Below are 70906 nucleotides of genomic sequence, written 5' to 3' on the forward strand. Positions count from 1 at the left end.
TATTTTTAATTGATCACCGCGATCTGTCACTATGCATAGTTATCATTTTTTCTTTCTTGTGGTGAGAACTTTTAAGATCTACTCTCTTGGGGCACCTGGGTAGCTCAGTCAGTCGAGAGTCTGACTTTAGCTCAGATCATGATCTTGTGAGATTGAGCCCCACATTGGCTCTCTGCTGTCAGCCTGTCAGCACAGAGACTGCATCAGATCCTCTGTCCCCATCTCTGTGCCCCCTCCTGCTTCCCTGCTTGCAATCCCCCCTAAAAAATAAATATTAAAGAAAAATATCTACCCTCTCAGCAACTTTCATATATGCAATACAGTATTATCAACTATACTCACTGTGATGCACATTACATTCCCAAGACTTATTTATTTTATAACTGGAAGTTTGTACCTTTTGATTCCCCTCACCCATTTCACACACCCTCCACTCTTCTTCTGCCATATTGGGCAAATAACCATCTGTTTTCTGTACCTATAAAAATCTATGAATTTGCTTTTTAGAGTTAGATCTCATATAAAAGTGAGATCATATGTTATTTATTTTTCTCTTAGCATTATGCCCTGACGGTCCATCCATGTTGTTGCAAATGGCAACATTATTCTTTTTTATGGCCAAATGATATCCCATTGTATGTATGTATGTATGTATATGTGTGTCCCATTTTTAAAATCCATTCATCCATCAATGGATACATAGTTTGCTTCCTTATCTTGGCTATTCTAAATAATGCTAGAGGTGCATATATCTTTTTAAGTTAGTGTTTTCATCTTCTTCAGATAAATACTCAGAAGTGGAATGGCTGGATCATATGGTAGTTCTATTTTTATTTTTTTGAGGAAGTGGCTGCATCAACAGTGCACAAAGTTTCCCTTTTTTTTCTCCACATCTTCACAAACACTTGTTATTTCTTGCTTTTTTGATAAAATAAATCTTTTTGTGTTTTTTTTAACATTTATTTTTTTTATTTTGAGAGATAGAGAGACAGAGCATGAGCAGGGGAGAGCAGAGAGAGAGGGAGACACAGAATCTGAAGCAGGCTCCAGGCTTCAAGCTGTCACCCCAGAGCCTGACGTGGGGCTCGAACTCATGAACCGCAAGATCATGACCTGAGCTAAAGTTGGCCACTTAACCGACTGAACCACCCAGGCGCACCAAAAGAAATCGTTTTGTCTTTTTGATAATAATCATTTTAACAGGGGTGATGTGATATCTCATTGTGGCTTGATGCATTTTCCTGATGACTAGTGATATTGAGTATCTTTTCATGTACCTGTTGGTGGTCATCTGTATGCCTTCTTTGGAAGAATGTCAGATCAGGTGCTGGGAAAACTGGACAGCAACATGCAAAAAAAAAAAAAATGAAACTAGGCCACCTTCTTACACCATACACAAAAACAAACTCAAAATAGATGAAGGACCTCAATGTGAGACAGGAAACCATCAAAACCCTAGAGGAGAAAGCAGGAAACAACCTCCTTGACCTCATCCGCAGCAATTTCTTACTTGACACATCCCCAAAAGCAAGGGAATCAAAAGCAAAAATGAACTATTGGGATCTCATCAAGATAAAAAGCTTCTTTATGGCAAAGGAAACAATCAACAAAACTCATAGGCAACTGATGGAATGGGAAAAGATAGTTTCAAATGACATATTGGATAAAAAGCTAGAATCCAAAATCTATAAGGAACTCACCAAACTCCACACCTGAAAAGCAAATAATCCAATGAAGAAATGGACAGAAGACATGAACAGGCACTTCTCCAAAGAGGACATCCAGATGGCCAACAGACACATGAAACGATGCTCAGTGTCACTCATCATCAGGGAAATACAAATCAAAATCTCACTGAGATACCACCTCACGCAGGTCAGAGTGGCTAAAGTGAACCTGCTGGCGAGGATGTGGAGAAATGGGCACCCTCCTACACTGTTGGTGAGAATGTAAACTGGTGCAGCCGCTCTGGAAAACTGTGGAGGTTCCTCAAAAATTAACAATAGAACTCCCCTATGACCCGCCAATAACACTTCTGGGGATTTACCCAAGGGATACAGAAATGCTGATGTATAGGGGCACATGTACCCCAATGTTCATAGCAGCACTTTCAACAAGAGCCAAATCATGGAAAGAGCCTAAATGTCCATCAACTGATGAATGGATCAGGAAGATGTGGTTTATATATGCAATGGAATACTACATGGCAATGAGAAAGAATGAAATCTGGCCATTCGTAGCAACGTGGATGGAACTCAAGGGTGTCATGCTAAATGAAATAAGTCAGGCAGAGAAGGACAGATACCATATGTTTTCACTCGTATGTGGAACAGGAGAAACTTAACAGAGGACCATGGGGGAGGGTAACGGGAAAAATAGTTAAGGAGAGGGAAAGAGGCAAACAATAAGAGACTCTTAAATACTGAGAACAAACTCAGGTTTGACAGGGGTGGGGGAGAGAGGAAAAGGAGTGATGGGCATGGAGGAGGGCACTTGCTGGGATGAGCACCAGATGTTATATGGAAACTAACTTGACAATAAACTATAAAAGAAAAAAATTAATTAAATTAAAATTTATTTTTAGAATAATCTCTCTACCCAAGGTAGGAGTGGAATTCACAACCCAGGGATCAAGAGTCGCATGTTCTGCTGACTGAGCCAACCAGGCACACCTTTCTGCTCATTTTTTAAAATGTATTTTGGGGGGGTAACTTTATTATTTTTTCAACTTTATATCCAAGTTAGCATATAGTGCAATAATGATTTAAGGAGTAGAACCCAATGATTCATCCCCTACATATAACACCAAGTGCTTATCCCAACGAGTGTCTTCCTTAATTCTCTTTGCCCATTTAGTCCATCTCCCCACCCACAACTCCTCCAGCACTCCTTAGTTTGTTCTCTATATTTAAGAGTCTCTTATGTTTTGTCCCCCTCCCTATTTTTATATTATTTTTGCTTCCCTTCCTTTATGTCAGTCTGTTTTGTATCTTAAATTCCACATATGAGTGAAGTCATATGGTATTTGTCTTTCTCTGACTGACTTACTTCACTTAGCACTTCTAGTTCCATCCACTTGTTGGGATAAGCACTTGGTGTTATATGTAGGGGATAAATCATTGTTGCAAATGGCAAGATTTCAGCCTTTTGATTGCCCAGTAATATTCCAATATTCCATTTGTGTGCGTGCGTGTGTGTGTGTGTGTGTGTGTGTGCGTGCATGTGTACCACATCTTTATCCATTCATCTGTCGGTGGACATTTGGGCTCTTTCCATGCTTTGGCTACTGTTGATAGCACTGCTATAAACATTGGGGTGCATCTGCACACTTGTATCCTTTGGATAAATACCTAGTAGTGCAATTGCTGGGTTGTAGGGTAGTTTTATTTTTAATTTTTTGAGGAACCTCCATACTGTTTTCCGGAGTGGCTGCACCAGTTTGCATTCCAACCTCTATGCTCATGTTTAAATCAGTTTGTTTTGTTTTTATATTGAGCTGTATCAGTTATTTATTACATATTTTGTGTATTAACCCCTTATAGATATATGATTTGCAAATATTTTCTCCCATTCAGTAGTTTGCCTTTTCATTTTGTTGATGGTTTTCTTGGCTGTGCAGAAGCTTTTTAATTTAATGTCATCCACTTCTTTGTATTTTTCTTTTGTTAACTTTGGTTTTTGGTGTCAGATCTAAAAAATCATCACCAAAAAACAATGTCAAAGAGCTTACTGCCTATATTTTCTTTTAGGAGTTTTATGGTTTCTTATATTCCAGTGTTTGATCCATTTTGAGTTAATTTTTGTGTGTGTGGTGTAAGATATGAGTCCAGTTTCATTCTTCTCATGTGGCTGTCCAGTTTTCCTCACACTATTTATTTATTAATTTTTTTAAATCCTAATACTACTTATTAAAGAGATTGTCCTTTCCTGTTATTATATCCTTGGCTCCTTTGCTGTAAATTAATTGGCCATATATTCACAGATTTCTTTCTTTTTAACTTTTTAAAATATTTTTTTATGTTCTTTATTTATTTTTGAGAGACAGAGAGAGACAGTGGGAACAGGGGAGGGTCAGAGAGAGGGAGAGATACAGAATCTGAAGCAGGATCCAGGCTCTGAGCTAGCTGTCAGCACAAAGCCTGACGCGGGGCTCGAACCCACGAACTATGAGATCATAACCTGAACTGAAGCTGGACACTTAACTGAGCCACCCAGGCACCTCTTTAACTTTTTTTTTTTTGATGGAAGCTCTATAACTCAACATGGGGATTGAATTTACAATCCCAAGACCAAGAGTCACATGCTCTACTGACTGAGCCAGCCAGGTGCCCCATTTGTAGGTTTATTTCTGAGCTCTCTATCCTGTTACATTCATCTGTATGTCTGTTTTTATACCAATACTACATTGCTTTGATTATGATAGCTTTATAATATAGTTTAAAACCAGAGAGTCTGATGCTTCCAGCTGTGTTCTTTCCCAAGATTGCTTTGGCTATTTTGGGTCTACTCTCTAACCCTTTATCATCCTTTATTTCTCATCCAAAGCATTTATCACTGACATTATATACTTACTTATTTGTTTATTATCTATCTTCTGCTACAAGAATATAATTCCTGTAACAGCAGAAACTTTGTTTCAAATTGTATCTTCTATGCCTGGCCCCTGGAGGTCAGGAGGTATGAGTTTGTGTCAGTTATCTGTTGTTTTATTCCAAACTAAATGTAGCGGCATGTTTATTTGCTCATGATTCCATAATTTGGCTAGGCTTAATAAGTTCTTTTCTTGGGGTCATCTTTGGTTGCTCACATGGTTGCACTCATCTAGAGGCACAGCTGGACTGGATGGTCCAAGATGGTCAAGTCTAGCAGTTAACTATTGGCCGAAGTGCCTTGATTCTCCTCTCTTTGGTCCATACAACAAGATACTTTGGGTTTCTTAAATGGTAGCCACAGAATTCTAACATAAGGATAGTAAAAGCTGCAAAGCTCTTTAAATATTAGCCTCATGAGCTATATATACAATGTTACTTTCACTATATTTTGTTTATCACAGCAGGGAACAAGGACAGCCCAGATTTAAGAGACATGAGTATTAGATGGGAGAGGATACAAAGAGCTGTGATTATTCTAGCAATGCATCACAATGCTCAATAAAGATTTGTGGGGTGAATGAACAACTGTCTAAGTTCCATGCTGCATATTAAGGTCTGCTGTGATCCCGCTTCCCAGAGCACAGATTCATATCTTTCCTTAGCACTCATCACAATCTGCTCTGTAGTTTGTGTGTGTGGTTTATGCTTGTATATTCCATGTATCTAGCAGGTAGTCAGGCTCCAAAAAGACACTCTGTAGATCCTTCTCAAGTTGAAATTAATTCAGCAATCTCGACATTCTATTTCCTACCTTCCATTCCATCATTATGGAGTCACTAGTTAAACAATTCTCTGAAAATCTTACCATCATTCCTGTCTCAATGCTGTTACCCGTTCTATCTTCCCTGCCCAAAATACTCTCCTTTGGGATACCTGGCTGGCTTAGTCAGTGGAGAATGAGACTTTTGATCTCGGGATAATTAGGGTTGAACCCCACATCCATAGAGATTATTTAAAAATAAAATCTTGGGGTGCCTGGGTGGCTCAGTTGGTTGAGTGAGTGACTTTGGCTTAGGTCATGATCTCATGGTCCATGGGTTCAAGCCCTGCATTGGGGTCTGTGCTGACAGCTCAGACCCTGGAGCCTGCTTCCGATTCTGCATCTTCCTCTCTCTCTGACCCTCCCTTGCTCATGCTCTATTTCTCTCTCTCAAAAATATACATTAAATTTTTTAAAATAAAATCTTTATTTTTTATATTTTTTAAAATGGCATTTCGATTCCATTTTTTAAAATGTTTTATTTATTTTTGAGAGTGGGGTAGGGACAGAGAGAGAGGGAGACACAGAATCTGAAGCAGGCTCCAAGCTTTGAGCTGTCAGCACAGAGAGTCTGATGCAGGGCTTGAACCCATGAACCGTGAGATTGTGACCCGAGCCAAAATCAGTCACTTAACCGACTGAGCCACCCAGATGTCCCTTAAATAAAATCTTTTAAAACAACAAACAAACAAACAAACAAACAAAAAAACCTCTCCATCTTTCTCTATGCTTATTTCAGTGTTTCTCACTGACATTTAGCAACATTGGCCCTACCCTCTAAATTCCAGTAAATGTGGGGTCATTATGACAACTGTGATAAATCCCCTGGCTGATATCACTAATAAAGCCATCCTTTGGGCCTATAGTAGGAACAATGTTATTTTGTCTGTCTAGTACCAAACAGGTTGTGTCTTAGGAAGTGTTCCTTCTCCAACTATAATATGCTTGAAGGACTCACTGTATTCCTATAAGATTCTGCCCTTCTAGGTACAGTTGAATTAACTGACATGTCTGAAGTAGGCATTAGCCTGCCCATAAGTAGGTGCTGAAATTTAATAGAATATAGGAGTGGAGCAGATCCCCTCTGTCCTTCTCTGACAGAATCCTCTACCCTAGACATATATATAGGGGTCCAGTCTTCCTAACCTGGTTGAGGAATATGTGATTAAGAAATAACTGACCAAGTGCTGAGGATGCTGATGTCTAAATAAACACTCTTGGCACCCCCAAGCCATTAAGTGTCTGTAGGGCTTTAGGGGAGGGTTGGGTCACGAAAATACTTGGGTTTTTACAAAAATGAAGCCAAAAGCCGGAGGAAGAAAGATTGAATTAAGCAGGGCAGAGGAATTTTTCTTACACATTTTCCTCCCCTGGGTAGGTAGCCAGAAAGGAAAAGAAAATTAAGGAAAATACATATGAATGGATCTCAAAGAGCTGCTGAGTTGAGATTCTGGATACTGCACAGATAGCCGTTTGGAAATGAAATAGAGGGATGGGCCTGTGCCTGGGGAGTACCTCTTCAGTCACCAGGAAAGTGAAGAGAGAGACTCCAATTTGGACATTGTGTCAACAGAGATGACCTAGGAAGGGGAACTGTCTTGTTCTACATTTTAACCAAGGTTTTGTGCCAAGCTAAACAGAACCTGTGTTTGGAATTAATTACCTATGTTCTCAATTTTGATGAATTGCACCATAAATGGTCACTCACCAAACCAGAAACCTGAGAGTCACCAGAGTTCCATTGACTCTACTGTCCCTCACCCCTCAAGATAAATCATTCAACAAACTCTCCTCTGTTTCACCTCCTTTTCCCCCTAATCCATCTCCTCTCCATTGTTACTATCATTGACCTAGTTCAGATCCCTATAATCTTCCACCTAGACAACTAGTCTTCCTGCCTCCAGTCTAATCCCCTTCCAATCCAGACTTCATACCCTGCCAGAATAATCTTTCTCAAACATATACCTATGTTTTTTTAATATATTTTTTTATTTTTGATACAGAGAGGGATAGAGCAGAGAGAGGGAGACAGAATCGGAAGCAGGCTCCAGGCCCTGAGCTTATCAGCACAGAGCCTGACATGGGGCTCGAACCCACGAATGTGAGATCATGACCTGAGCCGAAGTCGAAGGCTTTACCGACTGAGCCACCCAGGCGCCCCTGTTTCTCTCCTTCTTAACAACCCCCATGCCTACCCCCAGCTGCCCAGTTCATATTATCTAAAAAATAAAGGCTAAGCATAGCATTCCAGACTTTTTGTTCCCTGTTTAACTTTCAGCCTTCATTCTGGCCATTCTCCCCTCCCCCTAACACATACCCTGAGCTCTAGTCATACTGACCTACTTTCAGTTCCCCAAACACAACATGCTTTATCAAGCCCCTATGCATACCTGAAATGCCTTCTCTTCTCTGTGCTAGCCTAAAGAACTACAATCCATCTTGGAAACTCAGTTCAGGAGTCCTCTCCCCCTGGCTTACCCCAGGCAAAGTCAGTTGCCTTTCTCAGGGCCCCACAGCTACTTATCCGCACGTCTACTGCTACACACACGTATTTATTTGCCTCTCTCCAATAAGCAATGTGAGTTCTCTGAGAACAAGACTGAATTTTATGTATCTTTGTAGTCTCAAGGTTTACAATAGGCTCAAAATAGATGCTCAAGGTCTGTTGAAGGAGTAGATGAATATTTGATAGGTACTTGAGCTTGCCAAAAGTTGCAATAGAGGACCTTTTGCACACAAAAATAGTTGATGGCGTGTCCTGTCATGCCTTGGGAAAAGGCCCTGATATTTCTGAGGCCACAGTATTTTAATCATTCATTCAACAATTATTTAGTAAGCACCCATTATGTGTCAGGTTCTGTGCCATTTTTATTTATTAAAAAAATTTTTTTAACATTTATCTGAAGCAGGCATCATGCTCTGAGCTGTTTGTTAGCACAGAGCCTGGTACAGGACTTGAACTCACGAGCTGCAAGACCATGACCTGAGCTGAAGTTGGATGTTCAACTGACTGAGCCACCCAGGCACCCCAAGTCCTATGCCATTTTTAAAAGTCAGGGGTACTTACATCAAGCCAGAAAAAAAGCCCTTGGTCTTTCAGCAGAGCACCCTCCAGGAGAAGCTTTAAACTGCATGGAATTACAGTATGTAATTCTTTTTGAAAGCAGATCCTTTTAAAAGAATGATGAGATTATCTCACCACACCAAGGGAAACTTTAAACAACTCTTTGAGGGATGCCTGGTGGCTCAGTTGGTTAAGTGTTGACTTCAGCTCAGGCCATGATCTCATGGTCCATGGGTTCAAGCCCTGCATCTGGCTCTGTGCTGACAGCTCAGAGCCTGGAGCCTGCTTCAGATGCTGTGTCTCCCTCTCTCTCTGCCCCTCGCCCACTCACGTTCTGTCTCTCAAAAATGAATAAATTTTTTAAAAATTAAATAAAATATTTAAAAAAATAAACAAATATTTGAATAATTTTAAAATGAAAAAAAATTCTTAAATAGAGTTGCTACAGGCAATAGAATGACATGACTGAGGCCTGCCACATGGTGGCAGTGCTTCCCCAAGGATAACGATTTGGCTGCCTAGGACTTTAGAAAAAGAAGCCATTTCTCACACCAGAGGAATAGTAGAACTAAAATTTAACATGGGAGGCTTTCTCAATTTTCAGAAAGAGTGAAATACAATATATAATTAATCAACTTTTCCCTGTAAACTTTCATAAGCCTTTGGAAACAGCTTTTATTTGTCTGCCCGCAAGCAATTATAAATACAACCTTGGAATGGGCTGACATGTTAAATCCTGTGGCTTATGTTTTCATAGACATATAATCTTGGAATTCCTTTTTTATTTTTTAACTTTATTGTTTTTTTTTAAGTCTATCCATTTATTTTTGGAGAGAGAGAGAGAGAGAGAGAGAGAGAGAAAGTGCATGCACGAGCAGGGGAGTGGCAGAGAGAGAATCCCAAGCAGGCTTTATACCATCAGCACAGAGCGCAGTGTGGGGCTCAATCCCATGAAGCAGGAGATAATGACCTGAGCTAAGACCAAGAGTTGGACACTCAACTGACTGAGCCACCCAGGCGGCCCCAGAATTCCTTTTGGTTTTTTTATTTTATTTTTTTAACATTTATTTATTATTGAGACAGAGAGAAACAGGAGTAGGGAAAGGGCAGAGAGAGAGAGGGAGACACAAAATCTGAAGCAGGCTCCAGGCTCTGAGCTGTCAGCAGGGCTCGAATCCACGAACCCATGAGATCATAATCTGAGTGAAGTCAGAGGCTTAACTGACTGAACCACTCAGGCACCCCTCCTTTCGTTTTTATAATGTTTATTTATTTATTTTTGAGAAAGAGAGTAAAAGCGGGGGAGGGGCATAGAGACATAGGGAGACAGAATCTGAAGCAGGCTCCAGGCTCTGAGCTGTCAGTGCAGAGTCTGACACTTAACTGACTGAGTGAGCCACCCAGATTCTTCAAGAATTTTTTTTATATTGATTTTATGTAACATAAGGATAGATACTAGTAGTAAAAATGTTTCCTAATTCCCATAACCAGATTAGGTGTAGTCAGTACTGCAAAGTATTTCCTGTAGAAATACTTCCTGGTGATCTGCCAATTAAACACATTTAAGATTCAGTCTGATCTGATTGGGTTGGATTCAATGTTTTCTACTTTAAAATAATGAAAACAAAGATCTAAGAAGTTAAATGACTTACCTAAGTTTACAAAGCCATTTACTGGATAGGTTTATGCTAATCTCTGCAAAGTGAACACTGCAGAGGTTTCTCTTGCTGCCATCTATCAACTTCATTAACAGAGCTTGTAGGATTGATTAACCCTGAGAGGCAAGGAAGATTCTCAATTGGTGAATGACAAATTATGGTGTCAACCACCAAAACTGAAATTGTAGATTGTTAATTCCACATACAGACTCACTTTAGATTAGCGCAGTCAGTAAATAGAATAAAAAGTTTCCCCTTCCTAGCTCACCCATTCCACTTGGTGTCCAAATCAGAACTCTTCTATGTTTTTCTGGTGGCTGAATAGGTGTTTTTCAAAGAGAACAAAATGCTAATTAGTTCTGGAAATATTAATATCAAGACTATTATCTCATTTATTCACTTCCAAAGAGAGTTCAAAGATAATATAGTTGTTGGGGTGCCTGGGTGGCTCAGTCAACTAAGCGTCTGGCTCTTAATTTTGGCTGAGGTCATGATCTCAGTGAGATCAAACCCAGCATCAGGCTCTGTGCTGACACAGTGAAGCCTACTTGGGGTTCTCTCTCTCCCTATCCCTCTGTCCTTTGCCCATACATTCTGTCTCTCTCTCAAAATAAACAAACATTTTAAAAAAAGAATATTATAATTGTCAAGTGATCAAATTAGTTCAACAAATATTGACTGATTTCCTTATGATAAGATAGATATATTCTAAGCCTTTGGTTCTCAAAGCATGGTTACTATATTGGCAGCATTAGCATCATCTGGGAACTTGTTGGAAATACAGATTCTTTGGACTCACATCAGACATCCTGAATCAGAAATTCTGAGACTGGGGTTTAACAGTCCTTTTTTACTAACCCTTCAGATCATTCTGATGCATGCTCAAGTTTGAGAACAACTATTCTAGATAGTGAGGATATGGTGTTAAAGGAAACAAAGTGCTTATCCTCTTGGAGCAACAATATACAAATAACTAAAAATAAAATTGCAGGGATGCCTGGGTGGCTCAGTGGGTTAAGCGTTGGACTCTTGATTTCAGCTCAATAATGATCTCACAGTTCATGAATTTGGGCCCGTGTGGCACTTTGTGCTGACAGCCCACATCCTGCTTGGAATTCTCTCTCTCTCTGCCCCTCCCACCCACTCCTCTCAAAATAAACAAACATTTAAATAACATAAAATTGCAAGCAGAGGTTGTACTGGAGAAAACAGAATATGGGATAGAGGGAGAATGTAGAAGGGACTCAGTCAAGGTCTCTCTGAAGAATTTAAGTTCTGGAGTCAGACTGAGCAGGATATAAATATTGGCTCCACCAGTTACTAGCTTTTTAAAAGTTTAGTTTCCTGCTAAAACAGAGATAGCAGTATTACTTACCTTACAAATTTACTCTGAAGATTAAATAAGATGTTTGCAAATTTCTTGGAACTGTTTCTATCACACAGTAAGCCCCTGATAAACATTAACCCTCCAAATATGAAGGAGGAGTACTAAAGATGTATATTTGTAAATCATCAAGATAGCAATTAATAGTAAAGTGGGTGAAAACGTGGCTAGACAGATGTGAGAGAAGAGGGTGGGTAATGGGATCTTGTGGGGGGGGGGCAAAAGTGGGTTGAGAAGTGGTGAGGAGGTAAAAAAATAATGATGAAGAATGAGAACTTTTTATCTGAACCCAGCTAAAGCTGGAAACCTGGAAGAGGAGGACAATGAATAAAGTAACTATCCCAGTTTGCCTGGAACTGAGATTCTCGAGAGGTGGGATTTTCAGTGCTAAAACTGGGGAAGTCCTAGGAAAATTGGGATGAGTTTATTACCCTACAAGTGGATAGAATCATGAGAGTGAAGTGTGGATGGTAACTACTGTGCCTTTCTTTCTTGGTGCCCTCTTAACTCCTCCCTACTGTAATCTTGTAAAGTACCTTCCAGGGGCTTTGATTCAACCAAGAGCCAGAGGGCAAGGGAGCTTGGGTAATGCAGTGGGGAGGAGTTATCCTAGGCTGGACAGCAGGATAAGGAAAGACAGAGAATGGATATGGAGGGGCAAAAAGATAGTAACTAGCAAAGTGACAAGGGATTAGAATTGTCTGGGATTAGTCTGACTCCAGACGTTTTATTCTTTTCCCTGCCTTGTCCAAAGAGTCTAAAGGTGGTATGGGTGCATGTTTTCTGCATCCCCAAATTAAACCTAAATAAAATTATAAAGATTACCCAAGGATATTCTTTGGTATCTGAGCAGCCCACAAAACTTTTCTGTTTGAACAGTGGCGTGAATGCTATGTATACAAGAAGGAGCAAGTAGGATCTAGCTGCTCCAGGGATGGAGGTCCTGGAGAAAATCCCCACAGGTGCCTTCGGTTGCTCTGGAATCTTCTCTCAGCTCACTTCCCACGTTGAAGGCTTACTCTGCAAATTGCGGTATGGCAAGGGTCAAAGGTTAAAGGCCACCACTCGCCTGTCACCGCCTTGCGAAGCCAGAGGGGCCGGACTATCTGGCAGCCGGGAGAATCCCTGCCGGGTTTAGGTTCAATAGACGCGTGAAGCCAAGCCCCGCCAACTCTACCCAGACTATATTCTTCGGGCTGGGCAAAGGTGCTTCGTGATTGGTAGGACGATGTGGGGGCGTGACCTCACGTAGAAAAGCTCCTCCGGATTGGTGCAAATCGTTAGGGCGGGGTCTCCACTCTGGCTGGGCGCGAAAGCTCGAACGCGGATGCCGGGCTGGAGACCGCGGGAGCAGCTCCGCTTCGCCTAAGGGAACAGGAGGCTTGCTCCGTCCCTAGCGAAGCTCTGGAGAAGCCGGAGTCATGACGGGTGAAGTACTTTCTGAGGTGGGTTCGTGCACTTGCCGCCATCCGCGGCTACGGAGGCCTGGCTCCGAGGGGCGGGTTTGGGTAGGGGTCGTGTTGGGCGGAGCCGGTCGCGGAGGCTGGGAGGGCTACAGCTCCCGACTGCACCGTGGAGGTGCGGCGCGCGGCAGGGCCTGGCGGGATGGCCCCTCGGGCTCGCGTCTTTGCGGTCCCGTCCCGCGCTGGGCTTCCCGCGCCTCGGTGCGCTAGGCGGCGTCGCTTTTGGTCCCTTCGGCGCGCGCAGCCGGCAGCTCAGCAGTTCCTCAGCCGGCCCCGCCCGCCCGCCTCCCCTTTGGCGCGTTTCCTGCCGCCGGCGCTCTTCCTTGTCCAGACCCCCAAATGGGAGGAAGGCCTGGGCTGACCCTCTGGGATGGGGGGTAGGGTTCTCCGGAAATGGACGGCAGCAGTCTCTGGGAGTTCGGAATTGGATCTGCAAGCGGCCTGTGAGGTCATCCAACGCTACCCCGAAAGAAGTAGTTGTCGGGGCCTCCCGGCTGGTGGCTGCGTGAAAAGTTAAAGCAATTATTTGGTTTTGAACAAAATCTCAAACTTTTAAATAAAGACGAGATCTGACCCTGGGCTTGCACTACTCCACCCCACGTGCCTAAAAGCCTGGCTCTGGTTCCAATAAAACTTTATTTACAAAAGTAGTTGGCTGACCTCAGGAGCCATAGTTTGCCAGTTTGATTTTTTTTAAATGTTGTACTATTATCTTGATTACTGGGGTTTTTGAGACTTGACTCTGTTCTTGCCCTGTTCCTGGCCCTGACTGTGGCTGATACAGCTATAAATTGCACAGAATAAAGCATCACCATGTATTTATTGAGTTATGTGGTGATCTAAACTCAGTTTCCAAATCCACAAAGACTTACTGCTTTGGGTTGTTGGGAGAATCATCAACACATAGGTGATGATCCTCAGTGATTCCTCAATACCTGTTATCTTTGGTTATTATTTTAATAATTATACCAAACATTTAAAACAATTTAACCGTTGTTTGAGAAACGATTAGGATAGGTGGTGCCTTACTATATTACAGATGTTAATATCTACCTCCCTATTAAGTTGACTCAGAGCTCTGAGAACACCAGGGATGTAGGACACCTGGCCTCTGGGGTCAGCCTGGTCACTTCACTGGTCATGTCACAAAGACACCCATCCTACTTATACTTTTTACTGGTAATTTAAAAAAATGTTTTATTTATTTTTGAGAGAGAGAAAGAGAGGGGGGGCAGGGGCAGAAAGAGACAGAGACAGAGGATCCAAAGCAGGCTCCACGCTATCAGCACAAAGCCCTAAGCAGATCTCCAACCTAGGACTGTGAGATCATGAACTGAGGCAAAGTCAGAAGCTTAACCGACTGAGCCACCCAGGCGTCCCTACTTGTGAGCTTTAAAATGGTTTTATTGGGGGGGCACTTGGGTGGCTCAGTCGGTTGAGCATCCGACAGAGGTCCAGGTCATGATCTCAGTTTGTGGGCTTGAGCCCCACATCAGGCTCTGTGCTGACAGCTCAGAGCCCAGAGCCTGTTTCAGATTCTGTGTCTCCCTCTCTCTGTACCCCTCCTTCACTAGCACTCTGTCTCTCTCTCAAAAATATGCACTAGTCAGAGAAAGAGAAATATTATATGACTTCACTCATATGTGGAATTTAAGATACGTAGCAGATGAACATAAGGGAAGGGAAGCAAAAATAATATGAAAAAGGGAGAGGGACAAAACATAAGAGACTCATTTTTTATTTTTTTATTTTTATTTTTTTTTAATGTGTGGGGTTTTTCTTTTTTTTATTATAGTTTATTGTCATATTGGTTTCCATATAACACCCAGTGCTCATCCCAACAAGTGCCCTCATGCCCATCACTCCCCTTCCCCTCTCCCCCCTCCCATCAGCCCTCAGTTTGAGCTCGGTATTAGGGGTCTCATGGTTTGCCTCCCTCCCTCCTCCCCAACTATTTTTCCCCCTTCCCCTCTCCCATGGTCCTCTGTTAAGTTTCTCCTGTTCCACTTAAAAGTGAAAACATATGGTATCTGTCCTTCCATAGAGACCAAACTGAGTGTTGATGGAGGAGTTGTGGGTGGGGGGATGGGCTAAATGGGCAAGGGGCATTAAGGAAGACACTTGAGATGAGCACTTGATGTTATATGTAGGAGATGAATCATTGGATTCTACTCCTGAAATCGTTATTGCACTGTATGCTAACTAACTTGGATGTAAATTTAAAAAATAAATTAAAAAAATAAACATTAAAAAACTTCTAATGGTTTTATTTGGAAAATTTCAAACATATACAGATGTAGAAAGGCTGTATAATGAACCTGTCTCCCAACTTAAATAGTTATCAAATCATACTAATCATGTTTCACTTATAGCCCATCCACTTTCGCCCTCACTGGATTATTTGGAATCAAATTCCAGACATCATTTCATTCAAAAATATTTCATTATGCATCTCTAAAAGATTCGGGCTTTCTGGGGTGCCTGGGTGGCTCAGTCGGTGGAGCATCTGGCTTCAGCTCAGGTCATGATCTCACGGTTAGTGGGTTCAAGCCCCACATCGAGCTCTGTGCTGACTGCTAGCTCATGAGCCTGGAGCTGTCTTTGGATTCTGTGTCTCCCTCTCTCTCTGACCCTACCCTGCTAACACTGTTTCTTTCTCTCTCTCAAAAATAAATACAACAGTAAAAAAAAAAAAAAAAAGGATAAGAGCTTTTCAAAACAGGTAACCACAAATATTACCACATCTAAAAACCTTGACTCAGATGTATATTTTCTGTTTATTTACTTATTTTGTTTTATTTAAGAAAGAGAAAGAGTACATGAGCTGGGGAAATGGGCAGAGAGAGAGAGAGAGAGAGAGAGAGAGAGTATCTTAAGCAGGCTCTACACAGTGCAGAACCCAACACAGGGCTCGATCCCACAACCCTGAGATCACTACCTGAGCTGAAATCAAGAATTGGATGCTTAATCAACTGAACCACACAGGTGCCCCTCTGTTTTTTGAATCAAGATCCAAAGTCAGCATATTGCATGGGGTACCTGGCTGGCTCAGTCAGTAGAGCCTGGGGCTCTTGATCTTGGGGTTATGAGTTTAAGCCCCAAGTTGGATGTAGAAATTACTTAAAAAAATAAAATTAAGAACAAAAACAAAGTGTGCATATTGCGATTGTTGATGTGTGTGTGTGTGTGTGTGTGTGTGTGTGTGTATCTTAACTCTATATAGGTTCCCCTCCCCCTCCTTTTCTTCTTGCAGTTTACTCCAAAAGAAACACACGGTTTGTCTATAGGATTTTTTTTTCATATCAGGATTGCAATTCTGTGATATTATTTAGCATATCATTTGGATACACTGAGAAGCAGTTCAAACAGAAAATGTGTAGTAAATGCTTGATTCTTTTTATGTGCCATTACTCAAAATGAAACATTGGCTCTATAGTATCCTTCAAAGGTGAACAATGAATTTTTGGGTTTTTTGGTCCAGTAATTTTTTTTTCTTTATTTTTTTATTTTGAGAGAGAGAGAGAGAGGCAGAGAGTGAATGGGGCAGGGGCAGAGAGAGAGAGACACAGAATCTGAAGCAGGCTCCAGGGTCTGAGCTGTCAGCACAGATCCCGATGCAGGGCTCAAACTCCTGGACTATAAGATCATAACCTGAGCTGAAGTCGGATGCCCAACCGACTGAGCCACCCACATGCTCCAGGTCCAGTAATTCTTAATGTCATCCCTTCACTGAACCATTGTATTGGTCTTTTCCTTATTTCCACCTGCTGATCCTTTGATGATTTGTGTGTCATTTTGTACTCAGAGCTTTCTGACCAGCTGGTTAATGCAAAGGGTATTCTCATTTTCTAGGTTGACCTAGAAATCAATGATCCAAAACTCCCCTCACAGGAAGAAGCAGATAGTCCTTCAGACAGTGGACAAGGCAGCTGTGGAACAATTGTGCCCTTGAGTGATGAAGGTTTGTAATAGTAATTTTATTTTTAGAAATAGAAATGTGTGGGCCTGGGTCATAAGTGGATTAGATTAATTTCATTATTCTCTTGATTCTTTAAATTGTTAATGCCAAACCGTATTGTTTGTCTTATTTATTATAAAAGCACAATTATAGTGCTTGTACCCTTTTGAAATTAACCATTTCTGTTACATTACTAAATGTATAAAATGTCTAGAAGCTGCCACATTGCATGGTTGAAGGCATTCATCCTTTAATAAAAGGATTTTTAACACCTGCCAAAAGAATTAGGACAACTTTACAGTTTGTAAATATATATAATTACATTTCTCAGTAAGAGACATTTCCAGGGAAAATGGTTCTTAAAATCTATTTTTAGATTTGCTTTGCTACAATCAGTTCTTAATTTCACAAGGTCACATAGCACTTGGGTAATTGGATGTTTTTTAAGAGTAGTGGGACTAGGAGGAGGACCAAATAACAGTAGACCTCTGAAAAAAATTATGTTTTCTCCAGATTCAGATGAAGAGATATTCGTGAGTAAGAAATTGAAAAGCAGGAAGCTGCTACAAGACAGTGATTCTGAAAGAGAGGACACAAATGCCTTTCTAGAGAAAACTCCTTATGAGAGCGTCGAGGAGGAAAATAAAGAGAACTTATATGCCAGAAAAGATGGAAAAGTCAGAAGGATTTACAAAACTCTGGCAGACAGTGCTGGAAGTGACATTGAGGAGTCTTTGTATCAGGAAAATCTTGAAACCGAGGTGAAGCCTTCCTTAGAGCCGAGTCTCCAATCTGAAAACTCTATGGACTTTACAGTTGACAGAAAGATTTCCAAAAAACCCAAACATGATAAAGAAGGAATGGAAGGGAAAGCAAAAGTAAAATCAAAGAGAAGAGTTGAGAAAGAAGAAAAAAAGATGGAAAAAATCAGGCGGCTAAAAAAGAAAAAAGCAAAAAATGAGGTATATTTAAAAGAATAAATTTGTTCTTTCCTTTTTATGTTTTTTATTTTATTTTTGAGAGAGAGAAAGAGCATGAACAGAGAAGGGGCAGAGAGAAAGGGAGACAGAGATTCTGAGGCAGCTCCAGGCTCTGAGCTGTCAGCACAGAGCCTGACGCTGGGCTCAAACTCACTGTCAGACGCTTAACCAACTGAGTCCCCCAGGTGCCCCCAAATTTGTTCTTTCTAAGGCAGATTAACATCTTAGCAAAAATTGCTTTTAGTTCTTGAGGTTTCTGCACTCAGAATATAGCTTCTAGTTGATTGTTCTGCATTGCAAGTAATGAGGTATGTAATTTAAAACTTGTTGGTCTCATTCTCCATTTTGGATACACAGAGGATAAATGGATTTCTGATTTCTTTGCAAGCACATGGAGTATTGCTGCTTGTTGTCTGATGAAAATGAACTTTCAGAGGAGTGTTTTTTAAGCATCTGTAAGTCAGAAGTCTTGTTTGCTAACTAGAAAAATCATCCTTTTACAAACTAGCTGTTTGATGAGTATTTGTGTTTTCAAAAAAATATTTATTTTTTAAGTTGGTTTTGGATAGTGGCATAAAATCATAGCACAGACTTCATCCTATGAAGGATGACTGTGGGTAGGAACCAGGAACAATGTCTAAAATGCTAAATATTTTTCTACTAATATATTATGGACTTTTTATGGCCTGGTTCAAATTACTTTATGATGTTGTGAAATATTGGAGTTTGGGTGATTGGATTTTGCTTTGTCTTTATGCATTATCTAGGAAGATGATGTGAAACAGCCATTTAATGATAGTGGCTGTCTTCTTGTGGATAAAGACCTTTTTGAAACTGGATTGGAGGAAGACAATAACTCTGCATTAGAAGATGAAGAGTCATTAGAATCAATACGGGCAGCTGTGAAAAACAAAGTAAAAAAGCACAAGGCAAGTAAAAGAGCTAACCCACTGCTTCTAACCCTTGCTTTATTTTCTGGTTTACTGTTGAAACTAATTTTTTGAGAGAGAGCATGTGAGCAGGGGAGAGAGGGGCAGGAGAGAGAGAGAGGGAAGAAGAATCTTAAGCAGGCACTAAGCCCAACACAGGCCTCTGTCCCACAACCCTGAAATCATGATCTGTGCTGAAATCAAAAGCTGGACACTCAACCGACTGAGATACCCAGATGCCCTTAAAAATTTTTTTAATGTTTATTTTTGAGAGAGAGCGAGAGAGCGCGTGCGCAAGCAAGTGGGGGAGGAGCAGAGAAAGGAGAAGACACAGTCTAAAGCTGGCTTCAGGCTCTGATCTGTTAGCACAAAGCTTGATGTGGGACTCTAACTCACAAACTGCAAGATCATGACCTGAGCCAAAGTCAGACGCTTAACTGACTGAGCCACCCAGGTGCCCCCAAAAGCAATCTTTTGAGTAGCAACATCTCTTATTTCAGTTTAATTTTGTTCATGTTTTTTGACTTGTAATCTTCTCTTTTAGAAAAAGGAGCTGTCTTTGGAGAGTGGGGTCTATTCATTTGAAGAAGAAACTGTGTTATCAAAAGGCACCATTCGGAAGGTCGGATAGAACTCTGTAGTCATGTTGATTTCTTTCCCCAAGAGGTTGTGAATTTCTGAGGGATAAATGTTTTATCAAGTCTATCATGTTTTCCTGGTACTCATGGTATTGATTTGTGTATAGTAGAGACACAAATATAGATTGTATTGAATTAATTCTATGTTATGTGCAAATAAATGATCTCCCCATGTTTATTTTTTAATTTATTTATTTAAATTCAAGTTAATTAACATACAGTATAGTATTGGTTACAGGAGTAGAACCCCGTGATTCATCACTCATAACACCCAGTGCTCATCCCAACAAGTGCCCTCCTTAATGTCCATCACCCATTTAGCCCATTCCCCACCCACCTCCTCTCCAGCAACCCTCAGCTTGTTCTCTGTATTTAAGAGTCTCTTATGGTTTGCCTCTCTCTGTTATCCTATTTTTCCTTACCTTTCCCTGTTTTAATCTGTTGTGTTTCTTAAATTCCACATGAGTGAAATCATATGATATTTGTCTTTCTGTGCCTGACTTATTTTGCTTGGCATAATACACTCTAGTTCCATCCATGTTTTTGCAAATGGTAAGATTTCATTCTTTGTGATTGCCAAATAACATTCCATTGTGTGTGTCCATGTGTGTATACATTGTGTGTACATTATGTATACATGTAAATACACATACGTGTGCACACACATACACACACACACCACATCTTTATCCATTTATCAGTCGATGGACATTTGGGTTCTTTAGCCAATGATGAATGGATAATTTGGCTATTGTTGATGGCACTGCTATAAACATTGGGGTGCACATGCCCCTTTGAATCAGATTTTTGTTATATCCTTTGGATAAATACTTAGTAGTTTATATTGTACTGAACTTATTAGTGCTTACTATTCCCTCTCCATCCTTTTTTCTTGGAGAGGGCAAACTCTTGTTGAAGGATGAATGTTTTTCCAGATAATAGCATTAATGTATTCTCACTCTTCGTTTTCTTTAAGGAAAGGAAGGCAGCCAAATTAAGTAAGGAAGCATTAAAAAAACTGCATAGTGAAACTCAGCGGCTTATTCGAGGTAATATAAACCAGTTCAGTAACTTTGTGGCAAATCACAACATTTCTTTGTAAACTCAATTTGGATATTGGAGAATTTTGTTTTTTTAACACTTAATATGAATTATAATACCAAGTTTAGAATTGATCTTGGTGAGTGACCACTGTTCTAAAGCCCTTGAACAAAAGCATAAACTGAGAAAATTTCCAGAACTATATTAGTGGTAAGCAGAGAGTGTGTTTTCAAATATTTTCTGTGGACCAGCTGTATCAGGAGATGGGAACTTTTCAAATGTGTAAAGTCTTAGGTCCCACAGAAATTCTGATTCAGTAGGCTTGAAGTGGGATCCAAGAACCTGTATTTTTTATTTTATTTATTTTTTAAATGTTTGTTTATTTTTGAGAGAGAGACAGCATGATCAGGGGTAGGGCAGAGAGAGAGGGAGAGATATGATCGGAAGTGGGGTTAACACTGATAGCAGAGAGCCCAGTACAGGATTTAAATCCACAAACTGTGAGATCATGACCTGAGTCGGTTGCCAAGCAACAGAGCCACCCAGGTGCCCCAAGGATCTGTGTTTTTTTTTTTACAACTTCCTGTGTCAGTTTAATTTCACAACTAGGTTTAAAAGCCACTGGTCTCCAGGGGTTTCTTTTATAGTTAGATCCTGTCTTTACTAAAGCCAGGATTGTTTTCTATTTCTGATGATGGCTTTCACTGTACTGTTTAGTTGACTGAACATTAAGTGACACTTCAGAATATACAGTATGTATTTGCTTGTTTTGTTCCATTTTGTAGAGTCTGCACTTAATCTTCCATATCATATGCCTGAGAATAAAACCATTCATGATTTCTTCAAACGTAAACCCCGACCCACTTGCCAGGGAAATGCCATGGCGCTACTGAAGTAAGAATTCTTTTTACTTGAGATTATAATTTTTGTAAATATTCATTTTCATAGCAAACATCTGGTGTAAAAAAAAAAGTTCAGATTCCTCAGTCTCTTAAAACTGATATTAAAACTGATATAATGGATTCATTATGTGCTGAGATGAGAGTTTCACATGTAGAATAATTTTCAACTTCAACTTATTTTCCCTTCTCTAGGTCATCTAAGTATCAGTCAAACCATCACAAAGAAGCCATAGACACTGCAAATACAAGTGAGATGAATAATGACCACCATAGCAAAGATTCTGAGCAGACAACAGGTGTGGGCCATGAACTGGAAATCAACGCACTCCTTGCAGTTTCAAAGGAACCCCATATTGCTACTGGGTCAGAGGAGTCTTGCAGTAAGGACTTGATGGGAAGTGAAGAGCTAGAACTTCAGGAGAAACAGAAGCAGAGTAATGATACACCTCCACCTGAAGACAGCTCAGTGGTACAACAGGAATCCAGCTGCCCAGGGATTGAGGACAATAAGGTGTGTCAAGCTGGAGGGCTCATGGCACCTGAACCTCAAGCCCTGGAGGAAGAAAAGGGCCTGAAAAAAACAGAAGCAGCAGATGAGAAGGTGGAAGAGCCCAGGCAGCAAACTAATAAATCAGTAGTCGCACCACCTGAAAAAGCAAGGAGGTTCACTCTGGATAGACTTAAACAACTGGGAGTAGATGTTTCCATTAAACCTCGGTTGGGTGCTGATGAAGACTCCTTTGTGATACTTGAAGAACCTGAAACCAACAGAGGTAATCCTTTGAGTTGTGGGAAGCCTCCAGAGTGATTTGTTCCAGCAGCTTTTTATTATTTGCTACTATTGGGGATAAGGAACACAGGAGAAACCAATAATCGCACATGATCTTGCTCTATAGATGTCCCAGATATGGGTACAATTCTCTTTAGATAAATTTGGCAGGGCATCAGGATGTTCTCAACCTTGTTTAAAATGGAAGCCTGTTGATAGGTTAGTATACAAAAGAAGTACCTTGCTGTCGTGTTATTCTATGACATCCAAAAAAGAATTATTCATGATTTTACTGTTAAAAGAAAACATTTTAGTTCAGTAAATTGTCTGCAAAACTGAATTTCTTTTTTCCCCAGTCATTTAACAAACACTAAACTATCCACAACATGCAAGGTGCTGTAGGGCAAACCAAGAGAAATGTGACATTTATCGTACATTTAAGCTACTTATGTTCTTGTAGGGGAGATAAGAAGATGCAAATAACAGTAATACAAGAGAGAAAGTGGAAAGTGACTTCTATAATGAGCATGTATCACTGATTATTGAAAAATTAAATGAAGAAAAGGGAAAAATAGTCTCTGCTGAAAGAAACCTTTAGAATAAAGCACTATAGTAGTTTAGAGGAAGAATAAGTTTCTTCCAATAGGTGGTTAAAAGAAGGCTTGAAGAGTAGGTGGATATAATTACTTGTTCACTGCCTTTCCCTTTATACTTTGAATAGGATCTTCTGGCTTGTTCCCTACTCTATCACCAGTGCTTCCGCAGAGGATGACACATTATAGGCATTTATATTGGATGAGTGATGAATGAATGAATGATCCTTCAAGACAGAACTCAAGAATTACCATATTAGGTAGACTTCCTGACTAGTAGGTAGAATTGGATGTTCCCTCCTCTGCATTGAGGCAGTTTGGCATGATAATTAAGACCTTAAGCTCTGTAGCAAGAGCAAGGTTTGAAACTATTTATTGTTTAACTTTTGAGTATGCTATTTGACCTCTCTGAGTGACCTTTTTTTTTTAAAGGATATCTGGTTCACAGGGCAATAGTGAACATTTGTTGAAATCATACATAGAAATAGATAGCACAAAGAAGCACTCACATACTGGCTCCTACTTCTGTTAATAGTAGAATTATTTATATTAAAACTGTAACAGCTTATAGTTGGTGGGTGCTCCACATTATCGTCCACATTATCTCGTGTGTAAAATAGGTTCAGTGAGTCTTTGTTGATTGAATCGGTGGGCTTTGTGGAAGTGGAGAAAGGGACATTCTTGGAGGGGACAGAAGGAGTTCTGCATGGTACTTTGGGAGGATGTGTAAGTCTGAGTAGGAGGTGGGTTGGAAGGGTTGTGTAACAGAACTAGCATAGATCCATTAGTAAAGAAACAGGAGATTTTTAAGTTTATTTATTGATTTTGAGAGAGAGAAAGCACACAGGGGAGAAGGGGACAGAGGATCTGAAGTAGGCTCAGAGAGAGAACCCCAAGCAGGCTCCATGCTGTCAGTGCAGAACCCAACACAGGGCTCAATCTCATAAAACCATAAAATCATGACCTGAGCCAAAATCAAGAGGTGGTTGCTTAACCGACTGACCTACCCAGGTGCCCTGAGATTTTTTTTTTAATAACTTATTTTATGGGAGGCTGCAAGCAGAGGAGGGGCAGAGAGAGGAGACAGAGGATCTGAAGTGGGCTCTGTGCTGACAGGCTGACAGCAATGAGCCTGACGTGGGGTTTTAACTCACGAACCATGAGATCATGACCTGAGCTAAAGTCAGAGGCTCAACTGACTGAACCACCCAGATGCCCCCCAAGATTTTTCTTTTTTTGGTCTGGGCTCAGTGTTCTCTAAATAGTACTGGGCTGAGACAGGAAGGAGAAGAAACCTTTTTTTGAGTGCCTACTGTATTAGACACTGATAGATTCTTTATTATTGTTGTTAATTCTCATGGTTCCAGGTATTATTTTGCAATGAAGAGACAGTGGCTTGGAGAAGTTGGGTAATTGTTCCAATATTACACTTGGCTTATATGGGGAACTAGCACAGTGTCTGGTACATAGTAAGCATTTGTTTTTAATTCATAATATGTTTTCCTTCAGAAATAGTGTTTGATATGAAATTTGTATGTGTATGATATGAAAGTGGTTTCCAGACCAGTCAGTTCCATAGTATGTATGAAGTTAGGATCAACTTTTATTTATTTGTGTAATAAACTTTTATTTAGCATGGTGTTAGATGCCTTACATATAAGACATAGTCCCTGCTTTCAAGGACGTTAAAGTCTAATAGGAGTGAAAGGCAGGCAAACAGACCGTTACACGACTGGATGGTACCTGCTGCTGTGTGTATCCCGAGCCTAGAGAAGGGGTACCTCATCTGAAGTATCTTGGGAGTCGGAGCCTTCTGAAAGGAACTGATACCTCAGTTGACTCTTGAAAGCTAACTAGGAGATACCAAAGTAGAAAAATGAGGGAAGGCTTTCTTGGTGGAAGGAACAGACCCACAAAAGACCCGACGGGGACAAGAGAAAGCACAACGTATCCTAACGAGCTGGGGTGAAGACTGCAAGGGCATTGGGGACAGGTAACTAGAGAGGCCAGATCATGCAGGGCTTTTAGGCCATGCTAGGAGCTTGGACTTTTGCCTTTTGTTAGTAGAGGACCACCAAAAAAGTTTTAGCAAAGGAAATGACCCAAGCAGATATTCATTTTGGGGATAATCTAGTGGCTAGTATGGTGGACACATTAGAAGGGGTTAAGACTAAAAGCAGTAGGAAGACCTTAGCTTCCTTAATCTCACATAGAGTAAGTAAGGTTTCCACGAGAAAAGTGCATATAGATCCAAACTCTGGGATACCAGAAATATAGTACTTCTGCTTCCTGCATTAGTGTAGAGATCCTCTACTTTCTGGGCAAAGAACAATGGGAATGAGAACAGTTTTAGATTCAGGCTGCTGGTGGAAACCTGAGCTAGAGCAGAGACTTTCACTTAGAGAGGACATAAAGGGAGCTAGGCAAAGAGTGATGGAGGGAGAGGACCTGAACAGGGATCGTATGGTGAGGAGGGAGATGGTTGAGTAATATAGTAAAGGGCGAGGAAAGTAGGTGTCCTTGTGCATTGGGATGAAGAGCTTTTAGGGGCCTGGCTTTCTCCGTAAGAATGAAGGCAACTCCTCTGCCTTACTACCATTTTGGGTCCCAAGTAAATCTACGTCCATTTCTTTTATTCTATCGGTGCCAATAATGACTTACCTATTTCAGTTCCCTTTCCGCTGCCACTACCCGTTGCTTCCAGCCTTACTGAATTGCTATAAAAGAAGATACAAACCTACATCTTCTCTCCCTTCATTTTTGTTTGTATATAAACATACCGTCCTTTGGTATTGGACTTTTGCTACTAATAATGTTAGTGACTCAGAATGAAAAGGCTTCTTTCTAGTCCTTCTGTCCCCTTCTAGGGAAGGAAAAACCACATCTAGATGCTAACCACAAAGCTACTAAAATATGATTTGAGGGCATTTTAGAAAAAGAACCGAACTTGAAGTGTCCTGGACATTTTATCCTAGAAGAGAAGGCATCCCTCAATCCCAATGGAATCTTTTCTCTTTAGTACTGTCTGCTCTCTTAAAACAGAGCTCTCTATGGTGTGATGTAAACAGAGGCAGTAGGTGATGGTGCCAAGTATCAGCTGGCTAAGGGAGAAAGAAGGAGATTCTGAGCTCTAACAGTGGAGAAGAGGGGAGAGAGTGCCCCATTTTTCCCCCCTTTTTTAAAATGACCTTGCTTGGGGTGCCTGGGTGGCTCCGTCGGTTAAGCGTTCGACTTCGGCTCAGGTCATGATCTCTTGGTTTATGGGTGTGAGCCCTGTGTCAGGTTCTGTGCTGACAGCTCAGAACCTGGAGCCTGTTTCAGATTCTGTGTCTCCCTTTCTCTCTGCCCCTCCCCCATTCATGCTCTGTCTCTGTCTCAAAAATAAATAAACACACCCCAAAAAATTTTTTAATGACCTTGCCCACATTTAGTAAGATTGCTATTAAATAGTGAAATGTGCCAAACAGGAAAATTTTTAAAAAGAGGCTGAAACCTATGAAAAACTAAGCCTTTAAATGATTGATAATTATGGTGTTTGTTCCACCAGGTTAATACTTTTTTTTTTTAAAGAATTGCATACATTTAGAAACTTCAGTTGTAAATTTCTAACCTAAAATGATTTTTGAATTATATTGAGAAAGAATAACTGCAACATTTCATTTATTTGGGTACTCTATATGAATTTGACATACGTGTTAGTAGCAAAGAAAGAAGTTTTTAGTGTCTTTAGGCATTTTTAATTTTCCCTGCAAGCTTTGTTGAGCTTAAAATCCTAGCTTATGATTCTTGGATCTTTTTTTAATTTTAAAATTATTTATTGAAATTCAAGTTAGTTAACACACAGTGTAGTATTGGTTTCAGGAGTAGAACCCAGTGGTTTATCACTTACATATAACATCGACTACTGATCCCAACAAGTGCCCTCCTTAGTGCCCATCACCCATTTAACTCATCCCCCCAAATCACCTCCCTTCTAGCAACCTTCAGTTTGTTCTGTTTTTACGAGTCTCTTATGGTTTACCTCCCTCTCTGTTTTTATCTTATTTTTCCTTCCCTTCCCCTATGTTCATCTGTTGTGTTTCTTAAATTATGCATATAGGTGGAATCATGATATTTGTCTTTCTGTGCCTGACTTATTTTGCTTAGCATAATACACTCTAGTTCTACCCATGTTGTTGCAAATGACAAGATTTCAATTCTTTTTTTTTTTTTTTAATTTATTTTTGAGAGACAGAGATAGCGCGATCAGGAGAGGGTCAGAGAGAGAGAGAGAGAGGGAGATACAGAATCTGAAGCAGGCTCCAGGCTCTGAGCTAGCTGTCAGCACAGAGCCCAATGTGGGGCTCGAACCCACGGACTGTAAGATCATGACCTGAGCCGAAGCTGGACGCTTAACCAACTGAGCACCCAGGCGCCCCAAGATTTCATTCTTTCTGATCACTGAGTAGTATTCCTTTATATATATAAACTACATCTTTATCCATTCCTCAGTTGATGGACATTTGGGCTCTTTCCGTACTTTGGCTATTGTTGATAGCACTGCTATAAACATTGGGGTATGTGTACCCTTTTGAATCAGCAGTTTTGTATTCTTTGGATAAATACCTAGTAGTGTAATTGCTGGGTTGTAGAATAGTCCTAGTCTTAACTGAAATCTTAAAGAAAAGAGTTTAAGCATGGCACACTGACATACTGGTTGGCATTTGGATCTAGAACTGGAAGCCTTGAAACAGCGTTTCTGGAAGCATGCTAATCCATCTGTGAAACCCAGGGCTGGTCAGAAGATGAATGTGAACATCATAGTGAAAGGTCTGGGCACTGATGGAAGGGAAGAGCTAAAGGCAGATGTGGTGCCTGTGACTTTGGCAGCTGAGAAGCTGGATGAAGCAAGCCATGCAAAACCAGGTATTTGAGTTCATGTTTTTGTTTTCTTGCTTTATGCTTTGTACACTGGCAGGTCTTTATGGCTGCTGAGGACCCTATAGTGAAAAGTTCTAGAATCTTTTTGCTTGGACACTTTGGAGATTGGATAGCAAGCAGTACCTCTAGCATAACTCACATGTAGCATTGCTTAGGTGTGGGAGATGATAAGATGACTTTATTTCCAATAGTTTTTGTCTTATTATAAGAAACAGTAAATATCCATTGTAGAAAATACATATAATAAACAAAGAAACCTCTATGATCCTCTATCAGAGACACCTTCTATAACTATATTGTGTATTCTTTTAATCTCTCTTTGCATGTAGGTGTGTATGTGTGCATATATATATATGTTTTTAAAAACAAACGGGTTCCTGGGTGGCTCAGTTGGTTAAACATCCGACTTTGGCTCAAGTCATCATCTCATGCATGGTTCTTGAGTTTGAGCCCCACATTGGGCTCTCTTCTGTCAGTGCAGAGCCCACTGCGAATCCTCTGTCTCCCTCTCTGCTCCTCTTCCACTCATGCTCTCCCTTTCTCTCTCAAAAATAAACATTTTTAAAAAAGTACAAATAATATATCACATAGAAAAAAATGAAAACACTGAGGAAAAAGTATGAAATGAAAAATTAGTCTTCCTAAAGGCAACCATTAACAATCTCTTGTGTGTCCTTGAAAGAAAATTCATGTGCATACACCATTATGGGTGTGGGTGTGAGAGAGACAGACAGACAGACAGACATTGGATACTTATTTTCTGCTAGGCACTGCTCTACGTGCTTTACCATGAGTAACATTAGTATTCTTATTTTATATATGAGAAAACTGATATATAAAGAATTTAAGCAACTTGCTCAGGTTGGCACAGCTCATAAGTCTTAGAACCAGTAGCCTAATCCAGACCTCTAACTTCATAACTCAGATACACATTATATTGCTTTTGAGGGGTTTTTTTTTTTAGTTGCATAATAACCATTGTGAGACGATAACATGATTTGTTTAACCATACTCCTGTTAATGGACATCTTGTTTATTTCAGTTGTTGGTATTTCATACAATGTTGCACCCTAATATCAGATATATGTTGGTTTATCTGGATGCAGAATTCCTTATAGTGGAATCATTGAGTCAAATTTTGATATATCCCATCCTGTTCTTCAAAATAGTTTCACCAATTTTATACTCTGAATCACAATGTATGAGTTCCTGTTTTCCCATGTTAATATGTCAAAAATGTTATCTATTATTTTGATTTATATCTCTTTAATTAGAATGAGATTGGGGCATCTGGCTGGCTCAGACAGTGGAGCATGTAAGTCTTGATCTCGAGGTTGTGAGTTCAAGCTGCACGTTGAGTGTAGAGGTTACTTAAAAGTAAAACCTTTAAAAAAGGAAAAATAAATGAGGTTAAGCATTACTTTTAATTTGTTCACTAACCACGTCGGTTCAATTTTTCTGTGAACTACCAGTTCATATTCTTTGCCCATTTTATTTATTTATTTTTTTCTGTTTATTTATTTTTGAGAGAGAGCGAGCAGAGACAGAGCAAGAGTAGGGGAGGAGCAGAAAGAGAGGGAGACACAGAATCCAAAGCAGGCTCCAGGCTCCAAGCTGTCAGCACAGAGCCCAACACAGGGCTCAAACCCATGTGTAGGAGATGATGACCTGGGCCGAAGTCGGGTGCTTAACTAACTGAGCCACCCATGCACCCCAGTGTTTATTTATTTTTGAGAGAGCACACAGGGAGCAGGGAGGGGCAGAGACGAGGGGACAGAAGATTGAAAGCAGGTTCTGTGCCAAGAGCAGAAAGCCTGATGCGGGGCTCTAACTCACAAACTGTGAGATCGTGACCTGAGCCAAAGTCAAGACGTTTAACGGACTGAGCCACCCAGGCTCCCCTTCTTTTTTTCTTTAATAAGTAAATTTATCAATGCTGTCCTTCATGGTTTCTCGGCCAGAGACTTTCAGAGTTTTACCCTTCCACCCCTTTTTGACCTCTTTAGTAACTTTTGTAATCTCTGTGTAGTATATTATCCCAGGGTGTAGAACATAAGTATGAAAGTTCTCTTTAGTTCATAATAATCCTTATTTGTTAAGATAACAACAGCTTCCAGTAATAAGGTCTCTGATTTTCCTTTTGAAATGTGACTAGAACACTCTTGAGGTTGCCTGAAGTGCACACTTCCATTACTGCAGTAGGTAGTTGGTCTTTATGTCTAAAGCATTTTTTCCTGTTTCTACTCAGGTGAAAAGCTTCAGGTGCTGAAAGCTAAGCTGCAGGAAGCAATGAAACTCCGTAGGCTCGAGGAGCGCCAAAAGCGCCAAGCGTTATTTAAGTTAGATAATGAAGATGGATTTGAAGAAGAGGAAGAGGAAGAAGAAATGACGGATGAGTCTGAGGAAGATGGAGAAGAGGAGGAAAAAGATTTAGAGGAAGAAGAGGAGGAAGACGAAAGCAATCAGGAGGTTTCTGATAATTATTTCAATTTGTTATTTGTTCAGGAAGGAGAAAATCAGATCTGAATAAAAGTATGGGAAGCACATTCAATTGTATAAGAGATTTTAGGGGCAGAGAGGGTGTAAGTAGCTCATAGGTACCAAAGTCTTTTTGCATTCAGTTCTGTCAGCACCTCTGGTTACCTGCAGTTCACAGAGCCCTAGCCTTAGCTTCTACCTGTTAGTCTACTTACTGAAATAGAAGGCTAAAATGGAAATGGCTTTGTATTAAAGATGACTTTATCTTTATTTATCTAAGTTTTCTCTATTCAGAATGAAAAGCAGTCTCAACCTTGGTCAGGTTGAGGTCTGGAATAAATTCTCAGGCAGGCTGAGACCTTCCTAAGTTAATTTCTTTCTTCATTGAGCTTGTATGCCGTTGTATGTATGCCATAGTGTGCCGTTGTTTCATACTCTTGTCTTCTGCCTAGTTAGGATAGATGATGATGGAGTTTTTGGTACTAGAAAAAAGGAAAACTGCCCCTTGTCTGAACTCTGCAGTCAGTTTGAAAGAGTTGGTTCATATTTATCCCTGGGTAAAGAAAAGAAGAAAGTAACGGCTGGACTGGGTAGCATATTATAGTCTGTGTTTGGCTTAAGGCCACTAGTTGTCCTACATTCTCAGGCTAGTTATTTAACCTCTCATTGCCTCAATAAGAAGATAATTTGTTCCAATGTTGTAGCAATTTGGAGAGGGTAACAAAAAGGTAAGAAAAGCACAAAAGAGTGCTAGAAGTATCAGTGAAAGTTACATTAATGATAATAGTTAGACCAAGGCTCTTTCGGGTTTACCTTTTCAGATTTACGACATAACCTATAACCAGGCAGCCATACATGATGCTAACAGCATATTTGCTTTTAAATTTTTTACCCTGTTTTTGGGTGGCGTGATTGATGAAGGTTGCAGAATTCCTTCTCGGTAGTGAAGAAATAGAAACCAAAGATGAAAAAGAAATGGATAAAGAAAACAGTGATGGCGGTAGTGAAATTGGGAAATCAGTTGGCCTCTCTGTCCCCAAACCTCTGTCATCTGACTCTACCTTACTTCTATTTAAGGACAACTCTTCCAAGATGGGGTAAGTAATTCTCTTTAGGGAAAGATAAGATGCCCTTGGATTTGCCTCTCTCGTTAGAAGCAGAAACAGATAAACAATTTACCTTCTTATTTTGTAGTTACTTTCCTAGTGAAGAAAAGTCAGAAACAGATGAAATCTCAGGCAAAAGGCCTAGCAAACTGGGTGAGTAGTGAGTGACTCGTGCCAAACCTGACTTTTCTTAGCTCCTCTAGCTTTGATACTTTAGGACAATTCCATAAGATTCCTTTTTTTTTTTTTTTTTAACTCTAGTGGACTTTGCTCTGTCTTACTTGTGGCAATGAAAGGAACTTATGAATTAGAAGAGTTTTCTTGGTTCTGTTTTTGAAAACTTACATTCAGTTTCTTTATTGTTGATCATGGACATATGTAGTCCTTAGTAGTGTGTGTTGAATGAGTGAACCATGAAATATTTCAATCATATGTCGATGAATGGAAGATGTACATGGGATTGGATAATGAAGAGAGTGATTGTACGCATTAGGCAGGATGAGACAAAGATGGGAACTTTCAGGTGTCACTTAGCTCAGAGTGATAAATCTTGATTGTATAATGCCATCTTAGTACTATAATTTACCTTCAACTTCATGTTTTAGAACATAGAACTTGAGAGATTTGCCTATGGATGGATGTTACCTGACAGCTTTCATTCTCAGTTCTTCTTCCTAAACAAACCCACCTTATTTCAGGAATCATGTACTTAAAAATGATTTCTCTTTCTTTAGATGAAGATGATTCATGCTCATTGCTAACAAAGGAGAGCAGCCACAATAGCAGCTTTGAGCTGATTGGCTCCACAATTCCATCCTATCAGCCTTGCAACAGACAAACAGGCCGTGGTACTAGTTTTTTCCCTACAGCCGGAGGATTCAGATCTCCTTCCCCTGGGCTATTTCGAGCCAGTTTGGTCAGCTCAGCTTCTAAGGTAAGATGGTAATGGTTTTCTAATCTCCTCCCCCTTTTGCTTCCCACGCTGCTAAATAAAGTGTGTCCAAGCCAACCAACTCCCACCACATTATGTATGTTCAGTTTAAAGAATCCACCCCCTTTGTGTATTAAAAACAATTCTCATCCAGTGTTCTTACTTTCTTGAAGATATTTTTCCTTATGCTTATCTTGGCTATGCATTGTCCTCCTCAACTGCAGTTGCCTGAGAGTAGATGAAATATTGCAAATAGCAACTTCTGTTGTTGTCATGACAGTGAATGACAATTATAAATGTTTTGTTTTTGTTTGGTTTTGTTTTGGTGCCAGAGTTCAGGAAAGCTGTCTGAGCCTTCACTTCCCATAGAGGATTCCCAGGATCTGTATAACGCCTCCCCAGAGCCTAAGACACTTTTCCTGGGAGCAGGAGACTTCCAGTTCTGTTTAGAAGATGACACTCAGAGCCAACTGTTGGATGCAGATGGGTAGGTAGTTTTATGTTTCTGTGGGTGGGATGGTACTGGGTACTGCTTAATTTTGTTTAAAAATAAAGTAAGCTTCTGTCACTCCATCTGTGCTTTCTCTTTTGAGAAAGAGAAGGTGTATAGACCATTAGTATTATATTCTGTGAGTCTGAAAAAAATCTCTCCAGAAAATAAAATGTAAATAGTCCTTGCTAGCATTCTGATCCTTCAGTCTCTGCCTTACTTGAAATGCACAGCTCCTGTAAGGGCACCAAATTTTCCTGTATCCATTCTGCTGTGTGTAGGCTTGTTGTGTGGGATTGAGGACCGAGAGACCTGTGGCACATTACACGGACGTAACACCGAGTTCTGTTCTAGCACCATCGGAAGCCAAAAATTATCCTTTACCTTTTACCTTTTGAATAGCATTTATTCTTTTATTAAACTCTCTCTCTTTTTAGATTATCCTAAGGTTTCAGTTTGAATCCTTTGTCTTCTGGTTTGGGATTCAGCTTCTAAGTTCGGTTTTAGAAACATAAAAATTTTTCACCCACTACTTTGTTTTTTCCCTAGAGAATTTCTTATATTCTTCATTGTGCTTGTAGGTTCCTAAATGTTAGAAACCACAGGAATCAGTACCCAGCTCTGAAGCCTCGATTGCCATTGGCCAGTATGGATGAGAATGCCATGGATGCTAACATGGACGAACTGTTGGATCTATGTACTGGAAAGTTCACGTCTCAAGCTGAAAAAACTCTGCCCAGGAAGAGTGACAAGAAAGAGAACCTGGAGGAACTTCTGAATCTTTGTTCAGGAAAATTCACTTCTCAGGGTAAATATCCAACAGAGAGTATCAGGCTCTCCATAGCCAAATATCTTAAGTCAGTGTCCTTGAAAAGAAGCCTCTTGCTCTTGGGTAAAAAGGTCACAGAAAACAGGGCTGTGATGGATTGTTGTGTGCAGGTTGAATTCTTAGCTTCTGATATTTAGATCCCTTACTTTCTTAGGGTGGTAAAATGTCAACTTAAGACTGCTTTAGCTTTTGGGGTGCCTGGGTGGTTCATTCAGCTAAGTGTCCAACTCTTGATTTTGGCTCAGGTTATGATCTCTCAGTTCCTGAGGCCAGGCTTTGTGCTGACAGCTTGCAGCCTGCTTGGGATTCTCTGTCTCTCCCTCTTTCTCTGCCCTTCCCCCACTTGTGTGTGCATGCTCTCTTCTCTCTCTCTCTCTCTCTCAAAATAAATAAACATTAAATTTTAAAAAGACTACTTTAGCTTTTACCATGTGATTTCTCATTTGTGGCTTATATATATGTAAAGCTTAGAAGAGTGTTGGTGTGTAATAAATTTCATATAAACACTTACTTATTTCCACCTGTATGCTCCTTTCCCCCCAATGCTAGAATGTTAGATCTGTGGGAGCTGGGATTTTTGTTTTGTTCACTGCTGTATCCCTGGTGCCTGGCACATAGTAAGCACTAAATAAGGATTTGTTAAATGAATGGATGGTGAGCTCTTTTTGGCAAGCTTACCTTATAACTGTATTGAGCTGGCGTGTCTTTGGATGGTTGGGGAAAGAGATAAAGCTGTTATTTCTTGGTGACGAATCTTTCATTGTTGTGATATAGATGCCTCTACTCTGGCTCCATCAGAGTTAAATAAGCAAGAAAAGGAGAACAGTTTGGGTGATCCCATGGAAGAAGCCCTTGCTCTTTGCTCAGGCTCCTTCCCTACAGACAGGTGAGTCTCTGATTGGAGGGAACTTCAGAAGGCCCAATCTTCTGGTAAAATCCTGGGATCCGCAGTAATGAGTCATCTTAGGAGCTTCATTTCATATCCTGTCTGAGAGTCTTGCAGTGTGTTTGAGTCTCATTTGCAAAATAAGGAAGTTACAATGCTTTCATTTAGTTGGTGGAGAACAGGGTTAAAAAGGTAAGAATAGAGACCTAACGTTAAAGCTGGGAGGCAGACAGTGTAGACCGCTGACGCTGCTTATTCCTCCAGCTCCGATCTGCTGTTGTAACGGGTCTAGTCAGGCCTGTGTCTGCCTTCTCCTTGAGCAGGCCAGCGATCCCATCTTCACAGTCATCCTACAGCAGCTCCCCACTCCGGGTGGCCCGATGAGAGTTCCAGATCAGTATTCTCTCCTGGCACATTGACACAGTAGCCAAGTTTATTGGTGCTGGGGCTGCCACAGTTAGTGTGACTGGCTCAGGGGCTGGCACTGGAACAGCATTTGGCAGTCTGATCATTGGCTGTGCCAGGAACCTGTCTCTGAAACAGCAACTCTTCTATGCCATTCTGAGATTTGCTGTGTCTGAGAGCAGAGGGTTCTTCTGTTTGATAGTCGCTTTCCTCATCTTCTTCACCGTTGTGAGAGTCCATGAGAGTCGCCTACCTGTCTCTGCTGCTTCACCTTCAGCCCATGCCTGGTGCTAAAAGTGTGTTGAGCATTGTCATTAATCACAGCATTTCTCTTAAAGAAAAAAAAAAGGAAGCACATGAAAGTGTTTAACACTAATATTTAGGGAACTGCAAATCAAAACCACAATAAGAAACTACCTCGCATGCATTAGATGGCTACTATTAAAAAAATAAAATAGCAAGTGTTTGTGAGGATATGGAGATATTGGAGCCCTTACCCACTGCCGGAGGGAATGTAAAATGTTAAAGCTGCTATGGAAATCAGAATGGCATTTCCTCAAAAAACTGAAAGTAGAATGTGATCCATCAATTCCATTTTCAAGTATATTCACAAAAGAAGTGAAAATCAGGTCTTAGATATTTGTACACCCATGTTCACAGTAGCATTATTCATAATGGTCAGAAAATGGAAATATCCCACATGGATAAACAAAATGTGGTAGACACACACACAGGAATATTATTCAACCTTAAAAAGGAAGGAAATTCTGACACATGTGAAAACATGGATGAATCCTGAGGATATTATGCTAACTGAAATAAGCCAGGCCCCAGACTATTAATACCATAGGATTCCATTTATATGAGATACTTAGAGTTGTCAAATTCATAGAGATAGAAAGTAGAAGGGTTGGATGCCAGTTGGTAAGGGGAGGGAGGAGTGGAGAATTGTTGATTAAAGAGCATAGAGTTGCAGTTTTGCAAGATGAAAGGAGTTTCGGAGGTTGCTTGCACAACAGTGTGATTATGTTATGTGTGTTTTATTACAATTAAATTTGGCAAAGTTTCTTATTTCCTGTTTCTTGAAGAGATTATTAGTGCTAATAAAATATTCTCAGTTCCTAAGTTGGCTAACTCCTTCTAGTTTGGTTCCAACATCTTATTTATTTATTAATTTCTTGATTTGCATTTTAGGGAAGAGGATGAAGAAGAAGAAGAAGAAGGGGAAGAGGAAGAATTTGGAGACTTTCGGCTTGTCCCAAATGATAATGAGTTTGATAGTGATGAGGTGAGTTTGAAGGGAACAAAGTAATCATAACTGAAGTCAATTGCTGCTGTATGGTTTTTTTTTTCCTAGTCTGAGTTCTTGAGAACTCTAAGTTTGGCATGTTATCAGAAGCAGTTTCCTAGAATGAGAAGTTTGGGCAGAAGTTTATGAATACTGTTTTAGTTGGGGACACATTTTATTCTGTTTGACTTTTGTGTGATACCCTATGATCTTCCAGGATGAACGCAGTAACTCTGATAATGAAGATCTGGCACTGGAAAACCATGAAGATGATGATGAAGAAGAGCTCCTGAAGCAATCTGAGAAGTTGAAAAGGCAAATGTAGGTGTTATGTCCATTCCTTCCATTGCTAGAGAAAGTTCTAACAGTTAAGTTGTAGCTTGCCATTGTTTTACCTAAGTTTGCTGGTTGTATTGCTTTTAGTGGTTAACACAGATTAAATAAAACCCATTCATATGATGTCTCTTGAGTATTCAAAGATGGTTGTGTACTCCCTTAGTAATTTCTATACTACATATCTCTAGTTGGTACTGTTATTTCTCACATGACATTGTTTCCAGACTCTTCATGTACTGGGTATTCTCTTTATCCTCAGGTGTGGTCTGAGTACTGCTGCATGTATTACTACAACCACATCCCTTGTTCTGGATGCATACTGCTTATAAAGTAACCAGAGATTGTAAGAACTGAGTTCACCTAGTCCTAAGGATCTAGTAGATAGCTAACATTCCTGGGTCTTTTTTTTTTTCCTATCAAAATCTGTCATTTCAGGTTTTCCTCATCCTAGTCTTGGGCAAAAGGCTTCCCCATTTATTTTTTTTAATGTTTTTCTGTTCTGATCATGAAAGTAAATCATTTATTTTATTTAAAAGAATACAGGGGTGCCTGGGTGGCTCAGTCTTTTAAGCATCTCTCTTCATTTCAGGTCATGATCTCATGGTTTGTGAGTTCAAGCTCCATGTTGGGCTCTCTGCTGTCAGTGCAGAGCCTGCTTTGGATCCTCTGTCCCCCTCTCTTTGTGCCCCTCTCTCCCCTTCTGTCTCTCTCTCGAAAATAAATAAACATTTAAAAAAAGAAGAGTCTTTGCCCCTGTCCCCCACTGGCGTGCACTCTCTCTCTCTCAAATAAAAATTAAATAAATAAATAAAAGAATACAGAAAGATGTAAATAAAAAGTCATCTGTTCACCATCCAGAATATTTAATGAAAGTGTTAATAGTACTTATTGCTTTATAAACATTTTTATGCATGTATTTTCATATAGTTGAGATCTGTGCATTTTTTAATGTATAATTTTGCATCTTGCTTTTTTCCCCCACTTAGGATATCCATAAGCTTTTCCCCATGATCTTAAAAGTTTTATAAAGACCATTTTAATAGGTATTTAGTATTATAGTATATGTGAATAACTTTTGGAATTCACATATAGGATATTATATTGATCCCTTTTAGATTTAATTATTGTTTCTAGCCCATCATTCCATTCTATTAAGGTCAGTTTGGGTTTCTAATTTATCACCTGTCAAATTAACTATCTCATACAGCCTTTGGTCATCTATAGATTTTTGTAAGGAAGTGGTTCCTTATTTTAAATTGTTAATGTTTATTTTTGAGAGAGAGTGCGAGGGAGGCACAATTTGAAGCTCGAGGCTCTGAGCTATCTGCACAGAATCCGACACAGGGCTTGAATTGATGAACCACGAGATCATGACTTGAACTAAAGTTAGAAGCTTAACTGACTGAGCCACCCAGGTGCCCCTAAATTTTTTTAATGTTTATTATTTTTGAGAGAGACAGAGTGTGAGTGCGGAAGGGGCAGAGAGAGAGAGAGAGACACAGAATTCGAAGCAAGCTCCAGGGGGCTTGAACTCATGAAGCAGGAGATCATGACCTGAGCTGAAGTTGGACACTTAACCGACTGAGCTGCCCAGGTACCCCTCCCTAAGACAGTGGTTCTTAAGCCTTATTTAACTACAGAATCCTTTGTTCAAATGAACTCTTAGGAAAAAAATGACAGCTAAAAGTTGAACTGTTCAAAGTGGGTAGATGGGAAGATTGAGGAATTTAGTGGCTGGTAGCCCTTGAAGGAATTCTGCTGGTAGCCTAGGATTTAGAGAAACTCAGCTTAAAAAAAAAATAACAAGTCTTTAATAAAAATCAGCCTTCAGGGTGCTTGGGTTGCTCAGTCAGCTAAATGTCCAACTCTTGACTTCAGCCTGGGTCATGATCTCATGGTTTATGAGTTTGAACCCTATGTCAGGCTCTGTGCTGACAGTATGGAGCCTGCTTGAGACTTTCTCTGTCTCTCTCTCCCCCCTCTCTCTCCTGCCCCTTCCCCACTTGCTCCCTATTTCTCTCTTAAAATAAGTTAAAATAAACTAAAAAAATTTTTTTTATATAGTTTATTTATTTATTTATTTATTTGAATAGGCTCCATGGCCAACGTAGGGCTTGAACTCATGACCCTGAGATTGAGAGTCACGTGCTCTACCGACTGAGCCAGCCACGAGCCTCTACATATTTTTTTTTTAATGTTTTTTTTAAATTTATTTATTTGATACAGGGAGAGACAGAGCATGAGAGGGGGAGGGTCAGACAGAGAAGGAGACACAGAACCTGATGCAGGGCTCAAATCCATGAACTGTGAGATCATGACCTGAGCCGAAATCGGATACTTAACCAACTGAGCCACCCAGGTGCCCCAAATTAAAATAAACTTTTAAAAAAAGCAACCTTCAGAAAGCCATCAAACTTCTGCCAACTTATGACCATAGATGACAGTACTTTGAACCCAAAGTGAAAACAGATTTGTTCTCAATAGGAACTGAAGTCACAAAAACTAACTAGTAGTGGCTTTGCTTACCAGTAACTCTGAGCCTTAGTCATGCCTCTAACTTGGAGGTCAAGATGTGGTAGCGGTAAGAGATCCCACTCTATTACCTTTCTATTCCATACTATCTCTAGACTGTCTCCTAACACTAGTGAATTTAAATACAGAACAGAATAATCTGAACTTTCCGGCAGTTATGTTTCAAATGTATGGAGGAGATTGGGAGTTCTGGCTTTAAATTGAATCCAGGCTAGCTCTGGGTAACTTACTTACTCTCTGAGTCTCAATTCATTCAACTGCAAATTAAAGGAAATAGTAGTACTCCCTCCTGAGATAAATGCCATGATGCTTGTAAAGCACAGTATATTGTTTGCACACAGTATATATTAAATGATAGACTTTAAGTATTACTAAAATGTATTATTATAAATTTAAGCTTATTATTATTAGAAGTGGTTCTGTTCTCATATCCACAGTCTGTGTATGTATTCATTGTTGCATTTTCTAATCCTCAAAATTATTTTCTAGGAGATTGAAGAAATACCTAGAAGATGAGGCAGAGGTGTCGGGGAGTGACGTGGGAAGTGAAGATGAGTATGATGGGGAAGATATTGACGAATATGAACAGGAAGAAATTGATGAAGTACTTCCTTCTGATGAGGAGCTGCAGAATCAAATCAAGAAAATACACATGTCAGTATCCCAGCAAGTTCTTCTGAGTAACGGGATGCATCTTAAGGCAGGGCCTATGACCAGCCAGAGTCCTGGTTTTGAACACCATATTTTTCCTGCAGGAAAACGATGTTAGATGATGATAAGCGACAGCTACGTTTATACCAGGAGAGGTACCTTGCTGATGGGGACCTGCACAGTGATGGTCCTGGACGAATGAGGAAATTCCGATGGAAAAACATAGGTATCTTGGTTGTTGCTTTTAGAAATAAATTGTACAATGTACATGTTTGTCCAGTCTAAGACTGAGTGGAAAGCAAAACTATAGCAGTCTATTGTGGAAGACCCGGCTAAAATGGTTACTTTCCATTAGTGAATGGGACAAGCTTGTGTTGGTATATAGTGAATGATGAGTTCATTTGTGTCTGTCCAGGCACCTTCTCCTATGGAGACTGCAGAATGCTGATAGCCTTAACTCTTTGCTTTAGATGATGCTTCTCAGATGGACTTGTTCCACAGAGACTCTGATGATGATCAGATTGAAGAGCAGCTTGATGAGACAGAAGCCCAGTGGAGGAAGGAGAGAATTGAAAGAGAGCAGTGGCTTCGGGACCAGGTAGGAAGTCTGCAGGAAAGTCACCTATTCTGACTCTAGTTTATAAGGAGAAGACCCATTCATCTTGCTTGTCAGGATAGTTTTGAAATCTTAGACAACTTACTGCTGTCCCTTTTAATACTTGAATTTTCTTTTGTGCTTTGAGAAGATTACCATGGGCAGTTCAATTCATGTTTGTATGTCCAATATCAATTGTTTGTCTAAATCAACAAAGGTTGCAAAGAGGAAAACAAATGATGTCCCAGGTCCAGGCTATGCTAAGTATTTCGGGGAGCGGTACACTTCTTTCACTGGTGTCTGATTCTTATTTTCAGGCACAGCAGGGGAAAATTGCAGCTGAAGAAGAAGAAATTGGGGAAGACAGTCAGTTTATGATGCTAGCCAAGAAAGTTACAGCCAAAGCACTACAGAAAAATGGTGAGCTCTTGGTTTTCCTCTGAGTCCAGCCCCCTGGATTGTGAGTGCTGGAGCCTTGGAAGCAACTTCAGGGGCTGTTGGAGCTCAGGCATGGGCCTTTGTCTAATGCTGTCTTAAAGAGGCCACTCAGAGATGGGAAAAGACTATTCTTGGATCTTAGACTATTGGACAGTGGACATTGTACTTATGAGTATATGTATCTGGTTTTACTTTATCTTCTAAGGCAGCTCAGAGTAGGAATTCTGCCTTTTTAAAAAAAAAATTTATTTATTTTAGAGAGACAGAGAAACAGAGTGTGAGCAGGGAAGGGGCAGAGAGAGAGAGGGAGACACAGAATCTGAAGCAGGCTCCAGGTTCTGAGCTGTCAGCACAGAGCCTGACACGGGGCTTGAACCCACAAACTGCGAGATCATGACCTGAGCCGAAGTCGGACACTCAACCAACTGAGCCACCCAAGTGACCCATTGCCTTTTTTTTTTTAATGTTTATTTATTTTTAAGAGAGAGAGGCATACACACACAGAGTGCAAGTAGGAGAGTGGCAGAGAGAGGGGGAGACACAGGCTCCAGACTCTAAGCTGTTAACACAGAGCCTGATGCGGGGCTTGAACTCACAAACGGTGAGACCATGACCTGAGACGAAGTTAGACACTTAACCAACTGAGCCACCCAGGCACCCCCAGAGCTGAGACTCTTAAAGACTATTCCCTACTCTTGTCACTCTTATTTTTTCTTATTACTGTTAATGATTTATCAACATTCAACTTGGTAGTCTGTCTTCTTAGAGCCACTTAATATAGTTTAATGTCCGTGTTCCTAAGCTTTAGTTTAGTTATAGGCTTTGTAGCTTGTTTAATTTACCCAGGTTTGCCTGGAACACGCCTCTCTTTCTTTTCTTTTCAGCCAATCAAACTGTGGTTATTCAAGAACCAAAGTCTTTACTCAGAAATCCTTTTGAAGCCATCAGGCCGGAAAATGCTCACCAGGTTGGTTGGGGACTTTGTTAGCCTGTTGTCATGATCTGCAAGGTTATATAGGTCCAGGTCATGCTAAGGGAATACTCTGTCATCAGAGGAGGGAGGTGGCTGCAGGAAATGAAAGTAGATGTCAAAGGAGTTTGCTGTTTCTTTTCTGCTTGAGTGGGGTATAAACATGTCCCCTCAAGACCTGGGAGAGGCCAGGAAGGACTGACTTCTCATTCTTTCCGTGACATTGGGATTTGATGCCAAATGACTCTTCTCTCTTCAGCTAAAGACAGGCTCACTGCTGAACCAGCCCAAAGCTGTGCTTCAGAAACTGGCTGCCCTCTCTGACCTCAACCCCAGTGCGCCCCGAAATTTAAGAAACTTTGTCTTCCACACACTTTCTCCTGTTAAGGCTGAGGCAGCGAAGGAATCACCTAAGCCTCAGGTAGGGAATTTGAGGACTCATTTGGTGGCTCTCCATGCAAGATTGATTGATTGATTGATTGATTGATTTAAAAATTGAAAATATAGATATTTCTGGCTCAAAAGCTTATGCTGCAGTGTTAATCTTGCACTCCCCGATAAGGTGTAAGAGGACTGTTACCCCCAATAGGTAATCAGCTTTGAAACTTTCTGGAAAGTTTATATTCCTTTTTTTTCCCTAAACTATGAGTTCCTAAAGAGCTAATTGAAGATAAGTACTTGTATGAGGGTCTTGAGCTGATCCTGACTCTTTCTCTGCTCTCTAGGTGAGGAGAAGGGGTCCATCTTTAATGACATCCCCTTCACCTAAGCGCCTCAAAACAGATGAAAGCACTTCAGGATTGAAGCAAAGCATCTTCAGATACTTGGAAAGCTAACACCATCAGGGTTGATGGCACCTATGTTGAGACTACCTGAGAAGTTTCTGCCATTGAAGGTTGGAATCGATGCTCACGTGGCTGATCCTTGTCCCCCTTCCTTCATAATCAGTGCATTAAGATTACAGAGAGAGATTCCAGTTCTTTCCACTTCATGGCTCTGGACATCTTTTTCCTTTCCTATTATTATTTCCTGGGTTGGCCACTAATCTTAATTCTGCAGTGTTTACAACATTAACTCATGGGTACTTGGGTGAAGGCTCACTTCCTCCGTTACATATTTTGACATTTTATCCTAGCAGCCTACTGGGTTGATATCCCTTTGTGAAAGGGGTGGTTAGAGGAGGAGAAGAAGAAGAAAACATGTGGCATTACAGAAAATAAGAGGAAACAGTGAATGCTAATGCCAGAATGAATCCTTCACACCCCAAGACGTGTACCAAGGTCACCTGGACTCTGAAAGAGAGCCTTCGAGGACCTAGGAACTAACAGATGGGCTGTTCCATTTGTCTTGCCCCTTCAGTTTTCCTGTATGAGGCCTCAACTTTCCAATTAACATTTGCTTCCCTTATAATAAGGACTCAGTTGGTACCGAAGTCAGAGAGACCTTGGCCCCTATTTTCTGGACGACAAGGATGAAGATAAAGGGTTATACCCAGTGTCTGTACACATTACATACCTGATGGGGAGTGCAGAGAGCAGTCTCCTGGGACTAAATTCTCAACGTGAAACAGTGTTGCTCAAGGACCTCCCTTCTCATCCTGACAAAAAGAAATATAACTGTTATTTATTGCATTCAACTGGGTTTATTACATTGCCCTGACCAGAGGACAATTTAATATGTCATTACTTTTTTAGAAAGAAGACCACTATGGAGTTTATAATCAAAATATTGTTGAAGATGATTCCCCCCACTCCCAATTTTCCCTGATCAATCATGAGGCTCTTGGAACTTTAGGCAGGGTTTTCCTCCCTTAGAACTGAATCACTGCTGCTTTGGAAAAACATTCCATGTGAATACTGTGGTTTCAGTGTCAGAAGCTGGACTTGAGAAATTGGAGGAGTTGTGCCAGTTTTTTATTGGCAGAGGGAAACACCAGTTTAAATGCTGGAATTAGGGTGTAGGCTTTCTACAATTGTTTCTAATACACAAGATACTGACTTTGAGAGAATTTGTATATTTGTAATCTTGTAATGGGGAAAATGTATATAAAGATGTTTTAATATGTATGTAGTGTTTCAATAAATCTCGGTGCCTAAAGGCAGGGTTTGGCATCTAGATTGGGTGCTCATTCTTAGGTCAGTACCTGTCTAATATCGAGGAGCATTGTTTTCAGGCTCTCTCCCTCCCAGGGAAGCCCTCTGGGTCGAGAGAGAGGCTGGCAGTTGTCCCTCCCTGGCCTCTCAGCTCCGGTGAATTGATCACGTTCACTCCCGAGGTGGTTTGGGTTCCGTACAGGTGAAGAGAGTTTACATAAATAGTACCTGTTGTTATTGCCCTTTGGCAGCTGTGGGTTCAAAATGAGAGTTAATGCCCCTCCCTTTGAGCTTTTTTCCTTTCTTTTTTTTTTTTAAAGAGAGCAAGCGAACATGTGAATTGGGGAGAGGGAGAGACAGAAGGAGAAAGAGAGGATCTCAAGCAGGCTCCATCCTCAGTGCAGAGCCTGACATGGGGCTTGATCCCATGACTCTGGGATCATGACCTGAGCCAAAAATCAAGAGTTAAAATGTTCAAACACTCGACTGACTGAGCCACCCAGGCGCCCCCCTTTTAGCGATTTAAACAGTGCCCAGACAGGTAGCCTTTGCCTTGGAAAAGAACTGGGAAGGAGGGCTAGGTATTTCTCCTCTCTTGCTTTCCCATATCCCTTTTGGGGAAAGAAGTGAAGAGGGCTGGAATTGATTGACCACTGCTTTCTTAAAAAGCAGTCCATAAGAAATCTAGGGAGCATATGGTTTTTGTTCTAGGCTCTGGAAAGAAAGCACTTGGACAAAGAAAAGTTGAGTCTGTTTTTTTTTTTTTTTTTTTTTTAACATTTATTTATTGTTGAGAGAAAGAACATGAGCAGGGAAGGGGCAGAATCTGAAGCAGGCTCCAGGCTCTGAGCTGTCAGCACAGAGCCCGACGCAGGTTTTGAATCCACAAACTGCAAGATCATGACCTGAGCTAAAGTTGGTTGCTTAACTGACTGAGCCACCCAGGAGCCCCTAGAAAAGTTGAGTCTTAAGCTCTGGGTGTATAGCTGTTATAAGGCAAGCTAAGCCTTGACTTTGCTAACAAAATTGAAGCAGAGAGTTGCAACCTGACCTATATGCCTATGCCCAAAACAGTGAGCCACCAGCTTCGGCTGTGTTGTAATGATCCAGGCCCCAGGCCCTGCTGCTGTGGCTCCTGCTAGCACTCAGCTCAACTAGCTTGGAAATGGCATACCTGGAGTGGTAAGAGCCCATGCATCTGTGAGATAGATATGCTCAACGTCAGCCCTTTTGCCTCCTAGTTCCACACTGTGGGGTTAGGGACACATGGCATTTACTTCATGTGAACAGGATCTCATTAATTCAGTCCATGGTTGCACAAACTGTTCTCGGGCCTCTTCCATAAAACATTGGGTTCTGTTCACCAAAGCACCATAGGCACAAGTTCCCTGGCTCCCTGTGCAACCCCCTCATCTTAACTGTCCCATAAACTGTGCTCTTTGAGAATTTCTAATGGTTCAGACTGGACATATTTGGTCTTTGTCTCCTGCACTTGTTTAATAACTCATGGGGCTCCCTGTCTTGAGATTTTGTTTACCTAAGGATAGGGAGGAGTATTTCTGGGAAGAGTGTCATACTATCTGATTATATCATATTCGAGATGGTATTCTGTCTTCTGCCTTACGTTCTTTTTTTAAATTTTTATTTTTTGGGTATAGATTTTATTTTTAAATAATTTCTACACCCAATGTAGAGCTCAAACTTAAAACCCCGAGATCAAGAGGTACATGCTTTACCGACTGAGCCAGCCAGGCATCCCTCTACTCATTCCTTGACACATGGCCTGGAATGTAGTGTTGCCTGGTAAAGACTGAATGAATAATAAATAATGCCACACCTTTCAGAGCCTCTTCTTGGGATTGTGAGTTTGAGCCCCACATTGGTCCCAGAGCTTACTTTAAGGGAAAAAAAATGTGATTTTCCTTCCGCATAGCAGCCAGAGGGTAACCTTGGTATAAACATAAATTGAAGGATGCCACGCCATCATTTAAAACCTTTCGATGCTGGGGCACCTGGATGGCTCAGTTGGTTAAGCGTCGGACTTTGGCTCAGGTCATGATCTCGCAGTTCGTGGGTTCAAGCACCACATTGGGCTATGTCCTGACAGCTCAGAGCCTGGAGCCTGCTTCAGAGTCTGTGTCTCTCTCTCTCTGCATCTCCCCCACTCACACTGTCTGTCTGTCTGTCTGTCTGTCTCTCTCTCTCAAAAGTAAATTAAAAAAAAAACATTAAAAATTTTCAAGTAAATAAACAAAAACCTTTCGATGTCTTCCATTGCATTCAGAATGAAGTTCAAGCTCCTCATGGCCTACAAGGCCCTCTATGATATAGCTCTGCCTCCCAACCTCCTGTCCATTCTTCCACATCAGGACCTTCTAAAGTGTTCTTCCCTTTTCCTGGTATGCCCTTTTCTCCAGTCTCCGTCTTTATCTGACTAATGCGTAGATCTCTAGACATTAGCTTAGATCTAACTTCCTCTGAGAAGACTTCCATTACTACCTCTTTCTTAATCAGTTTACCTCTGCTAGTTTTCTTTTTTCTTTTTTTTTTTTTTGGATCTTTTATCCAAAAGTTTGTCACCTTACTGTTTGCTTAGGTCTGCCTCCCCCATTCTGTAAAAGCAGAGACCATATCTGTTTCTTTAAAAAATGTAAAGAAAGAGGTGCCTGGCTGGCTCGCTCCATACAGCATGTAATTTTTGATTTTAGCATTGTGAGTTCAAGTCTCCTGTTGGGTGTAGAGATTACTTAAAAATTTTAGGGGCACCTAGGTGGCTCAGTCGGTTGAGTGTCCAGCTTCAGCTTGGACCATGATCTCATGGTTCGTGAGTTAAAGCTCCATAGTGGCTTTTCTGCTTCAGCATAGAACCTGCTTCGGAGGGGCACCTGGGTGGCTCAGTTGGTTAAGCTCCGACTCCAGCTCAGGTCATGATCTCACATTCATGGGTTTGAGCCCTGCATCGGGCTCTGTGCTGACAGTTCAGAGCCTGGAGCTTGCTTCCGATTCTGTGTCTCCCTCTCTCTCTCTCTGCCCCTCCCTGCTAATGCTCTGTCTCTCTCTGTCTCAAAAATAAGTAAAACATTAAAAAAAAAAAACCCTGCTTCAGTTCCTATGTCCCCCTCCTCTCTCTGTCCCTCTCCTGCTTGAGCTTTGTCTCTCAAACACTTAAAATAATAAAATAATAAAATCTAAAAAGTATAGGTGGTGTCATAACTGGCATATAGAATTTCTCAATAAATACTTATTGAGCAAGGAGTGATGATGCCTGGAAGAGCTAATGGTGAAAAGCTTGGAGCTGAACCGCATACAAAGGAGCTTTTTGGTGTGAGATAGAAGAGAGATGGTAGCTGTGTGAAGCCATTAAGTCCTTGTTCTACAACCTACAAGTGGCATGACCTTAGATAATTCATTCTTTGAACTTTTTTCCCCAGCTGGAAAATGAGGCCAGAGTAGAATGTCTTGGTCTAGCTCACAGGGTTGTGGTTAGGATCAGAGGTACAAATTAATGTGAAATGATTGAGCACATGTAAAGGCTGAACTAATACCCACTAGCCCACTGCTGAGGATGGGTTGGGGCTCTTGCCTTGTTATAGTTTGGCTGAGGGGGTGGGGAAGAAGCCAAGCCTTGCCAGAGCCACCGCCCATGCACCATGGGCTGGCTCTGTGCTGGGACCCGTGAGAGCGGTCAGGATGGAAGCCAGCTGTGTGCCTGGACTCTTGTGGCTAGCTGGGGAAATGGGCATGGCTTTGTGGGCGGCCGGTGTCACCTCAGATTTTACCTTTGGAGGCTTAGGTGCTGATCCCTATCCCTAGTAGTTGTATCGTCTGTCTGTATTATCCACGTCCTTCCCATCTCCTCTTTCTGTCCTCTCTTCTCTCACCTTAAAGGTTTTCATTTTCAGTTTATTGATTTAGTTCTTCCCTGTGGTGGGATATATAATGGGAAAAGGGGGGTTAAAGTAGCTACAGCCTAAGGGTGATCGGAGGAAGCTATGTGCTTGAACACCTGGGTCCTTCCCCTTCATTTCAGAAAGAACCACAGTCTTGTTCTTGAAAGCTGGTGGGCTCTGGGTGGGGGTGAAGAGGCAGCTCTCAGCTCCAGGCTGGGGAATCACTGGGCCCAGGCCCAGTGCTAGGAAAGTGCTAGGACAGGGTTGGGAGTGAGTCATGGTACATGTGTTTCAGCCCCTGTCTTTCTCTCAAAGGCTGAGGGAAGGAAAAAAAAAAAAAAAAAGGCTGACTGCCCACCCCTCTCTTTGTTTGTCTTGTCTAATTTAACTTACGTTATTTATCAAAAAGACAGGTTATTTGGAAAACCAGATGGACCCAGGCAAAAATCATCTGGGTTTTCCAAACGTGAAAAATTAGGTTCTGGGGGCCCAGGAGGAAAGGCGTGGGGGGGGCGGTTGGAGGAGGAGGTGAGGAGTATTATTGAAGGTACCTTATGTTTCTCTGTAGTCAGACCCAGAAATTGCTCCATGATATCCAAGCTTTCCTTCTCCCCACCCCACCTCATTTTCCTTCAAGTTCTCTATGATTGGAATCTAAATGAGAAAACTATAATCTTTATGTTGGTGGCTGGAAGTGCTCAGAGAACTCAACGATGAGAACCTGTCAGCGCTATAAGAGCAGCAGCCGGCAGCTTCCTCTGTCTCTTCAGCCCTCACCTACAAAATCGGGTTAGCAAGAGCTACAGGGTACAGAGAGGTTTCAGCAGCAGAAACCTCCACCTCTCGTCCCTTCAAGGTTTTGGGAAGTTAGACATTAGGGGTAGAATTCAGCCTTTCATCACTTTCTAATGATCAGATGGCCTGAGAGCACTGGGGATTAAGAGTGGTCGATCCTTTAAAAATCCAGGTGAGGAGGTCGCTCTACCAGGAATTTTTTAATTCCTGCTGTGGCCGCTATCGCTGGCCACAACTCACACAGGACTTGCTGTAGGACAACGAGTCAGCTGGGAAAAGGGCTAGCACTTGGGCCGTTAACTGATGGAAAATTATCAACCGCTGAGACCGGAATGTTACGTAAAATGCTCCAGATTTCCCTACCTTGCAAAATAAATACTCTGCATAATTTCCCTTTTCTTTAATTTAGGGAGAGAAACATTGTTAGAAAGGAATTCCAGCAAGAGGACATGGATGGAGGGCTCCACATGATGGAGGAAATTCTCAGTCTAAAAGCAGAGAGAGAGCCATCCCTCTACATGCACTCACTCAGAGCAGAGCCAGACCCTTTGTGGCCCGAAGAACCTTTGACGGCAGCAATAGCACTTGTCCCATTGTGTCAGTTTTTAAAGTGTCATTCAACTGTGAAACCAATTTGATAACTTGATCTCATCTGAATAAGTTAATAATAACTCCAGAGTTATGAGGATTAAGTAAGGAAAACATTTGTAAAGTGTCTCCTTCCAGGCCTGGCACATTGTAAACCTCCGTGAGTGTTTGTTGAATGAATGGACCCATGAATTTGAGCATTAAGTCTCCCTTGACCATTTCCAAAGATCAGTTGCTTGAATAACAGACTTGTGGGTTGTCCCCATTGAGCCCGGAACTCAAGGCATGATCTAACTGTGCCACTCACTTAACACAAGTTTAATAAGTATCTGTGGTGTGGGGGGTAGACTGTAATGGGCTGCCCTGTGCCCCTTCGAGGAAGGCCTTGTTGCCCAGTTTCTGGGAGCATTGTCTATAGACAGCCTTCCGTGGTCGGCCCCCTTAGGGATTGCCTCTGCAGCAGAGAACCCCTTGCCCAAGATCATGCCACTTTCCAACATGGCCTTCATCCAATGACAGGAATATAAAGGGCTGCCCATCTCAGCTCATTTGGGGACAGTTCTGAAGGGCCATCCAACCTTTCACAGCTCCCTGAGAGGTTGACTGAGGCTATCAAAGACCTGAATGGTAGTTCAGCTTCTTTCCCCTCCCTTCCACAGATACTGATCCCAAGCACACTTTGTAATAAGCATCCTGAATGCTTAAACTTTTCCGCATCTGCTTCCTGGGCTGTGCTAGTCCCAGTGGCCAAGGCTTCAGAAGAGGGAAGGACAGACTCCTCTGCAATTAGTTTCCAGCAGGTTTCCAGCACTGGAGTTGTTGATACTGTCTTTTTATGCCCACCAGAGGGCAGCAGCAGCATAGCATTCACCTTCCCCGCTCCGCTAAGTGAGCTCCAGGACTTCTCCCACGGACTTCCCACCACTACTGTTCAGTATTAGGAGGATCACTTCCCTTAGTGCATCTGCCCTTCTGTCTAAGGGAAGAAAACTTTCTGAAACTCTCAAGACTTTAGATTTTGTCAGTCTCAAACCACCCACCTCCTGCCCCAGCACCAAAGGCCAATCCGTCTTCCTGTTGCAACCCCTTCCCCCTCCTCAGCTGGGCAAACTCCTTGCCCAGGATCTCCCACCTTTCCACACTTGCACCCACAATAGATTTATTTTCTGTGTGACAGGGTAATTATGAACGTAGGGCCAGGAGGCCCAGGGGCCAGTCTGAGGATGGTCACTTCAATCTGGTGCTCCCTGTTCTGCTAACATTATTGATTTTTAGTTTTATTATGATGATTTTTTCTTTTGATCTGGCCCTGGTGACACATGAGGTGTGGAGGCTAGAAGGCAAAAACAAATGTCACAATTCAGCTTTAAAAAAAAATTTTTTTTTAACATTTATTTATTTTTGAGAGACAGAGAGAGACAGAGTGTGAACATGGGAGAGGCAGAGAGTGAAAGAGACAGAATCGGAAGCAGGCTCCAGGCTCTGAGATAGAGGTCTGCACAGAGCCCAGTGCGGGGCTCGAACCCACGAACCATGAGAGCATGACCTGAGCCGAAGTTGGACACTCAACTGACTAAGCCACCCAGATGCCCAATAATTCAGCTTCTTGAAACCACCTACCCACCTAACATGTCTTTAAGATTTTTTTAATTACCCCCCCAACGTGGGGCTTGAACTCACACCCCCAAGATCAAGAGTCTCCTGCTCTACCTTCAGTTAGGTGCCCCCCCCATTTTTTTTAATCTACTGGTTTTAGCATCTCTGCTTACCTGCCTTCATTCCGTTCCCTCATCCCCAAAGTTTTACCAAAGATTGTACCAGGAATCAGAGCCAGATGTGGGAGGGGGGCTGGGGAAAGGCATGGGGACAACAAATAGGGCACCTTCTGTTAGCAGCCATTAACTCACCCAGCAAGCCTTTATTGCACCCCTTTACTTCTCAGTTATTTCCAAGCTGAACACCCAGCTCCCTGCTTCTTTCTCAGTCTTTCCCCTGGGGGAGTCTTGAGATAGGTCAAGCTACGTGCCTTTTTTTTTCTGCATCAGTTTCTCTAGCTGTGAAATGGGTTTGAGAAAAACCTGACCGGGAAGCTTTCAGAAAGAGTGAGGTTGAGATTGGGTGGAGCCAAATCAGCAAGCAAGGCCCCAGACCTTCAGGCTACCCAAGGCCTCCCATAACGTGACTCTGCACTCTACTTGCTAGTGGGGAAGAGGAAAGGTAGGCTTTAGGCCGGATATTACAAGGGGGAGGGGGCACTCTGAACTGCTGTGATTGCCATGGGAATCAGCTGAGGCCAAGGGCGATTTGTGGGGCCACGTTCCCCCAGCCTGTTTTCTCTGTGTGTGCCGGGAGAATGAATAAATCATTGTTCAGGGGTGGGATGCAGCTGCCGGGCTCCACCCCTCGGCACATGCCCTGACTCCGGCTCCTCCATTGAGGACTGCTGGAGCAGAGAGGTTTATACACCCAGCTCCCCAAATCCTATTGAGGCCTCCCCCTCTGCACGAGTCGCCGGCTCCAAGCCCATTCAGCCTGGCCCTTTGTGTTGGGGGTTAAGTGGTTACATGTGGGGGGCACCCAGAAAAGACCTGTCAGGCCCTGAAAGGCTGTACTGATACAGTGCCCTCCTACTGATGAATGGGGTGGGTGGAGGAGTGGTGGGCGGCCGAGGGTGCGGTGGGGGAGAGGGCATGGGGATTATGGAGCCCACAGAGGCAGCTGCTAGGAAGGGGGTGAAACAGGCACTCCCTTCTCTCAGTCCTCCTGATCAACTTCTCTAGCTCACTCCCTCTGTTGTGGCTGTCGAATTTCCCATAGCCTAGGGACTTCAGGTTTGGCTTTCTGGTCTCCTGGCAGAAGAAGCCATTTACCACTTGGGTGCACTGAGGGAAAAGGGTCTACACCACCTTTCATTCTCCAGCAGCTCCAAAACAGCCCCTCGTTCCCTTTAGGGGAAGCAGGGATGGTGAGTGGAGGGATGCGTCTCCTAGGTTTTTGTTGTGCAGGGCATTTGAAATTGGGCTTTAAACTGAGCTTTAAAAGTTTCCTGCCAGCCTCTTCAGGAGCCATTTACCATGGGGGGTTCAGAGAGGAGACAAGATCTCAAACTGGATGTACTACATAGATTTTTTTTTGTGTGTGTGTGGAGGGGGAAGTTTCCAAGGCTTAAAAAACAACAACAACTTTAAAACTTCAAATTTGCTATGCCTCCCCCTCATCTTAATAGCGGAGAAAACAGTAATATTGGGAGCGAGGAATGGACATAAGGACTCTCTGTACATCAAAGGTCCTCCAGGGCTGTGATTAGCCCTGGGAGTCCAATGTCCACAATTACAATGTTATTTAACAATGTTCAGGCATATTATCTTTATTTAATCTGAAAAGTTTAAAATGCTTTGATTTGCCTAAGTTTCCAAAGCCATGAGGAGACATTGACAGATGATCCGAGCTCAGGGAAGGAGAAGGAAGCAGGTGGCAATATAGCTTGTCCTCCAGGACTAGATGTCTGTGCTTGGTTCTGACATGGAAGCTTTGGGGGTTGCTCGGTTATTTCTCTGCTGCCCACAGGGTGAAGCTCAAGCTCATTGGAATGATGGTCAAGGCCTTTCACAACTGGGCCAGCTTTATCCTCTAGCCTCATCTGCTACCTCCATTTCCCCTCAAGCTCCAGTCACCCTGGTGACACTCTGAACATACACACCACATACAGTCTCCTCTGCATTCTCCTGAGTGAGCTTCTATTCATCCTTTCCTTTAGATTTAAAAAAAATGTTATGTTTATTTATTATTGGTACAGAGAGAAACAGAGCATGAGCAGGCGAGGGGCAGAGAGAGAAGGAGACACAGAATCCGAAGCAGGCTCCAGGCTCTGAGCTAGCGGTCAGCACAGAGCCTGACCCGGAGCTCGAACCCACAAACCGTGTGATCGTGACCTGAGCCGAAATCAGATGCTTAACCTACTGAGCCACCCAGGCGCCCCGCTTCTATTCATCCTTTAAAGCTCCCTGTGAAACCTTTTCTTACCCTCTTTTGTACTCATTACTTTTTCCTTGTAACTCTGTTGTAGGGCCTGTCACATCGTATAGCCCACTCTTGTCTATTTCCCTTTTTAAACAGGGAGTGGCACAAGGCCACCACAAGCTCTGATTTTGCTCTGAAAACCCAACACAGCACCTGACCCAAAGTGAGCACTCTGCTGGGTGTGAGTAAAGGGATAGGAAGGAATAATGTCTTTGAGGCTGAAACACCTTGATCCCACCTCTTTCTTCCTGGAAGTACGGACACAGAAATTATCCACCTATAGAGGAAGGAACTCTTATGCCTGTCCTATTTCCTGGGGTAGGAATACCTCTCATCTCCCTGGTCTCCTTGCCTGACACTCTAGGCCCTTTAGGACCTAGAACTGGTTACTCACTGCTAGTCCTTGGCTCTGACATCTGTCTGCCTGCCAGGATATCTACCCGCTGCCCAGGGCTGGCCTATTTGGGCTGCTACTGGCCATCTGTAGTGACTTCTGTGTCCCTAACAATTAAGTCCCTATAACCTATGTAGCTGGGTGGACACATCCACAGATACCACTCTACCTGGAATTACTGATTCCTTGGCATCCTGACTGCAGAAGCTTCTGGTGAATGGATCTGTAAGAAAAGGTTTCACAGGGAGCTTTAAAGGATGAATAGAAGTGGGGTGCCTAGGTGGCTCAGTCGGTTAAGCATCTGATTTCGGCTCAGGTCACGATCACACGGTTTGTGGGTTCGAGCTCTGGGCTCTGTACATCTGCTTTTCTGTGATGATGCAGACATAACCTCACCTTCCTAGGGTTCTCAAGGCTCCCAGCTTTCTGAAAATTATGGAGTGGCCAGGACCTCTGTCTGAGCACTTACTGCCCTAATTACACATGCTAGAGTATCTCACACAACCTTACCTTCAACTAAGAGAAGACAGGCCACAACAATCTGATGCTGTTGGAATTCACTTGACTTCTCAGATATGTTATTTGAACCATGCCCGTTCGTGTGCTGCCCTGCAGAGTACAACAGAGGCTTTAAGTCAACAGTCAGTATATAATTCTGTGTCATTTGTAGCTAGAATGCATATAATGAGGCAGAGGTGGGTGTGGCATGTTATGTGAGTGTGCCTAATGACTTTCTCAAAGAGCTTGCTTCCTGTCTCTGCCATTCTAGCTTCTACAGGTCAGGAGGTTTTAGCATCTAGGGAGAAATGATTCTAACTTGGGAACACTGAGATGATTCCACTGCATTTCAAAGGAGGTCACAGTGTAAGCTGGATTGCTAATGGCTACCATGGGGAAACAGAGATGCTACTCCTTAATGAGGGCTGAGAGGTATATGAGGGGGACCCCTGGGTCACCACCTTGTGCTCTTGTATTAATCAGGATTCTTTTGATTGCCAGTGAAGGAAATTCCACTCAAGGTAGGCTTGACAAAATAAGGAAGATATATCTTCCTTTTTGGAAGATATAGAAAGGGCTCAGGAAACAGGGACCAGAACATCACCAGGACTTCTGTCTTTTGTCTCTGCTTCTACGTGTAAGCATCATTTCCTCCTACTCCAAACTGACTTCCACTTGGCAGGGAATGTGATTGCTGAAGTCCTGCCCATACATCTTCCTGGCTTTGTCTTCCTTTTATTTCAGAAACTCCCGGAGAAGGAAGAACTCTAACTCACCTGGAGTGGGGTTCCTATTCCTGGACTCACTGGGGTCCCATTTGACCCACATGGTTAGAGCTGGGAGAGATGGAGTCCACAAGAGAGGCAGAGAACAGCAGCTCTGGGCCCACAAACAACACCTCCCCTCCCCCCTACCAGGCTCAGGGCCTCCAGGAGTGAGGATTTAGGTTGCCTCACTTGGTCACCTGTCTAAAGGCAAGGGGAACTTGCAGTGGGTACAGCAAAAAGGAAGACTACTTAGGTTTCAGCATCAGATGTAGAAATGGGGCTGAGGTCTAAAAAAATAGCAAAAGATGAAGTAGGGGACTGGACACCAGGGTGGCTCAGTTGGTTAAGCATCTGATTCTTGGTTTCAGCTAAGGTCATGATCTCATGATCTCATGATCATGTTCCAGCCCCACATTGGGTTATTGGGTTCTGTGATTCTGTGATGACAGCTCGGAGCTTCCGTGGGATTCTCTCTCTCTCTCTCTCTCTCTCTCTCTGTACCCCCCACTCTCTCTAAATAAATAAACTTAATTTTTTTCAAAAAGTTGGAGTAGGGGATAAAAGCAAAAGAAAGAGATGAGGGAAAGACAAGAGTATTTTAATTTTTTAATGTTTATTCATTTATTCCTAAGAGTGACAGAGAGACAGAGCATGGGGGAGGGAAGTGTAGAGAGAGAGAGAGATGCAGAATCCAAAGCAGGCTCCAGGCTGTGAGCTGTCAGCACAGAGCCTGATGTCAGGCTCAAACTCATGAACTGCAAGATCATGACGGGAGCCAAAGTCAGGCCGTTAACCAACTGAGCCACCCAGGTGCCCCAAGACAAGAGTATTTTAAAATGTATTATGTTTCTTTTTTTTAAACATTTATTTATTTTTGAGAGATAGAGAGAGACAGAGCATGAACAGGGGAGGGGCAGAGAGAGACAGAGACACAGAATCTGAAGCAGGCTCCAGGCTCTGAGCTGTCAGCACAGAGCCCGACATGGGGCTCAAACCCACAAACCATGAGGTCATGACCTGAGCCAAAGTCGGATGCTCAACCGACCGAGCCACCCAGATGCCTCAAAATGTATTATGTTTCAAAGATGAAGCCATAGTAGTTTTGTTTTATTTTGTTTTTAATGGGGGGAGGACATGAAGGAGGTGTAGCCAAATGCTTGGTTGGCTCAGTAAAGTGGAGGTGTGGAAGGGACCTCCTAGAATCTCATGTGCGTGCCCTGACTGCTAAATTTGATCTCGTCTCCCTTCTAGGGCTGCCTTAAGAAACAACTTAATTTAAGAAGCCCTAACCTTCCTAACAGCAGCCAGTGCTGTCTTATCATTAGAGTCAGCACCAACTCCATCTCTATTTTCTCTGATTGCAAACTGAATCCCCAACCCTCCACACTTCCTCCATGCAAGAAGGGAGTGAGGGAGATAAGGCTTTAGTAAGTCCTGTAGAAACTGAGAAGAGCTCACTGCACAGACACCACGGAGGGGTTCTTTGCCCTGCAGGGAGGAAGGTACCAGGACCTGTGTGCAGGACATGAGGCCCAGTACTGTCCCAGAGCAGATATTCTTTCTTCTTTTAAAACACGGTTTTCAGGGCGCCTGGGTGGCTCAGTTGGTTAAACGTCGGGCTTCAGCTCAACGATCTCGAGGTTCGTGGGTTCGAGTCCCACGTCAGGCTCTGTGCTGACAGCTAGCTCAGAGCCTGGAGCCTGCTTCAGATTCTGTATCTCCCTCTCTCTCTGACCCCCTCGCCCCTGCTCACACTGTCTCTCTCTATCTCTCAAAAATAAATTTTGAAATGTTAAAAAAAAACATTAAATAAATAAATAAAACATGGTTTTCATGGTGGTGCCTGGGTGGCTCAGTCTCATCCATACTCTTGATTTTGGCTCAAGTCATGATCTCATGGTTGGTGAGATCAAGCCCTGCATCAGGCTCTGTGCTGACAGAGCAGAGCCCACTTGGGTTTCTCTCTCTCCCCCTCTCTGACCTTCCCCCCTTGCTCTCTATCTCTCAAACAAAATTTTTTTTAAGTTAAAAAAAACCCCATAGTTTTCATTAAGTGACTTTAATGAAATAAGCACAAGATGAATATATCATTTCAAATTGTGATATATGCTAAGATGAAAAGGAACCAAGTACCCTGGGATAATATATATAAAAGGGGAAACTAATCTGGTCTAGGGTCAGAGGAGGTTTATTTGAGAAGAGAGCTGAAATATAAGTAAGTTGAGAAAGGGAAGAGAATTTTAGGTAGAGGGAACCGTGTGTGCAAAAGTCGCGTGGCAGAACGGAGCGTGAGGCCCAACTACAAAGATGGAGGGCAAAGAATGAAGCTGGAGAGGTAGACAGGGCGGGATGCTCAGAGCCCTGTGGCTGCTGCCTCAAGGACTTACCCTGCTAGAGGGAAGCCATTTGAAAGGCTTTAAGCAGGAGGCTGGTGACATGATTAGATTTTCATTTTGAAAATGTCACCGTATCCGCAGTGACGCAAAGCGATCCGAGGGAACCAGTGGATGCAGTGGGAAGATACAACCCGACCCAGCATTCCTCGGTCATGGCTGCAGGAGGCGGGGGAGTTGGTTCCGGCGCTCGGGCCGGACGAACTGCTTGCTCCGTGGAACCCCGAACCGGCCCACGTGGGCCCGGCCGCCCCGCCCGCCGCGCAGACGCCGCCAGACTCTGCAGTCCCGGCCTGGGGCTGGGCGCGCCGCCTGGGAGCCCCGCACTCCACGCCCGGCCCGCGGACCGCTCAGGCCAGGCCCCCTTCCCCTCCGTCAGCCCCGAGAGACGAGTTTCCGCAGGAGCAGAGCCAGCAGCGCCGGGGCGGGCGCGTCCAGCGAGTGAGTCTGGCCAGGAGGGGAGGGTTGGGGGCGCAGCCCCCGGGGGCGGGGGCAGGCAGGAAGGCGCAGCCTCTTTCGGGCTGCCCCCTGTGGGGAGCTTAGGGAAGGTTGGTCTCTATCCTCGGTCTCCTGGGGGTGGTGGTGGTGGCGGGGTGATCCTCTCCGCAGGGCTACGCAGTTAGGGAGGCCGCCTTCCCAACCCTTACAGAGCCATCCCCCTCGCTTTACACACCCCGGGCCGACTGCGGATTAGCTTGGGCGGAAACCTGGTCCTAGGGTGTCTGGGTTCCCATTTTACCGTCTCTGAGAACCCTGTGAGCCTTAGCACCGCAGCACATCATCTCAGCTTCCCTCGCGGCCCCGCCCAGTCTAGGGGGAAAAAAAAAAAATTGGGGCCTGGATGGTTTCCAAGACTGCTTAGCGGGATGGGAGTATGTAGGTCACTAAAGGATCGTCCCTACACCCCGAGGACTTTTGCTCACTCCTAGATGTAGGGAGGGTCCCTGCCACCTATAAAGACCTCCGAATCTCTGCTATACTTACATTATCCCTCATTCTTACCGATCCCCCATTTTTTTAATCCTAGTAATATGTAGTCAGCAGAAACCTCTTGTTAATTCAAATCCTAATTTTGAAAGGAATAGTTATTAGGGAGGAAAGAATGGTGTGATATGCCTCCCTCTGGGGCTTCTGGCTCTGGATGGAGCAAGCTAGGGGAGGGGCACAAGATAGTAGACTCGAGGGAAGAAGGGCAGGTCAGAAGAGATGCTCTTCAATGAGGCTGTGGGCGGGGCAGGGGTGGGGTTGCTCTCTGGGGCAGAGGGGGCTACTGGAGCCATATTTTCTAGCCCTGGACTTGAGCAGTAGCCTCTTGCTATTGTTGACTTCCTCTTCCTGATTTAAATAGCCCACTGCAGACCCCCTCCGCATTCCCTCTCACAGCAACTATGTACAGGCACCTGCTTAGTGCGGGGAATATGACGTAGGGTAGATAGAGGAGCTCTGTGTCTAGTCAGGAAGCCAAATGTGTACGCTGATATACTAGAAGATAGTCCCCAAACGAAACAAAACAAAACCAAAAACAACTAGACAGACATTTACTGACCATCAACTATGCACCAGGGTCAAGAAACAGATATGAACAAAACAGTAGGTACTGGTGTGGTGGGTACCCAGCAGAAGGCATAGTTAACCGTGTTTATATATGTGTTGGGGCAGTGGGGAGAACTTCAGGAAGGCCTCAGAAAGGTAGGAATGGGCCAGCTGTGATCTGAAGTACAAAAAGGAATTTGCTGGGTGGAGAAAGGAGGAGTTTCCAGGAGAGGGGAAGGGAAGGTATTGTAGGCCAAGGGAATCGTATGAAGAGGACAATGACATATTCTGAGATGTCTGAGCAGTTTGAGGTTCTGAGAGTGGCAGAATGTCAAGAGACAAGTCTGGAGGGGGGAGCAGGGGCCAGCTGAAGCCATGTAGGCCATGTTGAGGGTTAGCAGTTTAGGGAGGGTACTCAGAGCCGTGACCAATCAAGTTTACATTAAAAAATTTTTTTTGATGCTTATTTATTTGAGAGAGAGAGACAGAGAAAGAGAGAATGTGAGTAGGGGAGGGGCAGAGAGAGCGGGAGACCCAGAATCCAAAGCAGGCTCCAGGCACTGAGCTGTCCTCTCAGGGCCTGACGTGGGGATCAAACCCACAAACCACAAGCTCCTGACCTGAGCTGAAGTTGAATGCTCAGCCATCTGAGCCCCCGAGGCACCGCTCAGGTTTACATTTTTAACTGGAGGCAGAGAGGTCAGAAAAGGCTGCGGGAGTCAGTCAGTACAGGTTTTTAAGAGGTAGAATTGTCAGCATTTGCTGGCCAATGAGATGGGGGAAGGAAGCTGAGTGAGGAGACCAGGATGCTCTCAGGTTTCTGGCTGGGGTGACTGAATGGAGACTGGGCCATTTTTCTGAGGACACTGGGGAGGGAGAGCTGGTTGGGACATGCAGAATTTGGGGAGCTTATGGCTGGTTGCAGAGTTGGATAGCAGTTGGATCTGGGCTGGAGACACATCTGAGAGTCACCAACACCTGATGGTTCTTGAAGCTACAGCAGAAGATGAGGTCATCTGGGGAGACGTGCACAGAATGAGGAGACAGCCTGCCTCAGAGGGCTGAGGGAAAACCCTATGCAGGAAACTGCGAATCAACAGAGAGGGAGGAAGAATACCACAAAGGGAGGGGGAGGTGTTACCAGAGGGAAAGGGACTGAGAAGGAGCATCCAGCTTCCGCACGCTGCCTTGCCCCCACAGCTATGTTGCTACAACTTCAGGCACCCCACCCTGTCCTGCTCTGACTCATTCTTCTGCTTCTCCTTTGCAGACCAGATGTTCGCCATCCAGCCAGGGGTAGCTGAGGGGGGCCAGTTTCTGGGGGGCCCGCCTGGAGTATGTCAGCCTGAGCTCCAACCAGACAGCAACTCCAACTTCATGGCAAGTGCCAAAGATGCCAATGAGAATTGGCATGGGATGCCAGGCCAGGTGGAGCCAAGCCTGATGAGGGGCTCCTCTGAGTTGCCCTCTGACAACCAGGCCTTCCAGGGCCCTGGACTCCCCGAGGGGGAGGTCCGCAGCCCACCAGAGGGGGCAGAAATCCCCGGAGCTGAGCTGGAGAAGATGACCAGCACCAGCATGATCTGCTCCCCTCTGGAGGACAACGGCTATGCCAGCAGCTCCCTGAGCACTGACAGCCCTAGCAGCAGCCCTGAGCCTGCCTGTGGGACTCCTCGAGGCCCGGGCCCTCCAGATCGCCTTCTGCCCTCAGTGGCCCAGGCTGTGCAGCAGCTGCAGGCTCAGGAGCGCTACAAAGAGCAGGAAAAGGAGAAGCACCACGTGCACTTGGTGATGTACCGCCGTCTGGCCCTGCTGCAGTGGATCCGGGGCCTGCAGCACCAGCTGGTCGACCAGCAGAACCGTCTGCAGGAGAGCTTCGACACCATCCTAGACAACCGAAAGGAGCTTATCCGTTGTCTCCAACAGAGGGCGGTCCCATCCAGGCCGCAGGACCAGGGCTAAGGGTGTGCCTCCACAGGGGTGCAGGGGTATATGTATATATTTGTAAACATGTGTGTGGTTGTGCACAAGTAAGTACATGATTATTTGCTGGTATTAGTACAGGTAAGCATATGTATGTGCTATCATGCAGGCAGAGAGGTCCAGGCATGTGTGAATCAGCACTTGTGCATCAGCTTGTGTGTGCTGTGTGTACATACAAGCAAACTTATGTGCCAGTCTCTGTGTGTGTACATATGTGTATGTATAGCATGTATGTAAGAGGGAGTACGTTTATATGCATGAACCAGGTATCCAATAGTGTGTATATATGTGCATGAATGAGGATATATATGCAAAATATGTGTGTGTGCATATGAATGAGTTTGAGTGTGCAGGCTTGTGGCGGGTGTCTGTGAGTGAGTGTGTGCAGGCCTTTGTGTGCAAGTGCAGGCATGGGAATGGTGTATTAGCATGGATTTGCAGGCTGACTCACTAGCAGGTGTGTGCAAATACATATTCAGTTGCATATGTGGGGCACTCACACCCTGTGTTACCCATTGTCAACCCTAGCCTGTTTTTCTCCACAGGGTCCGCTTGCTCCCTGGAGAGAGGGATAACCTGCAGTCATTTACGGAGGGTTGCACTGATCCACTCTCTTGGGATTTCCCAGGCCGCCCCTTGTATTCCTTCCCCATCACTCCTCCCCGACTTTGCTCTCCTGAAGCTGTTGTCCCCGATGATGGATTTGCTGTAGGAAATGTGGTGGCTGCTCTGGCCTGCCATGGCTTTTTGAGCAATTGGTAGAGAATTAGTATGAGGGAGGGGAGCTGGGAGTGGTGATTGACACATGGCAGGGATGGGGGATGGGATCAGAGAAGAAGATAAAGAACTGACCCTCTTGAACTCTGCCTTGGGGCACACGGGAGATGGGGATTGGGGAAATGATAACAGCAGAACCTTGTGAAGAATAGACAGGATGGTGGGAATTCTAAAATATCACTTTGAAACAAACCACACTTCACAGCAAAGGAGCTGTAGCAGACCCTATTGATTTAAGTTTCTGATGAAAGCGAATGTGTGCTTATAAGCTTGCAAGGAATTGGCATGGTATTCCAAGGCTGTTGGGGAAAAAAAGTCTGTTTCCTCCCTGTGCCTCTACTTGCTGTGCCTCTCTGGCTTTAGCAACACTGGGCATCAAATTAGGTGGGTCTGTTTTTCTGAAATCAGGCTGTCTGGGCCCAGAGGAGCCACAGTCAGCTTTCCAGGGTTAACCGGGGGTGGGGGTGGGAGCAGCTCAGCCCAGCCCCTGGAAGCTCTTAGCATGCTGGGTCATAATTCCTTCTGTCACTGTATGGCCCTTTAAATGGGAGTTGACAGGCTCTAGCAGAGGCTCTGTGAATTGGAGAGTGGGTGAATTTTGGGGAGAACCAAGGACTAAGGTAGCCAAGCTCCCTGCCTTGCTTTTGTGAGCCATGAGGGTACAAGATCCTGATGAGTGAACAGAGGCATGACGCTTAGTCTCTTTATCTGCAAAATGGGGGTGCTCTTTCTATCTCTAAAGAGTTCTATCCCTGACGGGTATAGGGAGTAAGGCTGAAGCAATGGTCCTGGGGACTTTTGTGTCTAGCCCTTGCATGTTGACTATGAAGCTGGCTTCTGGACCAAGCCATGGTGAATAAACTGGGGCAGAGAAATGCATTTCTTGAGTTTGTGTTTCTATTCTACCCATTGTCTGGTGGCCTCTCTTCCACCACGGTCAGAGCTGTCCTTTTGGACTGGGAGCTGGGGGACAGATGTGGGGGAAGTCACTGAGGAGGAGGTATTCAGCCTGCTGTGGCTGATGGGGGTGGCAAGAGGTTTCTCCTCAGGGGCCTCTCAGTCTGACAGGGGAGACGTGGCCTGAGAGCCCCCTATGGGGATTGTTCTCATCCTAAGGCACCTTTGGGCCTGAAGATGAGGTAGTGGGGAGGCATCCATTTTGACGGATACATATGCTCCCCCCACACACTCCTATTCAACCCTGCCCTGGAGCCACCACTTCCCTGAAGGGTGCTCTGACTGCAAAAGACTGAGTTAGGCCCCTCAGCTGGTTCTGACACATATGTGGTTATAATACATGTATATGGCTTCAGATATTTGCTGTGCCAATCTAGACTAGACTTATTTTACATTGGTTTATATGATGATTTGTTAATTAGTTTCTCAAAACATCATTATTTGTATCTATCTATTGCTGCATGACCAATTACTCTCAAACTTAGGGACTTACAACAGTACACATTTGTTATCTCATGATTTCTGTAAGTCAGGAGTCTCTCACAAGGCTGTAATCAATGTGTCAATCCAGGGTCTGTGCTCTTATTTTTTGGGAGCATTCAGTTCTTCGAGGGCCATTGGCTGGAGATCACTTTGAGTTCCTTGCCATGTGGGTTCTTCCAACATGACAACTTGCTTCATTAAAGCATGGAAGTCAAGAAAGCAATAGGGCATTAGCAAAACAGAGGTCATGATTTTCTGCAACCTACTTACAGAAGTGACCATTTTCACTTTCAATGTTGCTATTTTTTATTGATTAAAAGCAAGTTACTCAAAGGGAGGGTATTATACAAGACTGCAATTACTAAAACGTAGAGGCTGTCTACCACAGAAGGTATTTTTAAAAAAAATTTTTAATGTTTTATTTATTTTTGATACAGAGAAGAACAGAGCATGAGGGAGGGGCAGAGAGAGAAGGAGAAGGAGACACAGAACTGGAAGCAGGCTCCAGGTTCTGAGCTAGCTGTCAGCACAGGGCCTGATGCAGGGCTCGAACCCACGAACGTGAGATCTGACCTGAGCCGAAGCCGGAAGCTTAGCTGACGGAGCCACCCAGGTGCCCCATCTTTTGTTTTTTTTAGAGAGAAAGAGCACATGCTTGCACAATGGGAGGGGTGGTGTTAGGTGGGGAGGGGAGAGGGAGAGAGAGAAACTTAAGCAGGCTCCATGGCCAGAGGACAGCCTGACACAGGGCTCAATCTCATGACCCTGAGATCATGACCAGATCCAAAATCAAGAGTTGGACGCTTAATGGACTGAGCCACCCAGGTGACCCCACAGAAGGCATTTTTGATTGATTAAATGAGGGCATATTTTATTGTTTTTTAATTGCATAAGTAAAAATTCTGTTTTACTTATATAAATTGAAACATTTCAGAGAAATCTAATGTTTCCCTCTACTTTTCCCCAACAAGATGTATATGTATATATTTACTTATTCATTTATTTTTGAGAGATATAGAGAGACAGCATGAGCAGGGGAGGGTCGGAGAGAGAGGAAGACACAGAATCTGAAGCAGCCTCCAGGCTCTGAGCTAGATGTCAGCACAGAGCCTGACGCAGGGCTCGAACCCACGAACTGTGAGATCATGACCTGAGCCAAAGTCAGAAGCCAGGCGCTTAACCGACTGAGCCACCCAGGAGCCCCCAAGATGTATATTTTTTAAACCCCACTTTTCATTGAAACAATGACCCAAGGTATTAATAATTCTTGTCACCTTGACATTGGACATTTAAACAGAAACAATATTGGGGCTCCTGGGTGGCTCAGTCGGTTGAGTGTCCGACTTCAGCTCAGGTCATGATCTCACAGTTTTGTGGGTTCAAGCCCCATGTGGGCTCTGTGCTGACAGCTCAGAGCCTGGAGCCTGCTTTGAATTGTGTCTTCCTCACTCTGCTTCTCCCCTGCTTGTGCTGTATCTCTCTGTCTCTCTCTCTATCAAATAAATAAATAAACATTTAAAAAATAGAGAAACAATATTTAACCAGTTTTAACAAATTCCACTTATTAAGAGACATTGTTTTAGCAAAGAGCTATAGTTAAATTCGAATAATTGAAAATTAGTAAAAGGAAAGCTCATTTAAAATGGAGCTAGGGGGCGCCTGGGTGGCTCAGTCTGTTAAGCATTGGTTCAGGTCATGATCTCATCACTCATGCGTTCGAGCCCTGCATAGGACTCTGTGCTGATTGATAGCTGAGCATGGAGCCTGGAGCCTACTGCAGATTCTGTTTCCTTCTCTCTCTGCCCCTCCTCATCTAATGCTCATGCTCAAGCTCATGCTCTGTCTCTCTCTCTCTCTCTCAAAAGTAAATAAACATTACAAAAGAAATTTTAAATGGAGTTTTAAGGCCAGAAGGGGGAGCTCTCACCTTGTCTCTCCTAGTCATTTGCAGAACCAACAGGAAGGGACTACCTTGCATTCCCAACAGGAAGAACCCTATACTTTACTACCTAAACAGGAAGAAGAAAGGTTTTCTCCTTGCCTGGCAACAGCCCAGCCAATGACAGCCCAGCCCAGCCAATAACTCAGCCAGTGCCGGCTTCTACACTTCAAACTCCCAGGTTACTCCAATGAATTTTGTTTATAATAGCTCCTCCCAAGCACCCCCCCCCCTTTCCTCTATAAAAGAGCATTCTTCTCCATTGTTCTCCGAACTTGCCAATGGTTTGCTGACGCTTGCTTATTCTGGATTGCAATTCTTTGCTATCCCCAACTAAACCCATCTTTCCTAGTAAAATAACTGACAGTTTTATTTTTAAGAAGATTTCTAACAAGAAGACAACGTCAAGCTCTCAGAGTACAAGATAGTAAATTTTTAGAAGGGGCTCTTTCCTAAATGTGTGAAGGCTCTTCTGAGCATAGCCAGCAGTTAAGAACATGGACTCTGAAGCCAGACCCCTAGATTTGGATGTTGGCATCATTGCTTTCAGTCTCTGTGACCCTGGGTAAGTCAATTAACTTCTCTGTGCCTCAGTTACTTCATCTTAAAATGGAGACAATAGTAGTAACTACTTCATAGGGTTGTTGCAAGGATTAAATGAATATATATATGCGCAAAATACTTAGAACTCCACTTGGCACATAGTAAACTGCATTAATGAGAGTTATTATAAATAGTGCTTTTGTGATGCACACTTAAATTTTTCACTAAAAAAATACCAAATTTTCCTTAAGGAAATTAAATCTAAAATTTGAAAGTCATCTTAAAAAAAAAGCTTTTGGGGCGCCTGGGTGGCTCAGTCGGTTAAGCCTCCGGCTTCGGCTCAGGTCAGATCTCACGGTTGTGGGTTTGAGCCCCGCATCGGGCTCTGTGCTGACAGCTAGCTCAGAGCCTGGAGCCTGCTTCCGGTTCTGTGTCTCCTTCTCTCTCTGCCCCTCCCCCTCTCATGCTCTGTCTCTCTCAGTATCAAAAATAAATAAAACAAAAAAAATTAAAAAAATTAAAAAAAAAAAGCTTTTAAAAATAAATCTGCTTAGGTGCCTGGGTGGCTCAGTCAGTTAAGCTTACAACTTTGGCTCAGTTCATGATCTCATGGTTTGTGAGCTCAAGCCCTAAGTCGGACTCTGACAGCTCAGAGCCTGGAACCTGCTTCAGATTATGGGTCTCCCTCTCTCTCTGCCCCTCCCATGCTCATACTCTCTCTCTCTCAAAAAATAAGTAAACATTAAAAAAAATAAAAATACTTGTAAAGTAAATGAATAAATAAGCTGCTTAATATTCCTTTCCATTAAAGAGCTGTCTCAGCTGACTAAAAGATAAAGCCAGACGAGGGAACCAGTGTGGTGAATTATATGGACTCCTGCCAGTCACTGACAGTCCTAGGGGCAGGCCCAGACCTTGGTGTGGTAGGGAATGAGAGAAGGAACTGTGCAAGAGCAGAGTTAGAGCCATAGCCAGAGCAGCAGAGTTTGGGGCAGGGAAACTGAGGCAGGGCCCCAATGGTTGTTGTTGTCCATCATGTAGGCCGGAGCCACTGACGCTGCTGCTGTACTTCCTATGTGGAGCAGACAGGTCAGAGACTCTAGCCTGCCTCCCTGTCTTCACCTGTGGCAACTCTACAGCCCGAATGAGGAAATGAAGCTGAAGATGCTTTGTATGCATTAAAACCCACAGGCCTGGGGCGCCTGGGTGGCTCAGTTGGTTAAGCATCTGACTTTGGTTCAGGTCATGATCTCATGGTTTGTGGGTTCAAGCCCCCCCCACCCCCCTCCACCAGAGTCGGGCTCTGTGCTGACAGTTAAGAGCCTGGAGCCTGCTTTGGATTCTGTGTCTCCCTCTCTCTCTGCTCCTCCCCCACTCATGCTCTGTTTCTCTCTGTATCAATAATAAAATAAACATAAAAAAATTAAAAACAAAAACAAAAACCCCCCACACAAGGCCTTGTGGAGCCCTCCTCTGCCCTTGAGTAGGTCTTGCCTGAACAGGCAGATGAGACTTGCATCCCAAAGACTAATGCACAAGCCACTCTGAGCCTAGGAGAGGGGAAACTGGGATGGCCCTCTGCGCAGGTCTCTGCCAGAGACATTTTTACTCAGAGGTTGTGTCAAATTATTTATTTATTTGAGAGAGAGAGAGAGGGCGGGGAGGGGCGGAGAGAGGAAGAGAGAGAATCTTAAGCAGGCTCCATGCTTAGCACAGGGCCTGACAAAGGGGCTTGATCTCACAATTATGAGATCATGACCTGAGTAGAAATCAAGAGTGGGACACTTAACAGACTGAGCCACCCAGGCACCCTGGGAGGTTGTTTTAAAGTCATTGGGGGGCGCCTGGGTGGCTCAGTCGGTTAAGCCTCCGACTTCGGCTCAGGTCAGATCTCAGGTTCGTGGGTTCGAGCCCCGCATCGGGCTCTGTGCTGACAGCTAGCTCAGAGCCTGGAGCCTGCTTCCGGTTCTGTGTCTCCTTCTCTCTCTGCCCCTCCCCCTCTCATGCTCTGTCTCTCTCTGTCTCAAAAATAAATAAAACATTAAAAAAAATTTTTTTTAAAGTCATTGGGTGGGGATTACTTAGTCCCTGGGACTGTGAGGGGAGTAGGGAAGATTCATAGTCTAGGAAGGGGATTAGCCACCTTCCCCTTCCAGCCAGAATGGAATCCCATGACCAGGAGCAAGGAAGTATAACTAGGTTTCTGGTGCTACCTGAGGAGTCTTGCTTTGTTGGAAAAAGGAGGGATGAGATTGAGGCTGAGACCCAGAGACCTGTAGGGGCAGGGCACACAGCAGAGGCCTGAGCTGGTTCCAAGGACAGGATGAGGCATGGAAGGGGTGGCGGGGAGGCAATGCAGGGCTGGGTCCTCTGAGGAGAGAGGAAAGGGCTAGGTCCATGAAGAGCTGTCTCTCCTAGGAGAGAAATAGGTCAAGCGTGGCAGAGGGGATAGGATTAAAGCCTGGGGTACAGGGAGGCGGGAGTGAACTGGGAACTGAGGAAGAATGTAAAGAGTTGGGGGCATAAGGAGGCTTCAGTAAGCCATGGGTAGGCTCCCCAGCCTCATCAGGGGTGTGTGGTGTCTATCTCCAAGGAGATTGAATGCCCCCTGGTGGCAGCCTGTGGCCTGTCTACCAGCCTCTGTTTCCTATTAAGCATCATGCTTTGGTGTCTCCTAATCATGGGGTGAACAGGTGACAGGAACAGGAAAGCGATGAAATCTGTGAGCATCTCATCTAGGAAGGCTCCCTGGGGGAAGAAGTTCCTAGAAGATCAGCAGAAGTTGAATCAACAGAGGATAATGATTTCTAGTGAAGACTGGACCCAGATATACTGGATCCTCCACTTACTAGCTGTGCCTCACTTTTCCCAACTGTCAAATGGGGATAATTAGAACTTCTCTCATAGGATTGTGTGAGTGATAAATGAGTTTACACAGGTAAAGGGCTTACACCTGAGCCTGGCACAAAGCTACAGTCTGTAAATGTGAGCTATTATCAGCTGAATAGCAGAGGATGGGTAGGCATCAGAGGTAGGAGGGCCATTGTGCTGTGTATTAAAAACGTTGCTAAAGGACCCGGAATCTCAGACCCACGAGTTTAATAAAACGTTGGTAGTGAGGAGCATGAGATGGGGACGTTTTGGGTCTGGGTCAGACCTCAAATCTACACGCATATACATGGCCACACCCCCCAGGCACCCCCAGACACAGGGGTACCAGACCCACATCTGTGCATGAGCGCGTGCGCGCGCGCGCACACACACACACACACACACACACACGCAAATTCGCTCACACTCACAAATGCACACTTCTGGCCACAGACCCACATGCGTTCTCCCTCCTCCTCCCCCAACCTGTCTCAGAAATAACACTGCATCCAGCCTGCGGAGGTGTCTACACTCCTGCAAGACCCCGGAGACTCTCCCAGCCCCAGCACCAGACAGCCAGAAATCTTGTCTGTTTCTCCTCTCCAGGCCTGGAAGCTTCTCTGGCCAAACCTTATTCTTGCCCTGCTCCTTGCCCCCCACGATCCCCCCCCCCCCGTTCAGAACCGGTCATTTTCATTTAGCACCAGTGGGTTTAAGGAGAGATTCATTTGGTTATGGGACTCGCGGGTGGAACGGGGGAGGTGGCACGCGAGAAAGGGGGGTACTCGCACAAATGTCTGGGCCGGGGGGAGGGGCTAGATCCCCGGAGGCCGGTTTCCGCCCACACCCAGGAGGAGACTGGGCTCCAGTCTTGGGATGGGAGCAGTCCGAGCGCCTCGGGCGTGGGGGGGCCGTGACCTTGACTCATTCGAGGGGAAGGCATTCAAGATGGAGCTCCAGTGCTCCGCGCTGGGGAAGGAGAGGGCTGGGAGGCGTTCAGCTGGCGTTCAGCGGCCCGGGCGGGGCTCGCCCCCCGAAAGGCGCAGACAAAGGGGCGGCCTCCCCGGAGCCCGGCGCCGCCCGGAGCCGGGGCTCCGCACAAAGCGGGGGGCGGGTGGGGCCGAGCCCATCCCATGAGCCCATGCGCCCCGACTGCTGATCCGCACGACTGGGAGCGACGTTTCCTGCGCCTAATCCCAACAAGCATGAAAACGGCTCTGGCCGGCGAGCCAGCAGGCCCTTTGTCCTGGCTCCTCGCGGGACAGCTGCAGCCGGGGTCCCTCCCCCTCTTTGTGTCTCCTCCCCGCGCCCTACTCCGCCCTCCCCACCTCAGCTGCCCGGACTGCCGGGAGCCTTCCTGGGCTTTCGCCTCAGGCACTTGGGCGCATAAAGAAGGGCAGCGCCCCTAATCTGGGGGAGGGGAGGATTAACCCCAGGGTCTGCAAGGAGGGGCGGGGCCGTGGGGGGGAAGAGCAAAAAGGGGCTTCGGGGTGTGCCCCCCGCTTGGAGTGCAAGCGGGAACACAGATGTGGGACCGGACCTGTGGGTGCGAGGGAGCGCACGTTTCTTAGACTCCCCTAGCCAGCCCCTAGCAGTCAGTATTCAGACAGCTCTCCGGGCTAGAAACTCCCTTGATACTCCTCTGGGCCATCTTGAGACCTCTTCTCTCCACACTCCTGGGATTTCTTGCACTCTGTGACTTCAGTCCCTCCCTCATCCTCTCCTAGGGACTCCTTCCACAACTTCTGTCTCCAGCTGGTCCTCTGCCTCCCACCCCACCTGCATATTCACTTAAACTCCCTGTGTCCCAAATTGAGACCATCTTCTTCCTACCCACTAACCTGCTCACTCCACTCAGTCATCTGGGGCCCTCCTAGTCAGTCGAACTCAGGATCACCAAGTGCTCTGCTTGGCTTCCCAAGCACTTCTCCAGGCCACTTCTGGTCCGGCTCCCTCCCTTCCGTTCACCACACTGCTCTGGAGCGGTCTTCTGTAAGACTCCTCCAACCTAAGACCTTTCAGAGACCAGTGCCTTGACTTGCTTAGCTTGGCTTGTATTCCTGTGTGCCTGCTGGTCTGCTCTTTCCCTAGGGTCTGATGTTCTGCAAGTTACTGTCTAGTCCACAAGCATCTTCCTCAAGAACCTTGATGGAAACTTTTCCCTTTCAGGAAAGGGAATGAAATTGCTCATTTAGCCTTGTTGCTCACAGAACCATCCTTCAGCGCCCCAAAGTCCAGGGAACTACAGGGCAGTGGAGGAGTGAGGGAAGTCAGGCTCCTCAAAGATGGTGTGTGCCGCTGGTCCAGCCTTACCCACACTGTGCCTGCCACATGCAGGGCGCTCTCTGACCACTGCAGCTACAGAGGCCACTTCAGATGCTTGAATCCCCAGAGATGCCGGGCACCCTTCTCTCTGTCCCAGATCCCTCAGGCTGGATCATATCCCTGGTAGACCTAGAACCCCACAGTCTGCAAGCATATCTGTGTCGCTCTGCTCCTGTCACCATTGTCACCAGACATCTCCTTCCAGGCCCAGCCAGGAACCTGCCTCCAAGGTACTCTTCATGTCCTCATCTTAGTCACAGACAGGAAATTCCTGCGTTGAACAAATATTTATTACTGTCATTACTGTCCACCATGTGCCAGACTCTGCTAGGCACCGGGAACCCAGATGAATCAGAGACGGTCCCAGCTTGCAGGGACTCACAGTCTAGATCCAGGGAGACAGACTCAGAT

At 43.7% G+C, this 70906-nt stretch overlaps 2 protein-coding genes across 3 annotated transcripts; both read left to right on the forward strand.

The window, feature by feature from the left end:
* The first annotated feature begins 12901 nt into the window (after nucleotides 1-12901).
* On the forward strand, nucleotides 12902-43757 carry CLSPN (claspin). Its single transcript, XM_029950080.1, has 25 exons — nucleotides 12902-12963; nucleotides 16834-16942; nucleotides 17453-17901; nucleotides 18687-18848; nucleotides 19393-19470; nucleotides 20463-20535; nucleotides 21313-21421; nucleotides 21622-22202; nucleotides 27505-27696; nucleotides 29960-30180; nucleotides 31111-31286; nucleotides 31384-31448; nucleotides 32030-32229; nucleotides 32559-32713; nucleotides 33298-33524; nucleotides 34320-34431; nucleotides 36031-36124; nucleotides 36342-36445; nucleotides 39482-39646; nucleotides 39748-39869; nucleotides 40114-40241; nucleotides 40556-40658; nucleotides 41561-41643; nucleotides 41906-42067; nucleotides 42372-43757. Exons 1-25 carry the CDS (start codon nucleotides 12940-12942, stop codon nucleotides 42480-42482), a joined length of 4005 nt encoding a protein of 1334 aa, XP_029805940.1. The 5' UTR covers nucleotides 12902-12939; the 3' UTR covers nucleotides 42483-43757.
* A 13268-nt stretch (nucleotides 43758-57025) lies between these two features.
* C8H1orf216 (chromosome 8 C1orf216 homolog) lies at nucleotides 57026-62256 on the forward strand. 2 transcript variants are annotated; one of them, XM_029950087.1, is made up of 3 exons: nucleotides 57026-57525; nucleotides 59888-60605; nucleotides 61146-62256. In XM_029950087.1, the coding sequence occupies exons 1-2, from the start codon at nucleotides 57240-57242 to the stop codon at nucleotides 60577-60579; spliced, it is 978 nt and encodes a 325-aa protein (XP_029805947.1). In that variant the 5' UTR covers nucleotides 57026-57239; the 3' UTR covers nucleotides 60580-60605; nucleotides 61146-62256. The 2 variants fall into 2 exon arrangements, with proteins under 2 accessions (XP_029805947.1, XP_029805946.1); XM_029950086.1 differs by having other exon boundaries at nucleotides 57028-57525; nucleotides 59888-60581.
* Nucleotides 62257-70906: the final 8650 nt, after the last annotated feature.

Source organism: Suricata suricatta, chromosome 8 (assembly GCF_006229205.1).
Source record: "Suricata suricatta isolate VVHF042 chromosome 8, meerkat_22Aug2017_6uvM2_HiC, whole genome shotgun sequence".
Lineage (NCBI taxonomy): Eukaryota > Metazoa > Chordata > Mammalia > Carnivora > Herpestidae > Suricata > Suricata suricatta.

Bases quoted from the DNA above. Each gene is read 5' to 3' on its own strand.
- CLSPN (XM_029950080.1), top strand. From the start codon at position 12,940: ATGACGGGTGAAGTACTTTCTGAG. The intron at 36,446-39,481 runs GTAGGTGTTATG...ATTATTTTCTAG, and splicing joins GAGAAGTTGAAAAGGCAAAT to GAGATTGAAGAAATACCTAG. The intron at 39,647-39,747 runs GTCAGTATCCCA...TTTTTCCTGCAG, and splicing joins CAAATCAAGAAAATACACAT to GAAAACGATGTTAGATGATG.
- C8H1orf216 (XM_029950087.1), top strand. From the start codon at position 57,240: ATGGCTGCAGGAGGCGGGGGAGTTGGTTCCGGCGCTCGGGCCGGACGA. The intron at 57,526-59,887 runs GTGAGTCTGGCC...TCTCCTTTGCAG, and splicing joins GGGGCGGGCGCGTCCAGCGA to ACCAGATGTTCGCCATCCAG.